Source organism: Rhinolophus ferrumequinum, chromosome 3 (assembly GCF_004115265.2).
Source record: "Rhinolophus ferrumequinum isolate MPI-CBG mRhiFer1 chromosome 3, mRhiFer1_v1.p, whole genome shotgun sequence".
Lineage (NCBI taxonomy): Eukaryota > Metazoa > Chordata > Mammalia > Chiroptera > Rhinolophidae > Rhinolophus > Rhinolophus ferrumequinum.
Window position 1 is genome coordinate 1,623,583 of NC_046286.1, and position 67,971 is coordinate 1,691,553.

At 52.6% G+C, this 67,971-nt stretch overlaps 6 protein-coding genes across 9 annotated transcripts; 1 reads left to right on the forward strand and 5 right to left on the reverse strand.

Moving 5' to 3' along the window:
- Positions 1-7,077: 7,077 nt before the first annotated feature.
- C3H6orf15 (chromosome 3 C6orf15 homolog) lies at positions 7,078-8,247 on the reverse strand. Its single transcript, XM_033102606.1, has 2 exons — positions 8,173-8,247; positions 7,078-7,967 (listed from the first exon to the last, which is right to left on the reverse strand). Exons 1-2 carry the CDS (start codon positions 8,237-8,239, stop codon positions 7,078-7,080), a joined length of 957 nt encoding a protein of 318 aa, XP_032958497.1. The 5' UTR covers positions 8,240-8,247.
- A 3,171-nt stretch (positions 8,248-11,418) lies between these two features.
- On the reverse strand, positions 11,419-15,937 carry CDSN (corneodesmosin). The gene is made up of 2 exons (XM_033102567.1): positions 15,787-15,937; positions 11,419-13,798 (listed from the first exon to the last, which is right to left on the reverse strand). Exons 1-2 carry the CDS (start codon positions 15,869-15,871, stop codon positions 12,195-12,197), a joined length of 1,689 nt encoding a protein of 562 aa, XP_032958458.1. The 5' UTR covers positions 15,872-15,937; the 3' UTR covers positions 11,419-12,194.
- A 10,500-nt stretch (positions 15,938-26,437) lies between these two features.
- PSORS1C2 (psoriasis susceptibility 1 candidate 2) lies at positions 26,438-28,643 on the reverse strand. Its single transcript, XM_033102632.1, has 2 exons — positions 27,749-28,643; positions 26,438-27,102 (listed from the first exon to the last, which is right to left on the reverse strand). The coding sequence occupies exons 1-2, from the start codon at positions 27,801-27,803 to the stop codon at positions 26,777-26,779; spliced, it is 381 nt and encodes a 126-aa protein (XP_032958523.1). The 5' UTR covers positions 27,804-28,643; the 3' UTR covers positions 26,438-26,776.
- An 886-nt stretch (positions 28,644-29,529) lies between these two features.
- Positions 29,530-42,143, reverse strand: CCHCR1 (coiled-coil alpha-helical rod protein 1). Of its 4 annotated transcripts, none has more exons than XM_033102560.1 (18): positions 41,022-41,103; positions 39,891-39,957; positions 39,611-39,812; positions 38,187-38,490; positions 35,993-36,156; positions 35,754-35,889; positions 35,515-35,625; positions 35,198-35,347; positions 34,599-34,709; positions 34,370-34,476; positions 32,158-32,270; positions 31,944-31,989; positions 31,675-31,811; positions 31,379-31,567; positions 31,180-31,281; positions 30,310-30,461; positions 30,037-30,208; positions 29,530-29,798 (listed from the first exon to the last, which is right to left on the reverse strand). In XM_033102560.1, the coding sequence occupies exons 2-18, from the start codon at positions 39,904-39,906 to the stop codon at positions 29,686-29,688; spliced, it is 2,325 nt and encodes a 774-aa protein (XP_032958451.1). In that variant the 5' UTR covers positions 39,907-39,957; positions 41,022-41,103; the 3' UTR covers positions 29,530-29,685. The 4 variants fall into 4 exon arrangements, with proteins under 4 accessions (XP_032958451.1, XP_032958452.1, XP_032958450.1 ...); XM_033102561.1 differs by having other exon boundaries at positions 30,037-30,166; positions 39,891-40,023; positions 41,022-41,039; XM_033102559.1 differs by having other exon boundaries at positions 39,891-40,023; positions 41,022-41,038.
- Positions 42,144-42,306: 163 nt separating this feature from the next.
- TCF19 (transcription factor 19) lies at positions 42,307-45,151 on the forward strand. The gene is made up of 3 exons (XM_033102596.1): positions 42,307-42,575; positions 43,596-44,151; positions 44,412-45,151. Exons 1-3 carry the CDS (start codon positions 42,338-42,340, stop codon positions 44,647-44,649), a joined length of 1,032 nt encoding a protein of 343 aa, XP_032958487.1. The 5' UTR covers positions 42,307-42,337; the 3' UTR covers positions 44,650-45,151.
- A 1,427-nt stretch (positions 45,152-46,578) lies between these two features.
- On the reverse strand, positions 46,579-50,986 carry POU5F1 (POU class 5 homeobox 1). Its single transcript, XM_033102597.1, has 5 exons — positions 50,570-50,986; positions 47,922-48,036; positions 47,485-47,615; positions 47,035-47,193; positions 46,579-46,845 (listed from the first exon to the last, which is right to left on the reverse strand). Exons 1-5 carry the CDS (start codon positions 50,984-50,986, stop codon positions 46,579-46,581), a joined length of 1,089 nt encoding a protein of 362 aa, XP_032958488.1.
- Between the last annotated feature and the right edge of the window lie 16,985 nt (positions 50,987-67,971).

Here is a 67,971-nt window from a genome sequence, read left to right on the forward strand (position 1 = left end):
TTGCAGGTGACTAGTAACAACTCAGGTGGTCTTAGAGAGGTGGCTGGAGAGGTGGCTGGCAAAGGGGGTGTATGTTAAAAGGTTTGTATTAGTTTGCTTGGGCTGCCATTGAAAAGGACCACAAACTGGATGGCTTAAGCAACAGGAATTTGTTGTGTCACCATTTTGGAGCTAGAAGTCTGAACTCAAGGTGTCAGCACGGCTGGTTCCTTCTGAGGGCCATGAGCTTCCGTGTCTCTCCTTGCTTCTGGTAGCCTCAGTGTTCCATGGCTTGTGGAGTGATGTTATCCTTGTGTCTTTATGTCGTCTCACCTCTGTGTGTGCCTGTGTCCAAATTTCTCCTCTTTATAAGGAGACCAGTTATACTGAGTTAGGCCCCACCCTGATGACCTCCTTTTAACTTGATTACCTCTGTAAAGAACCTATCTGCAAATAAGATCACATTCTTAGGTACTGGGGGTTAGGACTTCAACATATCTTTCTTTACTGACTCAATTCAGCTCATAACAGGGTTGAATGATGAGCTCAAACATCCCCTAGCCAGGCGAGAGTGACAAGTGGAAACAGCCCTGATCACTTCAAACCATCCCAATTTGATGACTTTAAAATCTCCAGAATGAAGTGGCCCCCAATCCTGAGCTCACCTCGCCTGAATGTTGCTTATTTCCAACCTTCTCCACCCCTACGTTAGCATCTACATGTGCCTTTACTTCTTTCTTGCACACAACCTGGTCCGGGTATGTTCGCCTCCTTCAGTCTCTTGGTGATGTTGAAAGTCTTCATGGATAATGACCAACATACTCTAATAAAAGTAGGATACAGTGAACATGTCATGTTAAATAAACAACCTCAATGCAAACTGTCTACCTTAAAAATGGCCAACAGAGGAGGTATCACTTTTACTACCAACTGTCATGTGGACCCCCAGCCCCTCGCCTGGTTTCAAATTTTATCCCTAGAAAGCAAGTTTCCAATGACCGCTCACTCCATGTCTCAGGGACGGAAAGAATCAGGACAGGACGTGAATGAGCTGTTACCAGAAAGCAAGAATGTCAAGGAGATTGCAGAACAGGACAGAGAAGCCAATTTAAAGGTGCTCCATTGTTCAACCCACAAAAACTGAGCAGGAGAAGAAAGGGGAGGAGCTGAGGGGGAGGAATGATAATGATAGTTCCTGAAGTGAATTGAGGCTGTAGAAAGCCACGAGAGCATTACAATCCTCAAAAGATAAAAGAAAGGGCACAAAAGATGGCTGTGACAGAAAAGGAGGTTTTATATTTTGATTTTAATGAAAAGGGAATTGTTCATTCTGTTTCTTCTATCAATTATGTGTCTGTGTATAAAGCAGAGATAGGTTCCTTTCATCTGCTTACTTTCATTTATGGACGCAGAAAAGAAAAACACAGGGAATGGTGAGAGAGCCAAGTGGCCCCACTGTAAGTATGAACTTTAGGAGAAATGAGAATGTCTGACGGGGTGATGTCAGAGGCAATGAGAGAGAAGGAGGTTTCAGTAGTAGGTACCAAGGCAATAAATTAAGCAAAACATCACTAAAAAGAAGAGCTAACAAAGTCAACCCATTTCCTCATCTCCTAGAAGATTAACTATCTAGATTGCCTACTAATTATAACAAAATACAAACAAGGAATGCGTAAGATTTACAATGCTAATAGACCAAGTCAGTATAGTATAATGAGAGAAAAAATGTACTATGTAATACTGTCCAAGAGAGGGGAGGAGGGCGTGGAGGGGCAGGAGGCAAAAGGGGAGGGGGCAGGAAGGGGCGGGGGCAGCAGGGGGAGGTGGAGGAGCAGCTCATGCTGGTGACAAGCAGCGCAGACTTGAATCACGAACTGTGCAGCCAGGCTCGTGTCCAGCCAGGATTCAAGTGCTCAAAACGCAGTTCCTAAGATATTAAAACCTCAGGATGGTATAAAAATAGAAAATACTGACATCCTACAAAGGTAACCCAGGAATAGAAGAGGAAAGAGAAGAATTAGAATGAAGAAATAAGAGTTTAAATACATGGTAGTAGCGTTTTGTAACTAGTGGCAGTGATTTTTAGTGGCAGTGAAGTGATCAGTTTTGTAATCATTATAATAACTCTTGCATTTGTTTGTTTCTTAGAGGGTTGAAGACATTTAAGAGAATCTTATATCTCAGACTTGAGATTTTAATTAAATGCTTAAATTAGTTTCAGTGTGAACAATATTTAATGTTTGAAAAAATGTAGTTTATTAAATCCATAGCTTTCATATAGTATCTGTACGTAGCATGTAAATAGAGGCAGTGGCTTAATGCTTATATGTAATTATTTTATAAGTTCATAAGGATAACAAGCTTTCCATTAGACAGAAATGCCTGACAGTCCTTTCGACAATGGTAGAAGAGGACTGAGGGCAGACAGTTAAAGACCCACTGACAGTGGATTAGTTTGGTCTTTCTAGGCTCATCGTCTTTGCCCTGTTAATCTCTAATAGAGTTAGTTCTTCTGAACCCGTCATTCTGCAATGTCACAGTGGACAGAGCGCCCCGAAGCAGTGGGCTACGGGGGAGTTTTGATGGATGAGGCAAGGGCAAGGCCAGCACAGGGACTGGCGGCAGACCCAGCCAGGAGGGAACACTGAGGAGCGGTCCTGGGTAGCCAGGGAGCAGCGTGAGCACAGAAAAGGGATATGGAGGAAGGAGTCAGAGGAACAGCAGGAAAGGTGCCAGAGAAAACAGCTTCCCCTCCATCAGGCATGCTGCCGTCCTGCGGCCAAGGAGGACCGAGTGGTCTCGGAATTATTTCACAACTTATTTCCACCACCTTTCTATAGTGGGCTGGCCTAGCTGGAGACCGTCTGAGACCAAAAATTGTTTCCCATGAGCCTAGCCACTCCTGTAGGACAGACAGCACCACAGCACCAGCTTTGCTTCCTACCACCATGGGATAAACCATATCCACCCCGGTGGTCTCTGTGACGCCAACTATCCTTAGAACAGCAATCGCTACTTACTGAGAGTGGGAAGATGGTCACTCCTACCCTGGCCATAGCCACATCTTCGAGACCTGAAGCTCCTATTCTCTTCCTCCTATCCCCACCCTGGACTGTACAGGCATCCATGACCAGGATATTCTATAAGTGGATACGAGCTCAGATGAGTAAGTTCGCGAACTCATCCTAGAAGAAGTGCTACATACCTCACTGCTGAATATCACGATGGTCACCTTCAAAGTGCTCCCCTTGGGAAGCTTTGCACTGATGCCAGTGCCTAGTCCACCCTTCAAAGCAATTTTGGAACTCTTTTTCTGGAATGGCCATCAGAGCTGTCATCATATTAGCCTTGATGTCCTGAATGTCATCAAAATGTCTTCCTTTCAATATTTCCTTTATCTTTGGGTAAAGAAAGAAGTCATTGGGGGCCAGATCAGGTGAGTAGGGAGGGTGTTCCAATACAGTTATTTGTTTACTGGCTAAAAACTCCATAGACTGTGCCGTGTGAGCTGGTGCAGTGTCGTGAGGCAAGAGCCATGATTTGTTGGCGAGCAGTTCAGATCATCTAACTTTTTCACGCAGCCTTTTCAGCACTTCCACATAATAAACTTGGTTAACTGTTTGTCCAGTTGGTACAAATTCATAATGACTAATCCTTCTGATATTAAAAAAGGTTAGCAACATCTGTGCAACAAGTTCGTAAACTTAAGTGTCAGACGTCACAGAACTAAAAACCCTGGTGTGTGACCAATACTCCTGAGGGCTTGTGTGGTTACTCACATATGTGACAATAAGGGTTAGTAAAGGTGACTGTCTCATGGGTGTCTTACTAGTTTCCTGACAGTGGCAGGAGAATGCTGACCTAGAGAGAGAGGAAAAAGACAACAGGGACATCCTTCCAACTGAATAATAAGAGGAACCTGAGAGGTAGGCATTTGGTCTAGAGAGAGAGAGATAAAGCCAAAACCCAACTGCTTGTCTTCAGGTGACATGAAAAGATGGGTGCAAATGGACTTGTTATAGGAAGGACTGCAGGTGGTGATTAAGCTTTCAGGGCCAGAGAATCTCACCTTCACTTGCTCTGTGCAGATTATGCACCCACGCTTGCAGTTTCCAAATTGTACCAGAGCCAAGCTCCACCTCTTACTGTCTGTGTGACTTTGGGCAAGTTACCTAACCTTGCTGAGCCTCAGTTTCTTTACCTGTAAAATGGAAATAATAAGAGTAAGTACATCCTAGAATTGTTCTGAAAATTGAAATAACCCTATAATACACTTCATTCATGGTGAATATATGATGAAGGAAGCTATTATTATCACCCAAGAGTGTCTAAGTGAAAAACATCTGAGTGAACACTGTTTGAAGAAGGAAATATTTAAATAAGAAGCCAGCATTCCCTTCTTGACCTCGGAATAATTTTCTTGTGTGTGATTCCCAGTGGGAAACATCAAACCAACTTTAATAACCAACTGCAGCCATTGCACCAGACCAGCCTCCCGCTGTGGGGCTGAGAACTGTCTTTCCATATGGTCCCACCAGCGCTGCCTCATTGGGGCAATACCCGGCATTATAATCAATCTGTTACAATTGCTCAGTTTTTCAGTCTCCAGTGCACTTCATCCTTACCTTAGTCAAACTTCCTAACCACCCTGGGAGGTATATGGGACATCTGCTTTCATCCCATTTGTCAGATGAGAAAACTGAGGTCCACAGAGGTAAATGAGTTATCTCAATTGACACAGCAAAGAAGCCTGCGTGAGCACAGAGAAGGGGGACCTCTGTCTTCTACCTTCTGGACAAGTGCTCTTTCTGCTGCTGCACCTTCCTCCTAGGACAGGAGACACGACTCCTGTGACTCCAGCAACCTCTCCCACCAATTAACCACTAACAAACGGGGCAAGTTCAGTAAACCAGCAACAGCTCCCACCGCAGGCCTCAGGACCTGTGTGACGTCCCAGATTACTGACCCATCAGGAATTCACACTGTCCTTCAGGCCAAGCCCCCTCACAGGGCTGCCCACAGCTATCCTAGGACCCTCCCTCAGCACGGACTCCCTGGGCTCAGTGTTACCGCTGGGGAAGCCTCGGCTCGCTTCCCTCTCTGGGCCTCAGTGTCTCCACATGTGCAATGGGCTCAGCAGGCCTACCTAATGGGATTGTTGCGGGGATTAGTGGGAGGGGTGTGTGGAAGCACCCTGTCCAGAGTCTGGCACGTATGGGTGCTCAGCAAAACGTAGATGGGCTTTTGTTAATTGCATATTGTACTGGAACACTCCCTGGACAGATAATGAGAAAAATTAGGTTTGACTCACTGACTCTGTCACTTGTTAGCTATGTAACTTTGTGTACATTGGTTAATCCTTTTGGACCTCAGTGTCTTCATTTTATAACACCTTCCTCACGGATAGTAACGAGGGCTAAGTGATGGAATGTTACGAGTTGACCAGGGATTTGGGCTGCTTGTAAGGGAGTGTCAGTGAGGCTGTGGGAGGACCAGGCCGGAGAACAGATGAGTGTCTGTGCGCAGCCCTGTGGCCCAGGAATGACGTGGAAGGAAAGGACGCTCTGAGAGTTCCCTCAGCGTTTGCCAAGTGCAGAGCTTGGTCCAGACACTGTCCATGGTGCTGGGGGTCCACCGTGATCAAAGTCCCGGTCCCGTGGGGGGGGGGGGAGGGGTCAGAAACCAGAAAGAGGGACGGAGGCAAATGAGACCACAAGCCTGCGAATGAGCTTGGACTTGTGGAAGAGACAGGTGCTGAAAACAGAACCACAGCACCAGGACAGGGAGAAACCATGAGTCCAAAGTGGGAAGGAATTGGGGCGGCGGGGGTGGGGGGGAGGTTGAGGTGAGAGAGAAGCAGAACTGATTGCTGCTGGGAAGGTGTCCCAAAAAGGGGTTCTCCGTGCAGGATGGAGCTTGACGGCGACACTGGGACAGGAGAATTTTCTCTGAGAACACCCACCTTACACTCAGGCAGGTAGCTTCCCATCCTTCAGTTCTGGTGTTTATCTTCCTTCTCCTTCCTCCCCCACAACCTGCCCAATTCCCAGGACCCGAGGAGATCCCCAGGCTGTACAGAGGGTATGTAGACCAGGACCACTTCAGTGAAGTACACGCACTGCACAGGGAAAGGCACGGGGCCACCAGATGCTCACCCCTCTGGAAACCCCATTACCCCCAGCCGCTCCTACTACTACTTCCCTCTGTGCTTCTTAGAATGACCCTCCCCCACCTCACTCCCACTTCTGTACAAAAATGCTGAGCTCCTTGGAAAACCAAAGGGAGGGCACAGAGACGATATTGTGACCAAATGAAGAGAGAGCGCGTCATCATTTGGGAATAAAACCGTCAAACGCAATTGCAGGTAGGACTGTGGGCTCCAAGGTTTTTCTCTCCCCTTCCTTTCTCCCTTTATTGAGGTCTGCTATTTATTCAGCAAATGTTCAAAGTCTGTGGTTGTCTAGGGCACAATGTACCAAGTGATGCATGTAAGGGAGGAGATCAATGCATCCTTGGCTTCCAAGAAGCTTGACTTCCCAGGGAAGAAAAGATAAGCGCACACAAAAGACTTTCTCTGATTGTTTCTCTGTGAATCAAAGGGTACTTGCTCCCCACTTGGCCCTGGTGCCAACTTCCTGGACCTCATCCTTCCCTCCTGCCACAGGTGCCATCTCAGTTAGGCCCCCTGCCCTTCCTTCCCTTGTCAGATTCCAGGACAGTTCTAAAACCAGCTTTCCCACCTGGTCAGGTGAGACCATGTGGTTCCACCTCCAAACACCTGGGCTTTGATCTTTTGCAAAGGATGGGGACAGCAAGAGAGGTCTGGAGGTCCCTAGAGAGACTTGCGGATGGCTAGAAAATAGGATGGACAAAGCTCACTTCAGTTTGCACCCAGAAGCAAAGACACTGCAAAGGAGCAGATTCAATAACTGCTTGTGTTTTATTGGCAATCGGCATGGGGGGAGCACGGGAGGCAGTGAGAAGTGGAGATGGTGCTGGGAGACATGCGGACTGGATCTTTATTTAGCTCACACTGCAAGGAGAGAGAGCAGGACTCCCTCCTCTGACTTCCAGCATAGGGTTCCCCCTGTCACTCTCTTAACCCCACTGTGACCCAGGGTTTTGAGGACTGGGGAAGTGAGCTGGCATGTTCCAAGAAGAGCCAGGAGGATGGAGAACTCTGGGAGGAAATTGATTATGAATTCCTGGGCAAAGATGAATATTCCCCCAGCTAGTACCCGGATACCCATTACTAGTCCCCCAGCTGGTACCTGGATACCGATTAATGTTACCCCAGCTGGTACTTGGGTATCGATTATTGATACCCCAGATTCCCACAGAGTGTGGCATGGGCCTTGTTCCCCATCCAGTTCCAGGACCTCCACCTCCCCAGGACACACTGGGACTCAGGGTCCCCCAGGGGTGACCTGGCCGAAGTGGCTGTTGAATCCTGTTGATAAGAGACCAGGGTGGGCGTTGGGCAAGGCTCTCTCCCTGAGCTCCCAGCACATTAGAACGGGGTGGCTGTCTAGACTGAGGGTCCCGGCGGAGGAGTGAAGCCTCAGGTGAGGGGCCTGCAGAGTATGCAGATGACCCTGCAGGTATAGGACCCCCTCCCAGAGGGCGGGCAACAGCACCGGACAGGAAAGACAGTTCTTCGGGCAGCTCTTCCCCCACGTGGTCCTCCGCTGCAGCAGCCATCATCTGCCAAGGATCCTCAGAAGGCCAGGAACCCACGGAGGGCAGCCCCCCAGAAGGGGGCCACCTCTGAACCGCAGAACCTCCTGCTGGTTGGGAGCCATCTGACGGGGAAGCATGGGGCTTCAGAAGAAGCCTTGCTAAATCATTGTCCCCAGGGTCTGGTTTGGGCTGAGGATGTTTGGAGTTGGAAGGTCCGGTCAAGGAAGGTTGTCCAAGCAGAGGCAAGTTGGTCCCCAAGTCTTGGGGAACTTTCTCCTCTGCCACACCGATGCTCCGGGCAAAGAGGCCTTAGGGAAAAGGAAGAGGAGGCAGCCAGTGGACCCAAAGCCCTCCTTCACTGATTTCCTGACTCCCTTCGCTTTGAGTCCCTTCACTTCCCCAAAGCCAACTCTTACGTCCCCCAGGGACCCAAGTGTACACCGTCCTGCCTTTACCCCTTCCCTAAGGGGCCCCCAGACCCCTCCTGCCCAAGGACCAACACAACCTCCATACCTGAAAGATGAAGGCAGACCAAGAGCAGGCCCAGAGGAGCCCGGCTCCCCGCCACGCAGCCCTGCATCTTACTGAGCTCTAGCATCTCCGTTGGCTCCAAGACAGCCAGCCCTTTATCCTGTTAGTGGGGTGGGGGCAGCAGAAACAGGCTGGGCCAGTGGTTGTGGAGACAATAAATCTCTACATTCCACCCTCATTCCTAATGTGGTCTGTGGCAACAGGTGCCACTTCAATGTGCCAGGGAAGCTGGGTGTTTCCGCTGGGCTCCTTTCGTCAAGCTCCCCGCCCCTACCTGACTGACCCAGGTGTCCTGGCTCACAGCTCATCACTGGTGGCCAGCCGTATCCTTCCCTGGCTCCCTGCACCAAGCACACAGGGACCTTCACCCTTAGAGTCCCAATCTCTTCATTGCCTCTTCACAATAAAAACACTTGGTTCTCTTCTCTTTTTCTTTGGGATTCAGATCATCCTTTCCCAGCAACGCTTTCTCATGCATCCACATAGGTCCTTTGCCTTGACCTCAACCTGGAGGAGGTTCTAGGGTACAGAGGTGGCTCCCATTTGAAGGGCTGTCCTAGATGAGACCCTGTATCTAGGGAAACAGATCTGGTTCCCATCCTCAAGAGATGATGGTGTAGTGATTTCCTATTGCTGCTATAACAAAAAACTACAAACGTAATGACTTACAACACAAATTTATTATCTAACAATTTTGAAGATCAGAAGTCTGGCACCGGTCTCACTGGGTTAAAATCAAGGTGTCAGTAGGGCTGCGTTCCTTTCTGGAGACTTTAGAGGAGAATCCATTCACTTGTGTTTTCCAGCTTTTAGAAGCTACCTGAGATCCTTGGCTCATGGTCCCTTCCTCCATGTTCAGTGACAAAAGCAGCAGGATCTTCTCACATTGCATCACTCAGATGTTCTCTTCCTCTTCCCTCTTCCACATTTAAAGACCCTTGTGATTATATTGGGTCCACCCAAATAATCCAGGATAATCTCTTTAATTTAAGGTCAGCTGACTAACAACCTTAATTCCATCTGCAAACGTAATTTCCCTTTGCTATGTTACCTAATATGTTCACAGGTTCCCGGGATTAGGATGTGGACATCCCTGGGGTGGGACACCATTCTGCCTACCACAGATGGTCAAATGTGTCCACAGACTATAAGAAATACTGAGCGAGAGAGCAGTTGTTTCCAACTGAGAGGAGGGTGTTTGAATGCTTTTGTCAAATGAACATGAGTCGATCGTCGTTAAGGCTGGGTGATGGAGCATAGGGATTCATTAACCATTTCGTCCACTTCTAAGTACATTTGAAATTTTTACAACAAAAAAGTGTTTAAATGCCTTTGTTCTTTCTGTTGCTTCAGGGACACACCCAGACGAGGCTTCCCTGGTTGCATGAAGTCTAAATAGTAGCGGTTACATTTTACTATTCTATCCTCATCCTGTCCACTGGTGGCTAGCTACTCGAAGAGTGAAGAGCTTCTCTTCAGAACAGGCCAAATGGTGGAAAGCAGCGGCCTTTTGGGGTTATCTCTACCCGTTTTGCAAAAGCTTTATACCTGGACCACACCAGAGACTGGAGGAATTCCCACTTCAGGGTCTGTACCCTCCTGTAGTGTGACCCACAAAGTCTCTGAGGGCCTCAATTCTTGTCATTGGTTGCAGTCCAAGGGCCAGATGCCAGACCAAGGGTGACTCAACAGTGATGACAAAAACAAGATGGACCTGGAGCCCTCCTCCATCTTCAGTCAACCCTGCAGGTTGGCTCAGCTGCCCCAGATCATTTCTGATCAATGGAAAACATTTCTGCTGGTTAGGAACTTAGAATTTCAACAATAGTTCTACATTTGGGACCAGCTGACACCATCCCAATAGGAAGGAATGGGTTAAATTTTAGGGAAGGGTGAATTCCTTTGCAGCCAAGCAGAGGTTCTGCTTTGAGGTAAGGCCCTGCCTATAGCGACAAGCATGTCCACTCTCCCTCCATTGGGATATGAGAATTTCCTGGACGTCAGCATCTCCTCAGCCTGTCTCCAGGACATAGTCACATGGCCCTAACCACCCTCTCCACTTCCTCTTTCTTCTCCCATGGAGGCCATCTCCCCTTCTCCACTATAGTGCTCTGTTCTCTCTCACTTCCCACAGCTTTCTCTCCAGAACCACAGCAGAGGCAGCAAGAATGTAGAGGTGGGGCCGGCCGGGTGGCTCAGGTCGTTGGAGGCTGCGCGCCAAACGCTGAGGTCGCTGCTTGGATTCCCCCGTGGGCCAGTGAGCTGCGCCCTCTACAGCTAAGATTGTGAACAACAGCTCTCCCTGGAGCTGGGCTGCTGTGAGCCGCCATGAGCGGCCGGTGGCCAACGTGAGTGGCCCGCAGCCGGTGGGAGCTACCATCAGCTGCCGTGGGCTGCTGTGAGCGGCCAACCAGCGACCGACTGCCTCAGCGGGGGGAGCGCAAGGCTCCTAATACCAGCATGGGCCAGGGAGCTGTGTCCTACACACCTAGACCGAGAAACAGTGGCTTGAATGGGGGGGGGGGGCTGTGGGGGGGAAGGTAGGGGGGGAGACGGGGAAGAAGGAGAAAAAAAAAGAATGTCGAGGTGAGAGGATTCCTTTGGCTCTGTTCTTCTACGGACTGGGACATTTTTATGTAGGCTGGTGACTCACCACGCTTGGCTACATTCCCTGTTATGCTCTCATCCTCTCTGTCTTTTACTATCTCCACCCCCAGCTCCCAGAATAATGCCTGCCTATGCGCCTACATTCACCAGGAATCTGGTCCAGGTTGTTGTGTCCCAGCTTTCCCAAGGTTCCAGGTATCCCTGAAACCCAGGAAATCAACACTTGGGACTCCCAGAGAGGATGGCATCTAGAAGGTGAGGCAGACTGATGGTAGAGGAGAAGAGCTTGGGTGGGGAGAGGAGAAAATAATTAGGACTCTCTATAGGGAATGGGGAGGACCCAGGTGAATGGGGAGAAAATAGAAATAGAGAATGGATTTCCTGGAGCAATGAGAGAGGAGGGAAGTGGGACAAAGGATCTGGGAGACCAGGCAACCTCTACTTTCAGCTCAACAAACATTTATTACTTTCCTCCTTTGTGGGAGGAGCTGCAAAGTATAAGAGTAATACTGGGCAAACTTATGAATGAAAATAGGGGACATGGGACCTCTAGAGGCATAGGAGAACACCACCCAGGTCCTAAGAGGAGACACAGGACTACAAGAAGGCAAAAAGTCAACGTTTAGTTCACACAGTTTATTGAGACATCTGTCCAGGATCTAGAGAGAGCGTGGAGCCTGCTCCAGTCTCCACAGATGCCCTGGTATCTCCCTCACACAGGGAAGCATCTGAGCATTGAGAGAAATGGCATCCAGGAAAGGGGACTAAGACGGAGACCTTGACAGGCAAGGAGGAGCGTTGGGAACTCACAGAGGGTGTGGTGAGCTCTATAGTGGAGGGTGGGAGTGGGAGAGGGAGTGTGAGAACCCAGCAGCAGATCATGTTGGTTGACCAGATGGCAGAGAGGTCAGTGAAAAGTGGTCATTGTTTTCAGATAATGGTTTAGACTGTTCTTTATTTGTCAACAGGAAAAAGAAGAGGATGACTTCCCAAGTATCAGAGTTACTCCGGGACATTTCAGGAGTTTCCCAGTCAAGACTCTGAATGGACAGGGTTAGCCAATGGACTGTACTATCTCAAAGAAATGGCAGAGGAAATTATAGGGAATCTGGCGGGGAGGGTGCTGCAATAGAATGGGAATCTAAGCAGTAGCAGAGAATGAGGAAAGGTCTTTGTAGTCCACAATATGGGGAGACGGAGAAAGAGGACGTGCCGAGGGAGAGTCTGCCACACCGGGCAGTGAAGGAAGCAGACAGGCCTTCTGGGAGGGGGGGGAAGCTGGACCAACCCCTGCCTGAGCCCCTGGACTTCTAACTAGAAAATGGTGTGTGTGTGTGTGTGTGTGTGTGTGTGTGTGTGTGTGTGTGTGCTCGCACATGTGTGTTGCAAAAGCTGACTTATGGACTGTCAAGTAACTCTCCTTGGGGTAGGAAAACTTCAGGGTCAGCTAGCTGGGGCCCCAGAGGCTTCACCCGGGCCAGGATGTCCCGGATGGAGCGGCAGGGCATCTTTCCAGGGCTGCCACAGGGCTTGGCACCAGCGGAGGGATCAGGTTGGGGAGAGCCATCGAGACCTCCACTCAATGTCGAGGAGGAAACAGAAATGCACGGATGACCAGAAGGGCTGGACTTGCTGCCACAGGGCTGAAGGATGATTTTGCCAGCGGACTGGGAACTGGAGCTGCCACTGAAAGAGCCAGTGCCTGGTGAGGAGCAAGGCCCCTGGGAAACACTGCCACAGGGATGGTAGGATGAACCAGAACTGCTGGAAACACTAGAACTGCTGTGGACTCCAGAATCGGAGAGGGAGCAAGGCCCCTTAGGGCCTGTGGAGCCAACTCCACAGGGCTGGACCCCGCCAGAGCCCACTGGCTGGAACACGATGGCCGAGGAAGCTCCTGACTGGTAGATATTGGAACTGGAAGAGCTGTGGCTGGGGATGATAGGGTTACTGGAAAAGTATTTGCCCTCAGAGATGGGGGGCCCAGCTGCAAAAGAGGGGACCCCTGGAGAGCCTTTGACAGGGTTATCTTTGGTGAAGTATCCCACAGGGTAGATTTTGCCCCCACTGTAGGTCATGCCTGGGGCCAGATAACTGTTAGAAGAGCCACCCACAACCTCATAGCTGCCGTAGGATTTGTCCACAGAGGTAATGGGGGGACAGGGCTTGCCTGGAAAGCCACCATTGCTACAGGGGGCACCTTGAACCACTCCGGGGCCACCAGAGCCGTGCTGCTCCACCACAACCACCACTGGCCTTTGACCCCCTGACACAGAGTGGGAGCTGGAGATGTAGGAGCCAGAGTGTGAGACAATAGGCCCCCCACTGCAGGGAGAGTCAGGGACATCTGAACTACAGGGGTGTGAGTTAGAGTTGACCCTTTGGCCCCCACTGCCGGACATCCAAGAAGTTTGGGAGACAGAAGAGCTTGAGCCTCCTCCAGACTGAGAAGAGCTCATTACCAAGCGGGAGGAACCATCATTGGTTGGTAGAGCTGAGCCAGTCCCTGAGTGGGAGCTGCTGCTGCCCCACTGGGAGGAGCTGGCTGCACCGTGCAGACTGGAGCCAGACCCAGAGGAGAGGCTGCTCTGGGAATACCCTGTCCCTGGCTTAAATAGCAACGATCCTGAAGAGCCACCGGGGGCGACACTGGAGCTGCTGGAGCCACTGCTGGAACTACCACTGGAGCCACCGCTGGAGCCACTGGAACCACTAGGACCACTGCTGGAGCCACTGCTGGAGCCACTACTAGGACCACCGCTGGAGCCACTGGAACCACTAGAACCACTGCTGGAGCCACTGGAACCACTAGAACCACCGTTGGAGCCACTGCTGGAGCCACTGGAACTGGAAATGGAACTGCTGGAACTGCTGGAGCCGCTGTGGCTACTGAAGCTACTGGAGTCACTCTTCCCAATGAGACAGGGGTCATTGGGAGAGGTGATACGTGTGGGGTCCTTACAGGGATCTGAGAAGGTCCCGATGCTCTTAGCCAAGGTCCCTGGGGAGGAAAGTCGTGGTTAGTAAGGGCCCAGAGGCCTGGCTTTCTCCCTTACTTTTCAGGCCCATCTCAGTCACCTGCCACTCTGATTTCTCCCAAGAGGAGGCCAGGGAAAGTCTGGGGTGGGAAAGGGAGGGAGACTGGCTGTTGTCTCTAAAGGAAAAGGAGATGGCAGACTAAGGGCAGTTTCGTTGTTCTGAGAAAGGGGATAAGAAGGAGGGCCAAATATCTACCAGAAAAGAAAATGAGACCCCACAGTGGGAGGCCTGGAAGGAAGCCAAGAGGGAGGAGAAGAGCAGGACAAACGGTCTACAAGAACAGCCCCAGCGACAGCAAGCAAGGAGACTGGGACTCTGGGAGGTGGGGAGGAGGTCTCCAGGGAAGAAACGCCGGGCCAGGCCATGGGACCAAACAGACAGAGACACAAGACAAAACAATAGAAGACTGAGAAAGGAAGGACAAATAGCAAAAGAGACGCTGAGAACATACAAAGTCGGTGGCAAAGGGACTGAAGTAGAGGGTGGGGCACTTGAGGACTATGATTCGGTCACCAGCTTCCTCGTGAGAGGCCAGGCTTGGGTGAAGGATGGAAATCTGTTCCCATCTCAGTGCTGCCCATGCAGGAAAGCTGGGTGGGGGCCAGGATGTGGGGTCACCCACTGTTGCTTCAGAACCTGCTGGTACAGAGTGACAGGACACCGCCCCCTGAGCCACCCTTCTCTCCTGGCCCAGCCCAGCAGCACCACGATGAAACCCTCCTGCAAGGCTCCCGACCACCATCAGCTTCCCTCTCTCTCTCCACCCAGCCGTCATGTGAGCACCTGTCTGCTCACTGCTCCCCTCCCACCCCCACCCCCCGTCTCCAGGTGGCTCCTGTCTGTATCTCCCTCGAAGACATAGAATCACCTGTTTCCTTGACTGACCCTTTGCTCCTGGCCCCAGGCTCACCTACCCCCATCCCTCCCCTGCTGCCCACCTGAACCCTTTCTTGTCCTAAGTGGCATGGACAAAGCCGCGTACTACAGGTTAGGAAACCTCTCTGAGCTTTAGTTTATATATTCGGAGAGGCCAAATCTGTCCTCCATCCTCACAGCGTTACTGTGAGCACTAAATGTGATAGTCTATGTGGAAGGGGCTTTTAGAAAACTCAAAGCTCTAGACATTATGCTTTATTACGGCCACTCCTCCTCAAATACGCCCACCAACAACCAGGTCTCCACAATCTGTGATGTCCCCGTTCTTTCCTCAAAATAAGTTCTCTGCGGCCCCCTCCACACCAAACCCCGACTCTTCCTGCAGCCCCTTCATCCAGCTACACTAATCATCCTGCCTCCTGCTCTCCTCCTCTGCTCCCACCCACGGGGTCATGGGCAAGGGCACCGCGAGTAGCCCAGCCTGGGGTTTGGATCCAGCTTTGCTGCCTTCTGGTTTGTGCTCTTAGCCACTTTCCTACCCTCTCCGAGCCTCAGTGTACTCATGTGCACACTGGGATAACAAATCTCTTTCTCAGCTCCGCTAATGACCAAAGTGCTGATGTATTTAAAGTGCCAGAACAGTGTCTGGCACAGAAAAAGGGCTCAATAAATGGTAGCAGTTATTATGACTATTAAATATCCAGTCTTCATCTTCTAGAATTCTAATAACAACAACCAACTTTTATACAACCCTCTAGGATTTTCAAAGCACTGTCATACATTATTTAACTTGAGACACAGAGAGACTCAAGCTAGGTGTTGTCATTAACCCCATTTTAGAGTTTCAGAAACTGAGGCGCTGAAAGTTGAAGTAACAAGGCAGTGAGGAGCAGCCCCCACTCTCCAGCATCAGATTCCAGAGCCCGCCCTCCCCCTTCTGGGTCCTCTCCTGGAGTCTGCAGCACGCAGCGCTCGCAGCACCCGATCCCTCCAGCCTTCCCCGGACTGGTGTCCGCATCCCTCCTCTCCCCCTCCCGTCCTCCGTCCGTCCTCCCAGGGCCACCAGCCTCCTACCTGGCAGGAGGAGACCAGCCAGCAGCAGTGCCATCATCCCTCGCCCTCCCACACGCCCCCTCCGGGGTGCCTGCGAGGAGCCCATCGTGGACTGTGTGGCCTTCTGACTGAGAGCAGCTGGCGGACACCTGGGCCTTTATGGCAGGGCTGGACATTCTCTGGGCAGTAGTCACTGGGGAGGGGAGGAGAGGTGGCGGGCAGGTGCCTGAGGGAAGTTGGTGTGGCCGGGAGGAGCTGAAGTAATCAGTCAGGGCATCTGCCTACTCAGCGGCAGAGGTGGCTGCAGTGCGGGGACCGTGGCCACGCACCCTGATTGGCCTGCCCGGCTCCTTGTTGCCTCACCTGGAACCAGGCCCTCTGCCCTGATGGTGGCTGCCCACTCTGGGGCAGCCACTCTCACCCTGGGCCGTCACATGGCTCCTTTACCCTCCCACCTTCCCTGTGTTGGCCTGTCCCACTCCCCATCCTCCCTCCGCTTGCAGACAGACCTGGGCATTTCAACTTTGCCCGCCACCGGCTGCCTGCTCTGGCCCCCACCCCCACCGCCTGGTTAGCCCCACCAGGTTCCCATCCACAGCCGCTGGACCTGCCGCTTCCCTTCAGATCCATCCTTTTCCTCCAGATAGAAGGGTCTGCACCCCACCCCAGTGCCCCATGGTCATAAATGCCATGCCTGCCACACGCCTATCAAGTGTTCCATCAGTGAGTGAGCCTTTTCCTCTCAGAAATTAGGAATCTGCCTTCCAAAGCCCAGCCACTTGACCTCTCCCTTCTGGGGGCCTCTGGGGACAACATGGGGGGTGCTGGGTACCAGGGCCTCAGCCTGGGGAGAGGCCTGGGCTGGGGACCCCTGTCATAGCTGGGCCTCGGTTACTCACAGGCCACTCCCAGCCGCTCCCCCTCGCTGCTGACCCTGACTCCAGTGGGTGAGCCAGAGCATGACAGGGCTAATTGGAAAGGCGGCGGCCTGCGCCCATTAGCTGGCTCCTGGGCCTGAATGAGCATCCGGAAGCAGCCAGCTCGTGTGTGGGGAGAGTGAAGGAGGGCCTACAGAATCTGGGGTCCCTGATGGGTCCCAGGCAGGACTGGAGGACCAGAGCCGGGTATCTGTCTCTTAGAGGGGGCGGTTCCTCCTCCATCGCATCCCCTCCCTCCTGCTTTGGCCCCGGCCCCACCCCAGCCGACTAATTGCTCACTAGTATTGCCGAGAGTAATAGAGTATCAGTATCGGAGGGAGGCGCCTGGGAGTCAGGTCAAGCTGCTCTCTCCGCTCCCCACGCCCACCCAGACCTCTCCCTGCTCCCCTTGCCCAGGCTCCCATTTCCATGCTCCCCATCTCCTCACAAAGGCTCCTCTGCAGCTCTTGCCAGGTCTCTCCTTTCCCTGTCTCCTGCCGGCCTCTCACGCAGCCCTGAGCTGCCCACGGGACTTTATGCGATGATAGAAATGTCCTGTTTGTGCTAATAACCACTAGCCACACGTGGCTACTGAGCATTTGGAATAGGGTACTATAACCAACCAGAGGAAGTGAACTTTTTATTTTACTTCATTCAAATATGATAGCCACTTGCAAGTAGTGGTTACCATCTAGTCTAGCCCTTGACTTTCTGCCAGCTCCCAAAATGGAAGCGGGAAGGAAGAGTGGCCATGGGAGCTAGGACGAGACGAAGTAATAGGACAGTATCCACTGAAGAGGTTGATGCAGTGTGTGACGGGGTGGGGGGAACACTGGCTTTAGAATCAGGACGACCTGGCTCAAGTCCCAGCGGACCTCCCAGCTTTGGGCACGTCCGCAAAATTTTCTGACCATCAATGTTCTCATCTGTTAAATGGGAATATTTGAAATCATGCCTGCCTTGCAGATTTGTGTGAATATAAAATGGGAAATTATCAGAAAAATTAAATGGGACAAGGGCGCAGCCCTCCTGGCTCAGGCATTCAGCAAGTGGAGCCTCAGTGTCCTGTCTGTGTCCTCCCCGGAAAGGGCGGGGGAAGCAAACAGGATGGGCTCACCCCAAGCCCCAGGCTGTCTGTGCACAGGCTCCAGCCCAGCTCACCTAGCCAAATGTCCTCTGCCCCCCACCCCCCAGTCCCTACAGGCAGCAGACACGGCCCTGTGCACATAGGGTGCTATTGAAAATGACGTTGCTTCCTCGGTGCCTCTCCTGCTCACGTGTGTTCCTTCCCTAGACTCTCAGGCCCTACTGGTTCTTCTACAGGTGAAGCGGAGGCGGGAGGGGGCTCTGGAAGCAGGGAGGGGAGCGGCCGAGAGAAGAGAGCTGCAAGGAGCCTTGTGGGTGGCGAGATGGGGAGGAACGGCGGGGCCTGCCAGGTGGAGCACAAACAGGTGGTAACGTCTGTCATGTTTCCTTCCTGCCGTCCTCCCAGTGCCGTCAGCCCTTGGCCAGGACAGCCAGTGCTGGTGGAGGCACAGTCTCTCCGGGCCTCTCGCCAGATCCCCAGCCACCCACGCAGCCGGTGTGCAGCCGCATTCCTCCCTCAACTGCCACCCTCCTGCCCCCTCCCCCTCCATCCTACCACCTGCTCCAAGTGTTGTGCTCTGCTGTGTCCCTGCTGCTCACCATTAACCCTCTCTCAGCGCAGGCAGCACAGATGTGAAGCTAATGGGGCCCAGGAGGGCAGGGAAGGGACACTGGCTGAGTGTCGCTCAGGCCAGGCCATCTTCTGGCTGCTCACCAGTCAGCCAGTGCCCACAGTGGTGCGGGGTGGGGGACGGGGCTTGTCTGCTGCTTTCCCCAGTGACAGCACCCCTAATCCTGCCAGCGAGTACCCAGCCAATGGATGGACTGGGTGAGAGAGTGTGGGTGGCCCAGGGCAACCCCACCCACCCACCAGAGAAAACCAAACTTAAAGCATGGGCCTTCCGTAGGCAAGAGCTCAGGGTCCTTGCCCTTATTTAGGAAGAAAGCAGGTCGCATCCCCTCCAGGCCATGGGGGCAGGGAGGTGGGGGGTGGCTCTGTGCTGTGTCCAGCACCTGGCACTGGCTCATTGTACACAGTCCTGCTTTGGAAGTTGCAACAAGGAAGACAACGAATTGTCCCTCAAGGAGCTGCCGTCCAGCTGGGAGCACAAAGCACATGGAAAAAGCTGGTGTGGAGGAAGGGGGCAGGCACCTGGCTTCCCGGAGGTGGCAGGACTTTCCCTGGGCCTTGAGGAATGAAGAGAAGAGCAGGGAGCAGGCAGCTGAGACTCAGGGCCGGGCTGCGCCGAGGGCGCATTTAGAAGGAGTGGCTGGTTTGGGTTGGTGTGGGAAGCACATACGCAGAGGACAGTGGGTGGAGGAACATCAAGGCTGCTTGGACCAGCACTGTAGGTGTTCTGCAACACCTACATGGCGAGAGGGGAAATGGAGTACACGCGGGGGGGCCCAGGGAACTGAGGGTTCTGAGTTGGGAGCAGTGGAGAGATGCTTGGGGCGAGAGAAGCACCATTTCCTGATTGCTGACTGTGGGCCAGTACCTTCCCAGGTTCTCCAAATGTGCTCTGGGGTTTAACCCTTACAATAGCCCTGTAGGGTAAGTGTTTTTTCTCCCCCATTTCATAGATGAGTAAGCTAAATCTAAATTATTTGCCCAAACCAGCTCGTAACAAGCAAAAGAGTTTCGAAAGGACTCAAGCCCAAGCCTGCTGGACTCCAAAGCCCATGTAGGTCCCCTTCCTCTCCTCGGCTAACACTATGCCATAAATTAACCGCAGTGGTCCCCGGACTGACTTCAGAGGTTCCTCAAACCTTGTAATAATGTGTGCTAAATCCCTTGTGTGTCATCCAAGTCTCGAAAGTTAAGAAGTCCTAAGTGAGCAAGTCAACAGCGCATGTCGTCCCTCCCACTCAAGCTTTTCTCCTCTGCATTTCGTCCACAGGCCTACAAGTCAACACAGAAGTTCTAGGACCAGTGTTCCATAGAGGCGTCCTTGGTAGACCTAAGACTTAGGCTTGAGAGAGAGAAAAAAGGAGTGATGAAAACAGGAAGAGAAAAAGCCTGAAAGAGGAGCTTATGCTGTGGTGGGGAGCGGTGGAGAGGTCATGAGCCTCAGGACCTCTCTCTGCTCTGAGCTGGTGAAGGCATTTCCCCTCCTCCTTCTCCATCACACGCCCGCTGCCTGTGGTGATCTGTCTCTTCTGCAATCACCGTTTTCTCCCTCATATAGGAAGCTGACGCTCCTGGCCCACTCCCAGGAGGGTCTGCCTCTAAGCTGTTTGTCCTGTAGTGGGATGGGTGGCCTGTAACATCTGCACTCTCCACCTGGTCCCTCCTGTGACCAAGAACACAGAAGGAGAGGACACGTGTGTATGTGGGAGTTCCCACCAGTTCGTGCCAGGTGGACCCTCGTTAGCCCAGGCACGCCCATGTGACTGGTGGAACTCACCCGTTTCAGTTTCTCTCTCTGCCTGCCTCTGTGGCTTCTTCCCTGTGTAGATGATCGATCAAGGGCAGAATCCACATTCTGCCTGGCCCGACTTCTTTGTCCTCTCTCTTCTCAAACAGATTCTGCAGCACATTATCTGTGCAGCCCCCATGCGGCCTCAACAGAAACCATTGGCCCTGGACTGGGAGGGCCATGGCAGTGGGCAAAGTATATGGCTGTTCATTGAATTCCAGGCACGTAGTCATGGGAGGCACGTGGCATGGATGTGTCCAGGCCACCATTCCCCTCTCCACCTTCTTGTGGAAAACTCTTCCTCTCTGGTTTCCACACCCTCCGTCCCTCATCTACTTGGTGCAAAGCCCACTGGAGGTGCGGGGTGAGATCCACGGACGGCCAAGGCCTGGCCTCCAGGAACACTTGGTCGGCTGGGCAGGAGCAGCAGGACATGAACTTGGCCCTGACACAGAGCCACTCAGCCGTGCTCTCTCGTGGGTCGGTCGGTGCCGCCCTCCTTGCTCCTGGGGGACTGTCGCCCATGAGCCACGCTTCTCTCCACAGAACGATCTCTTTTCTCTGAGGGACACAGCACACCTCCATTAACAAGTAGCAGAGCCCACGTGTCCACGAAGAGGAAGTCCTGGGATGTCCCCCGGCGCAGGGGGTGGGGTGAGACAGTGCTAAGTATGCTACGGATGGGATCTGGGTGACTCTCCGAGAGTCCCAGCCAGCACAGTGTGTCGCCCCAGCTGCGAATCACTGCTCCGGGGGCTGTCGACCTCCGTGCCCCCCCCCAAAACATTTGATAGCGTAGTGTATACTCAGCTCTACCCTTCCTCCTTTTCCACTCGGCGTGCAGGCGCGTCAGCCTCCTCTAGGGCTGACCTCCTGGGACTTGGCGGTCAGCTTCCATTTTCACTCGTCCTGTGCCCTGTCCTCGCCCTCTTAGCAGCTCCGCTGGCACCCTCCCAGGGACCCGGGGCGCTGGGCTGGGACATGGCAGTGAAGACGTTCAGGGGACTGGGGTCAGAGCCCGGGGCATCTTCAGGCAGTGACTCCTAAAGAGGAAGAATTTGGGAGGTGGGGGCTCTGCCCACCAGGCCGTCTGCCCCCGTACCCCTCCCCCACTCTCCCTCCGGGCAACAGCAGCGTCAGCTGAGTGGCTGTCATGCTCATGCTGTCTGGGCCTAAGACTTCATTGCTCTGTTTACCCCACATCTGATTTGGCCACCAGCCCTCTTGTCTTGTGAGGAGGTGAACACAGAGGCTGTGATTAGCTCTCAGAGTAACACTAATATTTTTCCTCGGCTCTGTTCTGTGGACTGAGTGCCAGGAAAAGCAGCGCTCACTGTCTGCTCATTACGCTCACCTATCAGTCATTCCTACCATGGGACTATTAATGCTGTTTATTGCTATTGGTCACCCAGAGTTAGGGACCTGGCTTCTGCATCAGTCCAGAGGACTGAGCAGGAGAGGGTGAGAGGGACGGTCTGAATGTGCTTCTGGGAGAGGCTGGAAGGACCTGCCAGGAGGGCTTCCTGAGTCGGGTGTGGCCCTCAGAGCTTCTGGGGAGGGGCTCCGTGTGGGCCATGTCCTCTCCTTCTGGCCTGTCTAAACCCTCTGGCTGACAGCTCCTCACCTGCAGGGAGCATCTTCTATCCCCCAGTGAGTCCCCAGCACCTGCACACAGAGGCGACCAGAAAACAGAACCCTATTGGAGAGGCTGGCATCCCATGCCCAACTCTGTTCTCTTGGACCCCAGGACTAGAACCAGAGAGGGACACTAACTCCTTGTCAGTGTGTCACCATCAGCTCCTCACACGTCTGCACGTGCGGGACCTATCTGGAGTCTCTCAACGGTCCTAGGAGGCACAAGTTATTATCCGTCCTTTGCTGCTGCAGACACCAGTTCAGGGGGTTAAGACTATGCCTCCCCAGTGTGGGCTTTGCCTGGAATCCTGAAGCCCTGTGCTATACCCTACAGCAACCTGCTGGTTTCCTCTCCTTCTGGATATTCCCAGGGCCTGGCTCACTGCCTCACTTCATTCAGTTCTTGTTGCCGGTTATCTCAGAGGCCCTCCCAGCCTTTCCTATTTAAAATTACACCCACCCCCACACACGGACCCTCACTATTTCCTCCCTCTGCCTTACTTTTCCTCCTAGCACTCATCATCAGGACATGGCATTCTATTACATGCAGCCTGTATGCATCTGTTTGTCATCACTTCCTCTACTAGGAGGTGAGCCCCAAGAGACGGGCCCTCCTCTCTGTGACGCAGTGCTGTATCCACAGCTCGGGCACATGGCGTGGCTCATGGAAAGAACGCAATAATCAATGAAGGAAAGAATAAATAACGAATGTGTCGACCAGTTGGCCAAGCCGTCTGTGCCCGAATTTTCCCGAGGGCCCTGTCTCGCCTCACCTCCGGTGCCTGACTCACCTTAGAGGGGTCACGCTGGCGACTAAAGGGCATTGGTGGGGCCGGAAGGCGGCGGGGGTGGGGGGGGGAGGGTGATTTAGAGGCAAAGGGCAAGGAGAGAGCTCTTAGCGGAGTCTCCAGGCCGCCCTCTGGTGGTAGAGCATGGCACCCACGAGGACTTTAGGCTCTCGGCGTTAAGAGGGAATTTAGAGATGATGAAAGAAATCCCCTTAAGTGACAGCCCACGGTCACACAGAAAACGGATGGCAGAATAGGGACAGACTCAGATCACAGTCTTATGCTCTCACCACTACACTATCCTGTCTGTCCCCAGCACAGGAGTTGAGATTACGCTGCAAAAGGGAGAGCTGAGTGGCCATACAGTTTGAGGATATTAGGAGGAAAACACCTCGGGAGGCCGATTTGGTTTAATTCAACAAGCTTTTGAGCCAGTGCCAGGCACCCGGAGGGCACTTAATTAAAGAACAGAGGGAGGAAATGTACAGTAAGAGAGATTAGGTTTATACCAAAGCAAGACTTTGGTCAAATGAATTTGAAATGTGCGATTGGCAGAGGAGTTAGACTTCCCTCCTTGGCTCCTACCTCTGGGTGTGCCCCTCTCTAATTCAGCTGTTAGCACACATTGTTGCCACGATTCACATGTTTGTTTCCTCCCTAGACACAGAGCTCCCTGAGGGCAGGGAGGACTGAAACTCCTTCCAGGGACTGTCATCATCGCCCAGCACCCCACACAGTAGATGCTTAATAAATGATTGTCGCTTGGGCAAATGGATGAACAAAGAGCAGACAACCATCGCTTCCACCTGGTCCAAAGACATTATTCGCCCACCCAAAGGCTGAGGGCTGTGCCCGGTGCTTTCTCAAGGTAACTCAGCTTCCATAATTAGATCATACCATGGTACTCGGTCTAGGTTATTTTCTTTCATTGGCCAAGCATTTGACTATCTGACATGTCCGTGGTACTGAGCTATTGTTCTTTAAGTCTGTGATCCTATTCTATTATTTAATCTATGACTCCATGTTGACATAAGATGCCACAGTGTCCCCACCACAGGCACTCCTCAGTGAGGTCAGCGGAGGCAGGTGGGAAAGAATCATCTGAGTGCATAAGTGGTGCCATGGGTTCCCCTGTGCTAACACTCCATACCTTCCAGTCCCACTCAGTCTCCTCCCCAGCTAATAAACACAGCTCGTTTGGGTTCCAATCTGCTGCCTATTAATAGGTATTAAAATCTCCAATGACCTCACGCCTCCCCTTCTCTCTCCCACTCACCCACCTGTTGTGTCAAACTGGGAAAAATTGGTTTGGAACCAAGCAGTCCTGCACCCACTCTTGACTTTGGCACTGTGTTATGTCTCAGACAGGTAACACCTCTCTTAGCAGTAGTTCCCTCATCTGTGAAATGGAGCTAGTAATTTGCTTTATTGAACAGCTTCTGAGCCAGGAACTAGGAGAGAAGTAAGGGATACAAAGACAGACAAGGCACACTCCTGCCTTCAAGAAGCTCATACTTTACAAGGGGAGAAAGACATGAAAACCAACATAATATTGTGGAAATTAAGTAAAACAGTAAGAGCCCTAACTCTTCCTGGGACACATCAGGGTCTCAGTTCCTTTCTCTCACTTTCCCCTTTCCATTTGCAACAAACTTGGGAGCTTGCTGTGGGTCAGTTTGAGGGGGTACAGACTTCTTTCTTCCCTTTGTGGACAAAAAAGGGGTGCTGTAATAAATCATAAATTCCTAACTGGCAGGTCACGGTGGGTAGTCGTGCCCCAGGCCGACTACCCATTAATGAATTCAGCCATTAATCACATTATTTGATGGTTAATTTTCTCTGTCAATTTGACTGGGCTAAGGGATACCCAGAGAGCTGGTAAAACAGTATTTATGGGTGTATCTGTGAGGGTGTTTCTGAAAGAGATTGGGTAGACTGAGCAGAGAAGATCCACCCTCCACAAGTGGACAGGCGGCATCCAGTCTGTGAGGACTGAATAGAACAAGACGGTGGAGAAAGGCGAATTTGCCCTCTGAGCTGGGACATCACCTGCCGCACTCCTGGCCTTTCCACTTGGCCTGGGACCGATTCTGAGGCCTTCAGGCTCACACTGAATGACTGCATTGGTTTTCCTGGGTCTGCAGTTTGTAGAAGGCAGGTCATGCGACTGCCTCAGGCCCTACAATGTTGAGAGCGAATTCCTACAATGAATCTCCATTATTTTGTTCTATTGGTCCTGTTTCTCTGGAGAACACTGACTAACGCATGTATTAAGTGTCCATGAAAGCCAGGCACTGCATTTCATGTCAAGTGTTACACAGATGAACAAAGAGATAGAAAACTGTAGTGGTTAAAATCAGAGACATTGACATATGACAGACTTTAATTCAAACCTCAGTTTTGCCGTTTGTCCCCTGTGTGACCTTGCAGGACGACCTCTCTCGCCTGTTTCTCTTTTCTCCAAAACAGTGATAACAATAGGGTTCTTGTGCAAATTAAGTGAGAACTTAATCTGTTGGGCGTTTGACAACAGTGGCCACACCGCACATCGCAGTGCAAAGGAGCTGCAATGCTTTGTCGCGAACTGTACTTTGTGTCTTAGGTTGGATTCATTAGAAGCAGATCTTGAGACAAAGATTCAAGTAAAAGGGATTATTAAAAAGTGATGAGGGTGAGGAGGAGGGAAGGGGAGTGGGGACATGGACCTGGAAAGGAAGCGGCCAAGCAAAGTCTCATGGAGCGTAGCCTGGACTCAGAGGAACGGGGTAGCCCCATATTTGTCAGTCCATTTAGGCCTGGGTTGGGGGTGCGTCGGGAGGAGTGTAGGGGAGACACATTTCCAGGTGCTTCCAGCACTTTTTGCACCTGGCAAAGTCCTGGCAGCCAACATAGGTGAGCTGCGGTGAGTGACAGCACACTGGGAGTCAGTAGGCACCAAAATGGTGAAAGGGTCTGAGAAGAAATGTGCAGAACAGTCTCTGCCTCCAAGAGCATGGGGCCTAGGAGGCGAGGACAGCCAGGAATGAATCAGTTTCAGGCACAGCTGCATCCAGAACGCTGGGGCACAGGGTAGGGGTGGGGAGCGGAGCATGGAGAAAGGTTTGGCGGAGAGGAAGGACTCGCAGGCAGCTGGGCACAGCACACAGGAGAGCGGTGGCTGGAGCACACGTGCGTGGGAGAGGGGGTCAGGAGGGGTCGCCCCCACCTCCCCGCAGCCTCTCCGCCCACGCCAACGTGTGAAGCCCGGGTCTGCCCCTTCCTAGCTGGTCCTTCGGCCACGCAGCCTGCCGTTAGGCTGCATCCTCCTCCTGGAAGCCTCCCCTGACTAGTCCAGCTCCTGTTTCCTGGGAGATGGGTGGCTTGTTACTGGAAGCAGGTGGAAAGGACAACACGGTTCTCCGGCAGATTCATTTTTGGAGGGGGCGTATATATATTTGTGAAAACTGATCCCCTTAAAACTTGGTCCTGCGCACATGCCCCTGGAACGTTTTCATGTTTCGCCAGGACTTTGCAAACTATAAGCTATTAAAGAATGAGAATTCTTCAAATAGGGGTCCCAGGATGTAAGAAATGTGGGTCTGAATGTCCTTGTAACTCTAAGAGTCAGTCTAACAGTCCCCTTCAGCTGAGCTCCATATCCTGATGCATATGGGGAAGCCAGGAACTCAAATTACTTCCAGATCTCCGTAGGAGTGCGGCTGAGGGGGCCATCTGCATATTCAAAGACCTCATCACTGGCAAAGAAGGAGCCTAGATTCAAAATTAAGAAAACATGGTTTTTATTTTTCCCTTTCATGGAAGCACATCAGTCTCCTGATCGGTCCCAGCCGTCGGCCACCAGGGGGCAGCAGAAAACAGCGAGCGGCCCGCCGGGCCCCAGGAGCTCCAGGGTGGGGAAGAGGAAGTGGGAGGCAGGTACCGGGGAGAGGTGCCCGCTCAGGCGTCAGAAAAAACCAGAGCGGGAAATGTGTGGGCAAAGTATGGATCTCAGGAGGGGACAGAAAAATATTGCGAGTGACACATTCAGGGTTCAGAATACAATTGAAGGAATGAGGGAGAGAATCAAGGAGTTCGGCTACACTGGGAAGAATCCGAGGGGATCAGAAGGTAGAGATGGGCGTGGGTGCTCTCTGCCCCGAGGCCCAGGCTGTCTCTGGAGATGCGGTTATCTGGACTCTTCCCGGGGCGGATGGTCCACCTCAGGGGCAGGCGGCCAGGGGTTTTCTGGAGGCTGGGGTCCTGCTGGCCAGGGGTCGTCAGGCAGGGGAGGATGAGGGGGGTCAGTTCTAGGAGGCTCAGGAGGCCAGACTCCAGATTCAGGCAGGTCTCTCCAGGGACGACTGGGGCCTGGAGGGGGAGGGTCCTCAAAGAGAGGGGGTGCCCCTGGCCAAGGCTTACCAGGGATTGGGGCACCCTGAGGCAGTGTTGGGGAGCCCTCCTCTCCAGCCTCTGTGGGTGGGGGAGAGGGGTGGTCTCCACTGCCCGAGACGCCTATAGAGGAGGAAGGAGAACGGTAAGCGGTGGTGAGGGACAGATCCAGCCCCAGCCCAGCCACAGACCCAGGGAGCGCAGCCCATCTGGGACTGACCGCAGCCTGACCTGACCCCGCAAACAGAGCTCAGAAGTAACTGTCAAAGAGCTCCCCACATATTTGCAAAATACCAAGGTGATCTTAAAATGACATGAAAACGGTCTTGAACCATTAACTTGATCTTTAAACTGAAAGGACCTTCCCCCCAAATAAGCTCCATCCAACTCTGGTTGGGAACAGCCCATTGGCATGGCCGCAATGCTGGTCTGCAGCCCCCAAATGGTCCACACCTTGGTCCCATGTGGCACCCAGCCCCCGCCTCTACAATGACCTCCACCCTCCTTAACAGCCCTCAGCTCCACACATCTGAATTCTAGTCTGAATCGTCACATGGGTCCACAGCCCAGGCAGCAATCACTTATTCTGCACTACACGCAGCTCCCGCACCCCCTGCAGCCCCTTAACTCTTCCCTTCACATGAATCGCCAGCTCCTCCTCCTCCCTGTGTATCCAGTTCACCCCTTCCTTTTTAGTGGGCACCCTCCTCTCACCTTGCCCATTCCCCGTCACCCAAAATTGCACTCCTGGCCTCTGTCCCCAGCTCACCTCCGGTGTACAGGCCAAGGACCAGGATCCCCAGTAGCTTCCAGCTGAGCATCATGGCTCTCTCCTGGTCCCCAAAGCCAGGGGTGGGCTCAGTCTGGATGCCTGGGGAGCCCAAGAGGCTTTATATGGGAGAGGAGGCGGCGAATCTCTGGGGTGGGGCCAGCCCAGTGACAAAAGGAATCAGAACCTAACTCATCATACCCGTTTGGAAGGCCCGGCTGATGTGTAACCTCTGAGGTTGGCGTCCCTCAGCTCAGGACCCAGCCAACACGGCATTGGCATTACCGGTGACCTGGACCTGGGTCACCCCACCCTTGTTGTCATGTCTTCCTCACACACACCCTGCAGCAATCAGCGCCACCTGTCATTGCCATAACCACAGACTTCCAGCTTTCATTCCTCGAAGCCACTGAAGTCAAGGAATGAGAGCAACCAGGCGTGGGGAAGCAGTAGAATTACAGGGCCGTGGCAGGACAATGGGGTGGGGGGCACAGGGGCTGTCAGTCCCTTTGAGCCCTCCTCCTCGGGGCTCAGAACTTCCACTTGCCTCAGGAACCAAGCAGGCTGCTGTGCAGCATATGCCTTCTTCAGGCACACAGAGGGCCTCTGAGCAGTGACAGCCACCCAGGCTGACTGCACGTGAGGAAGGAAATGAGGACATCCTGGTTCTTTCTGCCCACCTCAGACCGGATTCCATCAGTCATGGCCCAGAGGCCCAGGTAGAGGCTGCCTCAGCTCCCTGTCATCCCAGACTTGTCCTCCCTCTGGAATCTCCTCCTGCTCCTCTGGCCTCCTCCCCTGGTCCTTGGCTCCAACTCTGTGCCCACTTCCTTTGGGTCTTAGTTTAAGTCTTGCCTAAGTCTCTCAGGGATCCTACTAGAACTTTCCCTCAGGAAGGACTACTCTGCCTGCAGGTATAATGAACCTCAGAAGTAATGTTCAAAACAGAACCCACTTTCTCCCCAAGTTGTTCCCCACGTGGTCTCTCCGCAGTAAGGGACACCACTGTCCCTCTGTGGCTCACCGCAAAGCCAAACCACTCCCCCGCCATGCGGAAGCTCCCTCTGTCCCAGCCTCCCCCACACCCTCCTAATTGGCCTCTCCATCCTGCCCCACACCCACAACCAGTCCTTTTAAAAATGTAAATCGAATTGTGTGGCTACTTCCCAGTTTAAAAAGTTCTCCGAGGGCTTTCTACCGACTCAGAGTGTCCTGTCTGGCCTCTCGCTGCAGCTCCTCCCTCCCTCTCCCTCCTGGGCTCTGGCCTCTGCGTTTGCCACCCGCCCGCCCCCTGCAGACACTCTCCCACTGGCCGCGCCCTCTGGCTCCGCACCCCTCAGGTCTCAGCACAACATCCCCTCAAAGAAGCTTTTCCTGTCCCCTCACCTGATGCCAATTTCTATCACTTCACTGACGTTTACTCTCGCTTCATAGCACTGGTGTGAAATGCTCGTCTGTCCACTGTGTCCTCCCCCAGAGTGTAAGCGCCCAGGAGCAAGGACCTGCCCATCGAGAGCGAGGGCACCACCTGGCTGATTCCTGTTGAGCGAGTGAATGTTTCATCTTCCTCACTCCTGGCACTGGTCCTCTTCCAGATGGAAAGAGTTTTAAAACAAAAGTGGAGAATAAAGAAAACCTGGAACTTCTCAAAAAACTTCCCAAGCAGCCTAAGAAAGGGGTTTTGAAAAAGAGGAAGATGGGACCACCTCTCACACTTCCCGAGAGGAAGCTGCAGGGAGAAGTCCTTGTATTCCCAGAGCACATGTCCAAACAACAGCTCCTACTGTAGTCATCTTTATTAAAGCCCCAGAATTCAGACATCTAGGTGGATGGTGTCCCCGAGGGCATCTGGATGGGGCAAGGGACTGAGCTGATGCCCCCAAACCCCACTTCTCCACCATTCTCCTGGCCCCCCGGGCCCCCGAGCTCCAGGTTGCTCAACGGCAGATGGGTGCAGGGGCATTCTGGTTGTCTCCTTGAGCTGTATCTTCCTCTTTGGCAATGGCCTCACTCAGGCCCTGCAGGTCATCAAGCAGGACAAAGAGGGATCCTGGGAAAGAAGACCCCAAAAGATAGGAACCATACAAAAGGCTGTCGTGGTTATGTGCAGAGAACAGGGCTGCCACAGGACAGCAGGGTTACGAGGAAGGAGGTTCTCTGGTCCAAGACAGGTGTGGACAAAGGAGGCTGGGGGCCTCCAAGGGTCAGAGAACAATGCACATGCACTCCAGAGTGTCTGGGCAGAGGCTCCTGAAGCCCCATCCGCCCCTTCCCACTTAGACCTTTACCTTTCAGGGGCTCCCTGGTAGAGGGTGCCGCTGCTGGAGATCCGGGTGCTGAAGAACCTGAAGGCCTAGGGCTGAACTCCACAGACTTCGCCTTATCCAGCAGGGAAGGAAGAACTGCCAATAGTCGCTGCTGCTTGTAACGGGAGAGGAGACCCTCCTGCTGCAAGGTGGCCTGGGAAGGAGAGGGTTAAACGCCACCTAGCCCCGGCATGGCCTCCCCTTTTCCACACCTCGAGGCCCCAACCAGCCCCAGGGCCCTTCAGGCCTCCCCACCAGCATGAGGTCCGCGTCCCTCTCCAGCTCCTGCAGGCGCTGGGTCAGCCGCAGCCCCTCCTCCTTCCGGGCCTCATCCTGCAGGCGCCTGAGCTCCTGGTTCCGCTCCTTTTCCCGGGTGGCTTTGCGCTGGATCTGGCGCAGGGAGACCACTAGGGGGAAACCAGGGCACAGAGGGGACAGGTGTGGGGCAGCCCAGAGGCAGCAAGGCACCATGAAAACAAGACTGGACCAATGGGCAGGATGCTGGGTCCCCAGCTGTGATTCTGGGAGGCCACTCTGACCCAGTCTCTTCTGTACAGTGGAGAGGTGGCTGACACTCTAGAATCCCGACTCTGGAAACCCGAACTACCTCCCTCACAGAGTTGCTTAGGGGAAATCTGGATATGGACTGGGTATTAGATTCTCAGTTTCTTAAGGGTGACAATGGAATTGAGGTTATGTAGGAGATCTTCTTTGTGGGAGACGCAGGTCAACAGTCATCTGTTTGTAATTCACTTTAAACCATTCCCCAAAAGTGTATATATATCAATGCGTGTGTGTAGAGAGCAAAGGTGGCAAAAGGTTAAGAGCTGCATCGAGTTAGAGGAGGCATGTGAGTATCAGCACACGATTCTAACTTGTCTAGGTGTTTGTAATTTTTCCTAATAAAAAGCTGGCGATAATCATTGCTGGCACACGTCAGAGGGGCTGCAGGGGCCCCTGCGCTGGTCATTTGATCTGGGTGCTTCCATATGGGTGTGTCTGCCACCTGAGAACTCAGCTGTGCCATTAACTGCATACTTCAAAGAAAGTTTTACAAAAGCTTTTTAAAATGCCCTTGTCTCCGCACTGCTCCCTGGAAGCCCACGTCCACCCCGCAAACCTCACCGGCCTTCGCATGCTCCCTCCGAGCCTCATTCAGTCTCCTTTCTGTTTCCGAGAGCTGTTCCCGCAGCCGGGTTTCCACTTCAGCCACCTTCTCTTGCAGAGCTGGGGTGATGGTGCAGAGGGGTGTGTGGGGGAGATGTGGAGCGTGGTCCCGCCCACCCTCCGAGGCGCCCGTTTCACCGGTTCACCTCCCGCACACCTTGCCCATAGAACTCCTGCTGCTGGGTCAGCTCCTGGCGCAGACTGGTGGCCTCCTCTGTGCTCTCCTGCTGGCCTTGGCGAGCGGCCTCCAGCTGCAGCCCCACACTGGCCAGGGACTCCTGGGTTCGCTGCAGCTCCCGCTCCAGCTGCTGGGCAACCTCACTCAGCTGCTGCCGCTCTGCCTCCCCTGGGAAGGGGTGACTGACACTCACTCGGTCTCTCCACGCCCTAGACCCCAGCTCTTCCCTCCTCTCAGCCCCAGTGCACCCGACTGTGACCCCAGGACCAGGGTACCTTGCGCCCGGGCGCGGCCCACCTCGTGCTGGATGATATGGGCACTCAGCTGCAGTTCTGCATCCAGGCGATTCCGTTCTTCCCGCAGCTGCTCCAACTCAAGGCTCACGTCCACGGTTGGTGGGGGTGGGGGGCAGCTGATGGGGAGAAACAGAGTGGGGGAGGTCACCCAGCTGCCTGGCCCCTAAGCCCCCTCCCTCCTCAGTCCTACTGTTTTGGGTCCCAGCAACTAACACCTTAAAGCCCCACCATCGTCCCCCGAAATTCACCTTTCCTGGCGCAGCTGAGCAAGGGTCAGTTTTCGAGCCATCAGGCCTGGGGGAGAAAAGGCGGCAGCAGCAGGCTGATGAGTGTGCGGAGGAGGAAAGGAGACAGGGGCATAAGGGAAAGTGATGACACATGGACAGATGAGAAGGAAGCAGCAGGATGGGTGTGGGGTGAGGGCCGGGGCTCTCAGGGCACACTGGCAGTCACCCTACCCACCCTGAACGGTGTGGACCTTGCGGACGGCATAGCTGACTCTGCTGCTGAGGCTGGGCAGCCGGGCTGCGGCCCGCTCCACCTCGGCCATGGTGCTCTGGAGCCAGGTCTGGAAGCTGGAGGACGTACAAGGTCATGACCCTTCCACCCCACCTCATTCCCAAAAGGACTTGGCTGCCTTGTAGGGTCAGCTCCCTCTTCCTGTACTGCTATGGATGTGGGGAAAGCAGGCAAGGGGGATCGGAGCGGGGAAGAGAGAAGCGGAAGCCAAGGGTTGGGGCCCCACCTCTGTGCGCTACCAGTAGGGCTGGGCTCCTCAGCCAATAAAAAAAGAAAACCTGAGGGCTTATGCCCTTAGTGACTGCCAGATGAAAATGATCCCGTTGCTCATAAGAAAAGCACAGCTATTCCTGGTCCCTAACCCTACAGTAAGCTTCTCATCTGGGTCCTAGCGATCAGTACCTTTAATAACGGTCCTGCAGGAAAACCATAATGCGGTTCATGGGCCAGACCTAATCTGGACCCAGGTGCCACAACACTGCAAAGGGCTGAGTAAAAACGACTCTGCGGAGCCAACAGGAGTGTTCGGCAGGCTAGCTAATCGCTGGCTGACTTAGACTTGTCCACCTGCAGGCCCCTGGACGCCTCTCCAGGTTTGGGGACTCTCCTGGCACATGTGCCACGTTTGGGGTGTGTGAACTTACGTGCATTTTTCTAAAGAACAAAGCCCATAGCTCCCACCAGCTTTCTAAGGGGGCCCGTGCCCAAACATGGCATGAAATGACTGTGTATCTTTTCAAGCAAGCTTCCAAGCTTATTTTTCACAGCCTGTTTTTTGATAACTATTATGCATCAGAGATCAAAGTTATCCCCTCTGACAAATGAAAATTCCCTGATACCAGTGAAGGTCAGGTGCACGGCTTTATCAGCTAGCTGTGCCCAAAGCAGGACAGAGTGGCTCACAAAAGCCAAGAAGCCTACACAGGTCCCCGGGGGAGGGTCAAGGCAGCATCTAGGGGCCGGGCTGGAACTCCCCGGGGAGTCCAAATCTGAGCAGCCCCTTCTGTGGCTCTCATTAAAGCCATTTTCTGATAAGGTGTCCAAGCCATCTAGACACTCTCTAACAACTGACAACAGACTGAGCTTGGGCTGTTTCACGCCTCCTGTACTTTTTGGCAACAGGTCACTAGCAAGAACCATTTCAGTGGTGTCCTGGCACCGAAGTAAAACCCTGTCCACAGCATATCTTCCTGTTCTCCTGGAGGTAGGATCACGTGGATGGACTGTGTGCAGTGGTTCATCCTAACTAGCCTCTCTAATTCCCTGCGTGTCTGAAATCTTTCATCAATTTTTTTTCACTTCAGTGGATCTTTGTTCTATAGTATGTTTTACTTTCATCACTTTTTAAACTTAAATTAGTCCCCAAGGTACAAATCCAACAGAAGGGGTCGGTGCACAAGGACCCATCCTGCACCACAATTTTGTTAAATCAATTATGTGATCAGTCAACAAGAGCCACGTGGTAACGGTAAGCATTTACAGAGTGCAAGCGACAAGCCAGGCCCTGTGCTAAGTGCTCTGCATGGCCCAGGTGCCCCAATGACCAAGGCTGAGGGGAGATGTTCCCAGCACAGAGAAGCTTGAGTTTCTCCTTAGAGGTCTTTCTAAAGGTTATATAAGGAAACACCTAGAAGCTGGTACAAGAAACACAGGCTTGTAATTGATTAAGAAGGAAATTCATACCTTTTATACAGAATGCCTATAAGCTGGTAAAAGTGTACAGCTTTAAAAATAAATAGATAAAATGTTTTTCCAAGTAATCAGGGCATGCCTGTAAAACTGTAAAGAGAGAAAGAAAAGATCGAGTATCCACACTCCCCATCCTCGAACAACTTTGAAGGTAGGGATCCTCGCAGGTGCTCCATTAGCTCAGGCTGTTCCTGGACCAGACTGCAGCAGGACGTGCTGCCTCAGCTCCAGCCACACACACAGTGGGAGTCCTAACAAATGACCCTGGTGGGAACGTGGAGGGCTGCTCCAGGAAAAACAAGCACAGGAGCTTTTACAGGCGTAATACCTCTGCCCTGCTCCTCCAGTGGCCAGCTTTCCAGCCCGTCTTGCCTGAGTTCTTAAACTCCAAGGTGCCCGGGAGGCTGGGGAAGCCGGAACACTACCCCCACCCTCCCTGCCCTCCCACACCCCCCATCCCTGATACCTGCTGACGGCACTGGCCACGAGCTTCTGCTGCTCCTCAGCCGTGGCTGTCTGCTGCTGCCGCCGGCGCCAGGCCTCCTGGGCACGGCTCAGCTCCATGTGCAGGGCCTAGAAGGGTGCCATGAAGAACAGGGTCCCTCCTCAGCCCAGCCCACAGACCCAGCCCGCTGGGTTTCCCAGCCCGCCACTGTTCTCTGCCCGCCCCTGGCCTCTGCCCGCCTGACACTGACCTTGGCGCCAACACGCTCCACCTCCACCTCTGCGGCTTTGTCCTCCAGGGAGCGCTGCAGGATGGCCTGCTCCTGGCTCTGGGCTACGGCTCTTTCCTGGAGCTCTGCCACCTGGGGGAGGACAGGAGGCAGGGCACTGAGGGACAGGTGCAGAGGTCTCTGAAAGAACACCATGCAGGGAGACCAGAAGCGTGGGTTCCTGAGAATGGAAACCAAGGTTTCCTTCCAGAAGCATGTTCCATGTGCCCACACCTTGAGGAACTGCCCTGTGACCCACAAGGACCTGCACATGCCACCTCCTCCAAGAGGCCGTTCCTGAGCATCCTGCCTGAGGCTGCCCCCCCACCCCCCGCAGTGTCACGTGATCAGTCACCTTTTTCTTCACAGCTCACATAATGACCTGACCTTACCTAACCGTCTGCTTGCCTATTGTGCGTCTGCTCCAGAACCTAAGCTCGTGAGAGCAGGTACTTGTTTTTGTTCAGGGCTATGTTCCCAGCACGTGGTAACCACACAATAGTATTTGTTGAATAAATGCCATCCCTTATGTAAAGAGCAAGTTGGGGTGAAGAACATGGGAAGAAAGGGCGACGGGTGACCTGTCCCTTCAGCTGCTCCACACACACTCTGTGCTCCAGCTCCTGGGCCTTCAGCTGCACCATCAGGGCAAACACCTTCTCCCGCCAGCACTGCAGCAGGGACTGGCACTTCCTGGTGAACTCAGGCTCCAGGGAATCTGAAGGCTGAACCTTTGGGGCGGAGGAGGGGGACAGTGTGGGCTCCTGGGGGAGCAGAGGAAGGAGGCAGCATTTCGCTTTCTCTCTGTGCTGCCCAAGCAGCAGGAGCTGCAGCAAATTCAGGGAAGGAAAGTCCTCCACCCCCCGCCCCCCCCCACACACAGGGAGGCCCGGCCTACCTTCCTGGCCAGCTCCTGCTCCTGCAGGGACAGGATGTGTGTCAGGCTCTGCACGCGCACCTCCAGCAGTCCCGCTGTCTTGCGCAGGCCGGCCCGGTCCTCCTGCAAGTGCTACCAGCAGGAGAGAGGCCTGTTTGCACCCTCAGGGAAAGCTGCTCTCCCCAGGGACCACGCCTCCCCTGGGATCCTGGCCTCCCGCCCCACCCCCACCCCCACACATGCACCCTACACTTTCTCACCTGCACGGTTTCTAGAAGCTCCTGTCGCTCCGACTCCCACGTCTGGCTGTGGACCTCAGGAGGTAATTGTTCCCCCACATATCTCCTTAGATTCTCAACCAAGGTCACCTGAACCTCCAAGTCTTCTTGGGTTTTGCTAGTATTAGGGTGGAAATAGGGTACCATCAGTGGGGCACCCTGGAGACCCGCCCCACCCACCAATCGCTGGGCCCGCCTTGGGGACCCCACACCCCACGTACTTGAGCTGCTTCCGCAGCAGCTCGGCCTCCTTCTGGGCCTCAGCCAGCTCCTTAGCTTCCTCTGCCCTCCGGGTCTCCAGACTACTCAGAGACTTCTCCAAGCCCTCAGCTTTGCTGGTCAGACTGGAAAGAGTCTCCTGGTGAGCCTGTGTCAAGGAGGAGAGCTGCGGAGAGAGAGGGCTCAGCAGGAGCTGGCTCACTCCCACATCCAGGCTTTCTAAATCGGCCCTGCATTGGCCTTGTCCCCTCCCACTTTCGGTGACCTCAGACAGCCCAGCACACACATCACCTGACTGAGCACGGCAAATGGAGACAGTCCCCGGCGCCTTACTCCCCCCATCACTTTCCAATCCATCAGCAGTTCCGGTCAGGTCTCCCCCAAATCATACCTTCACTTCTCTCTACCTCCGCTGCCACCAGCCTGATGTACGCCACCCTCGTCTCAGGCCTGGACGGCAGCAATCTCCTCACCAGGCTTAGAAACCTCCAGTGGCTCACCACGGCATTCCAACAAAACCCAGTCTTTCCCGCAGCCTGCGACGCCCACTGTGCCCTGGCCTCTGCCCACCTGTCTGAGCCCGTCTCCCATCACTCTCCCGCTTACCCAGCTGCTCAGATTCAGGGGTGAGGGGCACACGTCACCTGTCACCTCCGCGGGAAGGCGGCCCTGGGCCTCCAATCCCTACCCACCCCTGCTCCGTCCTGTCGCCTGTTCCTGTCCTTCCAGCACTTACCGTCTGAGATGACCTTACTTCTGTGTGTGCTTACTGTCTGCCACACCCCCTTCAAAAGGAAGTTCTAGGAAGGTAGGAATCTTGTCCTTTTTTTACTGCACCTTGAACAGTGGTAAGGGTGTTGGGGACACTGGAGGGGTCATGGGACGGGGGTGGAGGTGGGTGGAGGGGGGAGGCTGCTGCCCGCATTTCCAGTCTGTCGTCCCGCCCCCTGCTCTATTTCCATACCACAGTCAGAGTCATCTTTTTGGACATAAATCACAAAACTGGTCTTTTGAGATGTAAAATACAAATCTCATCACATCACTTTCCCATTTCACTAGCTGCTGTTCTTCAGATAAAGTTCTACGTGGGCCCTGACGTCCTGCAGTCACACCACCGCCCAGAGCCCTCTCGTCTCCTGCACTCAAGGCTCTCAGGCCCCCTCCTGTCACACGTGCTGGCCACTGTCACACCAGCTCCCACAGCCACCCAACCCGTCTCCTCACCAGCCAGCTCTTATTCTGCATAAATGTCAACTTATCATTAAGCATCTTTCATGAATCTAAAGGCATTTATATTTGTCTTTGACTATCTCCTTTGTCCATTTTTTAACGGACATTTTTTGTGTGTTTCCTTTGTCAGTTTCTAGGCCCACCTTATACAGTGGAGATATCAGCCGCTTCCTGTGATTTGAGCTGTGACTACTCGTATTCCTTTCTGGTTTATCATTTGTCCTTTAATTTTACTTTTATTTTGTCACTCCTAAGTTTAGTATTAGAAAGTCAATGTACCAATCTTTTCTTCAATGGTTCAGAATTTTGATTCACGCGTAAAGACCGTGAGGTTACAGAAGAATTCACCCAGGTTTTCCTTCAGTATCTTTATGGTTTCACTTCTTAACTAGGATAGCCTTCCTTAACTCCCCTACCAGGTTAGGGCTCCCTTGTCCTTCTTCAGGGCACTTCTCCCAATTGCAATTAACTAGGACTAAATCAAGTATGGAATGTGTGTGTCCCCACTAGGCTGTCAGCCCTGCCACAAGGGCAGGGACTCGGGCTGATGTGCTCACTGTGGAGTCCTGGCTCTCATCTCAGGGATGGCAGAGTAAGCTCTGACAAGTGCTTACCGACTGAACAATCTCCCCTTCCCAGCCCACCTCAGGACCCCACTCCTCCACCCCGCTGCCCCTAATGCTCCCAGATGAATCGGGTGGCCAGAGTAAAGTCGGAAGACAGAGTACTCCCTACTGGAAGGGGAAGGAGGGCTTCAGGTGGGGGAGATCACCTGGGTCCTGGGGAAAAGTGCAGTCTGAGTAAGAGCAAACACCCAAGGTCTCCCTCTTTCCAGGTCATGTTTTTTCACCTTCACCAAACGACTTCTCATCACTCCACTGCTTTTCTTTGATTCCTGCTCTCTGCCGGGAAATTACTGCCCAGTTTCCCACTATGAAGCCGAGCTCTTCCCACCCCCACATTCACCTGCTCCTGGTGCAGCCTCTGAATCTCCTCCAGCTCCCGCTGGCTCCCCTCTTCCAGGTTCTTCCGGACAACATCGGCCCCAGCCAAGGCGGCACGCAGGCCCTCCGCCTCAGCTCGGCCGGCCCTCTCCGCCCGTGCCAGAGCCTCCAGCTCCAGGGCCTGGGCCTCCAGCCTCATCTGCTGCTGCAGCGAGGTCTCCCGCAGGACCCGGGCCTCCTCTTCCAGCCGCCGCAGCTCTTGCAGCTGCCAAGAGATCAGCTCAGCCTGCTGGCTCAGGGCCTGTGACCCCTGCCGCTCCACGGACCTGCAAAGACAGGTTAGCACAGGTGAGACCTATCTCTGAGGCTGGGAAGGTGGCCAGGGCATAAATGGAGACAGAAGAGATCCCTCTGCTCCTATGTGAGGAGACGGGGGGATGAAGCTGGGCCGTGGGGATCTCTGCATTCCCAGCACCCTCGTCATCCATGGAGGCCCTACTAAGCATAGAAGGTCCAGTGCCGGGGCTCAAAGGACCTAGACTGGCTGAGATCATGGAACATGGCCTCTGGAGCTACACACAAGGATGTCTTAAACATGAAATGTGCACATCATTAGTGCACACATTCTGAATTAGAGAGGTTGGAAGTACATGCAGAGACTTCTGAATTCTGATTTAAGGGCAAGGTAAAGTCTGAGGGAGATGAGCAGAGAGCGCGCTCACGGCGCTATTGGTGTCACATAAAGTTACAGCTTATAACATGGCTGTTGGCATAGCGCCCTCACTGGGGCCCAGAATCACAGGGTTTTTTTTTTTCTTTAAGCAGGGAACTATAGCCTAGAGAAGTTAAGTGACTGGCCAAAGGACCCCTAGCTGGTGCCAAACGAGGAACAGAGTGTCTCTGTCTCCTGACACCCACTGCAGTGCTCCCCCTTCGTCGTCATGCTCCTTCCTATTTGATGGGGTCCGAGGCAGCGCTGTCTCCAATCCCACGCTAGAGCACAACGGCAGAATGGCATTCCAGTACATTTGGGAAAAGACATACGTGAAACAAGAATAAGAATCTTTACAGACAACACATTGACAAATAGCACAGTGAGCTCCCACAGCCGGTGCTCCATCAGGATGAATCCATCCAGCACAAAAACAGTCTCAGTTTGAACTTCTTCACCTTGCCTTGTATATCATGCTTATTACGATCAGCTGTTGGTCAATCGGTCTCTTCCCTTAGGACTTGAAATTCTTTGATATCAGGATTTCTCCTATTTATTTTTGTTATCCCCATCCCTATCGTCTAGCATGCTGCCTTATTATTATTTATGCATTGCAGGCACCAATAATTGCTTACGGAAAAATGAACAAACTACCAAACTACGGTATGAAATTTCAGTAAGCAAGGGTCTCTGGCAAGCCAGCCTGAGAACACAGTGTGACAGCGGACCCCTACCTGCCTCTCTGCCCTGGTTCCTGCCCATCGCCAGAAACATCCCGTTCCCACATGATCACTTGAGGTTTCTGGTTGTCTGGCCGCCTCTCTGAGACATCTTGATGGGCCAGGGGAATGTCTGAGACCCAGGTGGGAGCCATTCTTGGTTTGGTAGGAAGGGGCCGCGCTTGAAAGTGGGATGGGGGAATGAGCCCAGTGGAACCTGAGGAATCACAAGGACAGAGATGGTCAGTTTCCCAGGAAGAGACAATCACCAGTCCCCTTGCCAGGTCCCACTGACCTGAAGGTCGAAACATCTCCACATTATTTGAAGTCTCTAGATTCTGTGTCCAGCCATCTATGTTCCCCTGGACAACAGGAGAAACAAGGGCACTCCAATTCAATTTTCAGGCCACCTTCCAAAGAGAAAGCCCCTAAAATAACAGTCATTATCCTTAAATAAGAGCCAGGTCCACCAGACTCTAAGCTCCTCTTTTTCTACTTCCCGGAAGTAGGAAATACCCAAAGATCACTTGTTTCACCCAACCTGGTCCCTGATAGAACTGGGGCAATAACCATGAGATGGAGGGAATTTACTGAAACAGGCTAAGAGGGAGCTCTTAGGCTTTACTCAAACTTTTCAGGTCTGGGTAGTGCCTTTACCCTCCTCCTCAGGTTTTTATAGTCTCTGCCATTCTTGGTTGGAGGTGTGTGGTGCCGGGACTGTGAGCCCAGTCTCCAGAGTTCTCTCCATGGCTCAGCAGGCCTTGGGGAAGCCCATCCGGACACCACCAAGCCATGACTCCTGGGCCCTTCCCTATTAAAGCGCTGGCCCAAGCTGACCCCAGATGAATGTGGCCACATGTAGGGCAGGGCGCCTCCCCAGAACCCCTGGGAATCTAGGCAGCCTAGATCCCTTGGCAGAAAAGCCAGCTTCCTGACATCTCATGCAAACCCCTCTAGCAACTTCCTCTTAGTTTCTCTATCCCCTTAACTTCCATTCCTGCCACCCACCCTCCTCTCTTCAGCGTCCTAGAGCACAGCGAGGGCTCTTCAGGGTCTCCCACCCTCCCACCCAAATTCACCCACTTTTCCCTCGATCTAGGATTCCTCCCCCCTCCTTCCCTACATCCTAATCTGCTTTCTCCTTGAATTACACTGCTCCCTCACTCTCACCTTCATCTCTCAGCTCAACAGCCTCCTCTCTTCTCCCTACTCTAGCTGGCATTCAGTCCGTTCCCCCCTAACTCCCCCAGACACCCCTGAGTCTTCACCCCGATATACCCGGAGCTCTAAGGCTATTCTGACCCCCTTATCTGTTCCTTTACCCGGCGCCTGTACCCCCTCCTCCCCTATGGGACCCTGATCCCAACCCAAACCCCTTCTCAACCCCTTCCCACCCCCAACTGACTCTTCCCGAAAGCCCCCTCACCCAGCACGAGAACCCCCTTTGCCCTTTCGCCACGCCCCCAACTCCTTGCTGCGGCGCTGGTCCCGCCCCTGACCGCGCTTGCGCAGAGTGGACCCATTGGCGGGCCGCTCAAAAACCGGAAGTGGGGGGGCGGGGAAGAGATACACGCAGGCGCAGGAGTGTCTAAAGCCCTGCCCAATTACCACGTTGGGGCACCTCCGCGCCCTGGCGGCGCCTCCTAACTCCCGGAACCCGGGAAAACTTGTGAACTAATCAGAAAAAGTGGTAGGCGGGACATCGGGGGAGCCTGCCAGCGCCCCGCCCAATGGAACGGAGGAGGGCATAGGGGCTGGCCAATCAGGAACGGTACGGGGGAGGGGCGGGCTCGCTGGCGCGAAATTCGGACCGGGGAATTCCGAAGGCGGGGTCGGAGCTGCCCGCGCGCGTAGGCCGCTCCCCTCCTGGCCCGGCTTCCTCGCTGTCAAACAGCAAGCAGGAGCGGCAGCTCAGGCCGGAGCCCGAGGGGTCCCGGAACGCTGCACAGGCTGGCACTGCCGGAGAGGAGACCACTTCGAGACTGCACCGCGCGGTAGATCCGAAACGGAGCTGGGGCGGGGAGGCAAAAGGCTGGGTTTGCCTTGCATGATCTCGGGGAGCTCTTTCCTTTGTTATTATCTCACCCGAAAAAGCCGGGAAGCAGGGATTTAGATCCACTTTGCGAAAGAACGTAGGGACCCGTTTTCACTGCCTTTTGGGAGGGGGTGACAGTGGAATCACTTTCCACTGGGGTTCAAGCTAACTAGTTATGTGCGAGGGGTTGGCCAGAAAAGAGAGGCGCGGGCGAGCAGGAGGGCTGGCTACTCTATTTGGATAAGCAAGTCTGACAGGAAGAAGCTTCTTTTCCCCAAATTATATCGAGGCGACAAGTTAGTATTGCACAGAAGTAGGACGCCCCCATACACACCTACAGTTCCCAGTTCCCCAGAAGCTGCCGAATGTATGTTACCTTGCACAGATTGAAGGCTTTCCGAATATTTTGCAGACTGAGGATCGGTTCATCTAAAGTACCATAGGACGTGTTCGTTTTTGCACTGCACCGGGACCTTCCCAGAATTTTCAGTTCAAAGCTGCTTGACAGCCAGTTTTGCATCACGTGCTTAGGATCCTTGGACTGAATTTGCACTGCTCAGGGGGTGTGCTCAAAGTTGAAATTGCACAAATCATAGCTCAAGTTTGCATCAGACGGAAAGCGAACTTGGGCCACCGTGCATGGCTCAGGAGTGGGGAAGGTGATGGATTCCTGAAGTGGAAGAGGTGGGGCCGAGGGGGCGCCGCCCATGCTGCCCTGCTTTCAGCTGCTGCGCGTCGGAGGCGGCAGGGGCGGTGATCTCTACACCTTCCACCCCCCAAGCGGCGCTGGATGCACCTATCGCTTGGGCCACAGGGCTGACCTGTGTGATGTGGCCCTGAAGCCCCAACAGGAGCCCGGCCTGATCTCTGGAGTCCACGCGGAGCTGCACGCCGAGCGCCAGGGTGATGCCTGGAGGGTCAGCCTGGAGGACTGCAGCAGCCAAGGTGAGCAGTGAGCCGTTCTGGGCCGGGATGATGAAGGGGCTCCCCAGGGACCCTGCCTGCTTCCCAAGCGCCCTGTCAGGTTGGATGGATGGTTGTAGTCCAGACCTCTTGTCTTCTCACCCAAAGTGTGCAATGTCAGCAGCTCTCTGCCCGGCTGACTCTTGGTGGCCCCTGTTTAGCTCATACAGGGGCTGGGAGGTAGAGCCAGAGCCTGGGCAGCAGGGAAATATCACAGTGGGGATGTTCTGGGGCCAAGCTCAGGCCTGACTCAGTTTCCAGATTTGCTGAGGTGCCTTGTTCCTGTCTTAAGGCAGTTAGGATGCTGAACTGTTTTAATGATATGGGCATGTGTCTTACTCCCTGACTCGGAGGTGGTCACAGCCAACCTCAAAAAGCCTGGGCTCACATCTGAGTTCTGCCACTGGCCCCAGGTGAAAACTCAGGCCTGTCACTTCATTTCTCTGAATCTTAGTTTCCTCTTAGGTAAAGTGGAAGCTTTGTAAGGTCTGTTTGGGGAGTGTGGTGGGGATTAGGTAACTATAGTAGCCGATATTCATTTAGCGCTTACTATTGAACCAGGCACCGTTTTAAATGCATTGACTGTGGACGAGCATTAACATCAGCCCCGTTTTAGACAAGGAAAATGAGGCACAGAGGGTAACTTCTCCAGGGTCATGAAGTGGGCAAGTGGTGCAGTCAGGATTCAGACCCAGTCTGAGCTCCGCTGAATGAGCTGGGAGACAGTGAGCACGTCAGAACTGGACTTCAGTGGAGTGAGGGAAGGGGTCTGTTCCCTCCTTGTCCTGTGGGAGGGCATAAGAAGTACACTTGTTCCCAGCTCAGAAAGAGCTTAACATCTGATGTCACCTGCTGAGGGACTTAGAATGTGAGAATTTGATGACAGGTGCCATATTCTTCCTCACGCTCCCCAGAAAATCAGACAGGACCAGATTTCTCTACTCCTGACTCTGGTCATGTTTTTGTCATTCTCTGTATCTGTCTGGTGCCCGTCATCAACAGGGACTTTGGTCAATAATGTCCGACTCCCAAGGGGTCACAAGCTGCAGTTGAGTGATGGTGACCTTCTGACCTTCGGCCCTGAAGGGCCCCCAGGAACCAGCCCCTCGGAGTTCTACTTCATGTTTCAGCAAGTCCATGTCAAACCTCAAGATTTTGCTGCCATTACCGTCCCACGGTCTAGGGAAGAGGGACCAGGAGCTGGTTTCTGGCCCATGCTGCCCCCACAGGGGGCTCCACAGCGCCCCCTCGGCACCCTGGCCTCAGCCCCGAGAGCCACGCTGATCCTCAACTCCATTGGCAGCCTCAGCAAGCTCCAGCCCCAGCCCTTCACCTTCTCACGGACTGGGGGTGGGCCACAGAGCCGGCCTGCTCCCATTCCCCCTGGGGCAGTGGAGACCGCCCCTTCTGCCCCACCCCCAAGAAATCGGAGGAAATCGGCTCACCGAGTGTTGGCAGAATTGGATGATGAGAGAGAGGCTCCTGAGAGCCCCCCACTAGTCCTTAGAGAGCCCAGGAAAAAACTCCGAGTAGACAAAACCCCTCTGACATCTAGTGGGTAAGTGGAGAGATCGTTTTCTCAATGTTTCACTGCCTTTTGATTCCTTTTTAGAGCCTCAGGTTGGGAGGTGGCCCTCTGCTTGGGGTGGGGGGTAGGAGGTGGACAGAGAACAGATGTTGGAATGGCAAGACCTGGTTTAGCTCCTAACCAGGTTCACCATTAGTCTAGGGAGTCTACATAGGTTCAGGTATCATCCAGGGTAAAGTACTAGGCTTCTACAGGTTTCCAGTGACCCTGGTTTTTCTCACTTTCTTTAGAAATCGTCATGGGCGTCCTCCGAAGTACCCAGTGAGCACCATGACTGCCCCTGCTGCTGGGGCCGGGGAGCCCTGTGCAGCCCCTTGTTGCTTCCTGCCCCAAGAAGAGACAGTGGCCTGGGTTCAGTGTGATGGTTGTGACGTCTGGTTCCACGTGGCCTGTGTTGGCTGCAGTATCCAGGCTGCCAGGGAGGCTGACTTCCGGTGCCCAGGGTGTCATGCGACTGTCCAGACCTAAGGCCCTCCACCAAGGGGCCAGACAGCTGGCACCTCCAGGCCATGGGTGGACACGAGGGAATACCAGTGGGTTCTAAGAACTGCTTTCTCTTGCCTGCCCAGGAGGGAATGCCCACAGTGCTGGGGTCCATTGCTATGGGTCTAGAACAGGCCCTCATGGCCAACGTGACAGAAGAGATGGTTTCCTGCCAAAGATAACACTGCCTGCAGGAAGTTGCCAGTGAGCTGGAAATTCCCAGGTCCTGGCTGCCATTCACACTAGAATGTCTGTGACCAGAGCTCTGGTCAATTGCAGAGACCATGCCTGGGAAGATGTAAGCCCCAGACACTAACAAGTGAGTTCTCAACATTCTTGGATGGCATCACCTGAGGCATTCTGGGGGAAACCTAGAGCACTGCCCCCAAACTTCCTTATATTGTGGGGAGTCCTATTGCTGACCCTGTTTGTAGCCTGGCTTTTCAGAGGTTTGCTTTCATTTCCAAATAAAGAGTAGCTTCATTCACTGCCATTTATTCTTTTTGTGGGTCTCATACTCATGCTTTCCAATTCTTGGGAGAATGGCCTTGGGAAGGTTTGCAGAACATGAGTTCTTAAGGGCCTGGGAGATGAGCAGAAAAGGCAGAGAAATACAAACCCGTTCACTGGGGAGATGCACATAGGTGGGATGAGCTGGAGATGGGAGATGGGAAAAAAGGAACCCAGGTAAGAAGTCTTCTCCTTTAAAGGAAAACAGACCCAATGCCATTAAAATAAGGGAGCTGGGGTTTGGTCAGTTTCATGTAGATGGCAGAACTGTTACAAGCTTCACTTGTACAGACACACCTCAGAGACATTGCATGTTCAGACCACTGCACTAACGGGAGCCATAATCTTTACTGGTGGAGGGCCTTGCCTTTGACTTGTAGAAAATGCAACATCTGTGAAGCGCAACAAAACAAGGGTGCTAGTGCTGCCAGGGAAGAGAAGAGCTGGTCAACCAGCCAGAGCAGACCCTGGCCTGGTCCCGTGTGCATCAACCTAACCCATGCACGGTTCACTGGTTTCCTTCTGTGACCCTTACACCAAGCCAAGGTACCGTCAAAGCAGTGTTTCTGTTCTTTCTAGGAAAGGCCTTATCTTGGTAGTCTATTGCAACCTGCATGTCTACCCTCTCTACTCCTACCTACTTACCAACCCAAGTGTTTCCACATCGAGGAAACAGCTCTGGAACCAGGACTAAAGTGTGGGGCCTGCTGAGTCATTCATGGCCAGGGTAGGCAGAAACCTTAAAGGGAAACCAAATGAACCCTGGTGTCAGGACAGCACAAGGTGGCGTTTCTGGCTGGGGTCACTGGACATGCAGAGGTAAGAATCTAAAGACTCGATTTCTTAGCAGGACAACCCCAAGGACTTCCAGTGTACGGTGGGGAAAGCAGAGCCAGCTCCTGGTAGGGAATGGCTACATAACAACATCTTGGGCTGAAATAAGGGTGCAAATTCCCTGGGACCCATGTCATGAGCGCCTAAGAACTAGCTCGTGCCTACAAGGACCTTTACAAATAAACATGTTCCAGTCCCACTCTCATTCTGATACTGTGTGACTGAGCAGGTATGGCACTTTGGCTTCAGGGTCGTTTGGGTCTGAGAGCTGTTAATATCACTGCTGGGTATCCCCAGGACCTTCTTCAGTAAGGCAAAAACAAAAGTATCCACCTACTGTGTCCCAGGCTTCTTTATTTAAGATCAAAGTGATGAGTGAGTGATGTGGGGATTAAAATCAAGAGCATCATTGAACTTCATCTTCCCTCCAACCAGTTGCTCCAAACTCCCTGCCCCCACACCCTCTGTGTTCCCAATTCCTTAGTGAACGAAGAACTTAACCCCAAAGCCCCAGCACAATCCTCAGGGTTCTCTCCCTGGCTCTCCCCTTTCTGGCAAAGGGCAGGCACCTCAGTTTGAATGCATGGGAGAGCCCAGAGTGGCCACAGACACAGAGGGAAAGGCTTCACCCTCAGGGAAAGGGACTGAGGAGTACAGCGTAGTGAAGTGAGGGCCCGCATAGCCTGGGGTACCAAAATGGGGCCCTGGTGCCAGAGGAAAGGATACTGGTCCCCCTGAGAAAGGAGGCCCAGAAGCCTCAAAATCCTCTCGTTGAGAATAGTCACTGCTTGATCGTTTGCCCTTCTGGCGACGGTTGCAGAACCACACTCGGACCACCTAGGAGTGGAGGACACAAGGGAGAGTGACACTCACTCATAAACTCCAGGAGGTGTGCCTGGTTTTATGAGGTCATTTGGCTCCAAAGCAACAGATCCAGAGTGGCTGGAGGGCAAAAGCCAGAGCTAGGGCAGCGGGCAGGGCCTGGGGAGGAGGACTCGGAGCACGGAGCACGCGGAGGGCACTCACATCCTTCTCAAGCCCGAGCTGCTGGGCGATGTGGCTGATCTGCTGCAGCGTGGGCTTCGGGCACTGCAGGAACATGCTCTCCAGGTTGCCCCTCACTCGGTTCTCGATGCTTGTCCGCTTTCTCTTTCGGGCCTGCACCAGCGTCTCTGCTTTGCATATCTGGGCAGGTGGGGGCGGGGGGGATCAGGGGAGGAGATGGGGAGCAAGCAACAGCACCATGACATCAGGGACTCGAGCAAATTGCTAAGGGGCGTCACCAGAGCCAGATGGTATGAAAAAGAATCCTACAAGGGTAGACCAGTGGCTCTGGACTTGTCCCAGCAGCACTGAGGAATCATCTATCCTCCATCCACTGAGGACTATGGCCCCTAAGGGAGCTGCCAGCTGGGGGTGGGAGCACCGACAGCAGGTTGAGCCACGGAAGGTCCCTATGCGCCCACCGACCCTCACCTCCTGCAGATTCTCGTTGTTGTCAGCTTCCTCCACCCACTTCTGCAGCAGGGGCCGCAGCTTACACATGTTCTTCAAGCTGAGCTGCAGAGCCTCGAAGCGGCAGATGGTTGTCTGGCTGAACACCTTCCCTGGGAAGGCGGGTTGAAAGAGAAGCAACATGTGGCAGCAGGCAGGGACCCAAGACCCAAAATTCACCACCCCTTCCTGCCCTCACAAGGTCCCACCCAGGATTCCACTTCTTCCCAGAGGGAACTCTGGGACCAAGTATCTTCGTCCCTCCCTCTCTACCCTTTTCACGGGTGAGAGCAGAGCATGCCCTGGAAACACCCTCCCCTCATGCCCTTGGTAGGGAGGAAAGGCCAAGTTCAGGAATGTTCCAAGGGGAGATGTGGTCCCTGGGTTCTGTGGGTCAGAGCATGCTGCCGGGGACCCACCAAAGAGAACCCCCAGGGTGAGCCCCACGTCGGCCTGGGTGTACCCCAGGGTGATCCTCTTCTGCTTCAGGAGCTTGGCAAACTGCTCGAGGTCTTTCTGCAGAGCTTTCATGTCCTGAGACAGCATTTAAAAGGCAGAGGACACGTAAGAACACAAACACCAACTGTTGACCCTCTCCCCACCTGGGCCCAAGGGGCGGTCTGCAGGAGTGTCTGCATCCAGCCTGCCCACCTACCATCTAGAAACAACCTATCTACAAACGTCACTCACCCCAGAAGCTGCAGAGCACCATGTGTGATGGAAAGACCAGTCCTGGACTCAATGAGAACACCTGTCAGGTTATGAAGGGAGCTCCTGCCTATTAGCTCATTAACACCAAATCTTTTCGACTGGAGTATTAGCCGTACAGAAATAAAGACCCCTGTGTCTCTCTGCTTCTCATTTCAATATATTTCCCCAGCTTTCTTCCAGGGTCCCACAGACTAAGACACGGCACGCATATCAGAGAAACACTACAAAAAGTTACAGGTGTCATAAGAGGTATGAGTAAAGTGCTTTGTATATAGTTGGTGCTCAGTTTTTTACAACCTCTGATTCTCCCCTATTTTTATATATTTTTTGCAATTTAGAAGCATCCTCGATTAATTCAACAGATTTATGGTACACCTTCTATAAGCCAGCAGCTACACAATGTAGACAAAAAGCCCTAGCCTCACGGAGCTTCCATTCCAATGTGGAGAGACAAATAATTATTATCCAGTATGTGAGTTTGTTAGAAGTACCGTGGGAAAGGTAAAGCAGGGTAGAGGATTACAGAGTACAGCAGAGTAGGACATTATGGGGAAGGGGACAATTTTAAATATGATGAAGAAGGTGAAGTTTGAGCAAAGAGAATGAGCCAAGTGAAAAGGCCCAAGGCGGGCAGCCCTGGAAGCAGCAGGGGGCTGGGTGAGTAGGCTGACTCATGGAAGAGGGAGGGGTGTGATCTCAAGAGGGGCAAGCAGGGCAGAGTAGGTGCTGCACTCACATGATCAGAACTCTCACATTTCAAAATGTGCACTCCAGTTGACACGGTGACAATAGACTGAGGAGGAAGTGAGGGTATAAACCAGGGAGGCAACTGCAGTTATCCAGGCATAGGTGGCGGTGGCCGAGACCAGGGTGGTAGGTAAGTACTGACTGAGGGTATATTACAAAGGTAAACATGGCGGGGTGTCCAAAGGAGTGGATGTAGGATGAGCAGGGAATGCGAACGCCTGAATAGCTGGGCGATGGGTGGATAAGGGGGGACACTCAGGGAGCCATCCCAGCAGGAGACAGAAAAGATAGAGCAGAGTTTGAGGGACTGAGCCCTGGGGCCCTTCAGTGAAGGCCAGTGTCCAAGGGGACCAAAGAGTAGCTAGGTTTTGTGTGGTCCTGGAAGCCTTAGAGAAGGATTTCAAGGGTGCTCAGTTCCATCAAACTCAAGTAGGCTGGCTTCCATTCCCACTTTCTGCTCTGGCAGTGTTTCAAGACTATAAATGTCCTCAGCTGTCCCCATCACAGCTTTTCCAAATCCTATTTTGGGGATTTGAAACAAGGTAAACCCCAGTTCAAATCCTAGCTTTATCATTTAGCAGTTAAGACCCGTGAAATGGGCTAATAATACCTCCCGAGGAGGTTTTGTGATAGTTAATGAGATAATAACGTAGGAACGGAGCACACAGCCAGGCACTTAGGAAATGGACCACAATTGGCAGCCATTATTATTCAAGGCTCAGCAGCCGCCTCCTGCAAAGAGTCTGCGGCGAGTCGGTCGGCTGAAACCAAGCACTCACACCTCCTTCTGTGAGGCCTGAAGGCTTAGTACTTGATCTCTAATTGCTTACACTTGTCTCTTCAGCGGCCTGGAAGATACATCCTTAATAGTCCCCAGCAGGGCTGGATGCAGACGTCTTCAACCCCTCAGCAAAGCCTACATTTGGGGAATAGCCTGGAGATCAATTCCACTTTTTCCCCTTGTTCACAACTTACGGAATAAGGGCTGAACTTGGTACTTGCAGCTCTCTATAAGAGGGCGCCAAGGTATGCACTCTGCTTACGGGTGACTCACAGGCCCAAGGCAGAGGTCAAGGGAAGGCAAGCCCTAATCCTGACGGGAGGCAAACCCACTCCACACGTCCACACACAGCCCAAACAGGAGCTTCTATCAGCAACCAGTCACACCCTCGAATTTCAGAAACAATAACCCCGGGATAAGCACAGTTTTTACCCTCAAGCCACATTTAAGGTCAAGCTCTTGGGTCTGATAAGGATCAAATAATCAAGAAGGATTCAGGGTAGGAGAAGGGGCTCAAACCCAATGTGGGTCTGGTGCTGGACTGGTAATAAATTGAGTGACTGGACCACCGTCAGGCCTAGGAAGTGGAAGGCTACTGTAGGCCAAGGGCCGCAGGGGGAGGAAGCAAGGCCAGCCTGGGCCAGCTTCCGACCCCCCGAGGCCAGCCCTGCCCTCCCCTGAGGTGCTCCCGGAATTCTGGCCTCCAGTTCCCACCTCGCCCTCGCTCTCAGGAGGCTTCAGCGGCCCCACACCGCTCTGGGGTTCCAGGCCGAGGCAGCTGCAGGCCACCACTTCCCCCTCCCTGGCCACTCCCCGGCCCCACTGCACCTCACTCGCCTCCTCCTCAGGGTTTTGCTTGAGTTTCTCCTTGTCCAGCTTCACCGCCCCAGGCGGAGCAGCGCAGGGTTCAGGGGAGGTCCCTTCGGAGCTGCTCTCCACTCCGGCTCCCGCCTCGCCCTCGGGCTGAGGGGTCTCCAGGCCGCCTTGGGGCACCAGCCCCACTCCAACCTGAGGTCCACAGTAGGCCATCCCCCCGCAGAACTCATACGGCGGAGGGCACGAGGGAATCCCCCACACCTCTGCGCCGGGGCCAAGGCCCGGCCCAATTCCTGAGCCGCCGGGAGGGCCCTGGAAGCTCAACCAGGTTCGAGGGTCAACCCAGCCGGGCTCCGGCCCTCCTGGCCCATCGCCTCCACCACCCGGTGGGGGCGAGAAGGCAAAGTCGGAAGCCAGGTGTCCCGCCATGGGGAAGGACGGCGCCCCAAGCCGGGGGCCTGGTAAAAGGAGGGCTCTCCTAGGCGCAGCTCAACACCTCTCTCCCTCCCCAATCCCACCCACTAGCCTTGACCTCTGGCCCCGCCCCCTGGATGGAGGGGAGGAGAGGGTGGTGGGGGTGGGAGAAACTGAGGCGAAGGGTGTTTGCCTGCTGGTGTCGGTGGTGTCTGTGGAAGACGAATGCCAGGGAGTCCCAACTAGGTGCCTCTCCAGGCCCCTGCCCCCAAGGGCCTTGGTGCAGGACTCCATACGGACCTTCTCTTCCAACTTCCAACCGGGCTGCCCGGCCCTGCCTGGGCTCTGCACACCTCAGAGCTGTCTGGGAACTCTCCACACCTCCTCCAGGTTCTTCAGGAGCCGGGTGCTTGACCCCTCTCCAAAGACCCTGGCACCATCTCCTCTCTGGGGCCCATCCAGCCTCTCAGCTCCTCAAATACTGTGTGTGCGCCATATCCCTCAATTCCTCACCAGCCGCCCCTGCAGTCCCCTTCCCCCACCCCCAATCCAGGAACTCAGGCATTCATCCAGAGTACTGGCCAGATTCCGTTACCCCAAAGCTTCAGATGCCTGGTGCCTGTCTGCCCAACCTGATAAATTCTACCCCATCTCAAAGTAGACTGCCAGACAAGGCCTCCCTGAGAGCCCCCTCACGTACTGGACCTGGGTACTGACACCCACTTCCCCTTCTAGGGGCCAGGCTCTGGACTGACTGGGCCAAAGTTCCCAAACCTTTGTCCAGACAGACGGATCAGACACCCCCTCACGGGGCTTCCACTGTGGGACCCACACGTCAGATTCCTCCCCCCCTTTTCAGGGACCCGTATATCTAGTACCTAGTTGGCTGTTCTCCCTCCCCCACTGCCTCATCCCAAGCCTTCAGCCCTAGGCCCTGGGTGGGGAAAGCCAAGAAGGGAGGAGGGAGGAAAAAATCTCTGACTTCAGGTTCAAAGAGGTTTGGGAGGGACTGGGGGAAGGGGACAGGACAATGGCCTTGGCTGGACAATCCAGGTCCCCAGAGGGGGCAGCTCTAACCTTAAACAAGTGCTCAACCCTTAAATGGGCCTGGATGGCTCCCCTGGGGACAGCTTCCTGACCCCCAACCCCCCAGCCCCAATCCCCTCACACAGAATCCCCCTCAGAGTGGCTAAAAGAGCTCCAGGAACCCACCCCAAATCCCTCAAAGACAGCCTCAGACAGGGCCCCCTGCTGGGACCTAGGTATCCTGCCTTCCTTCCTCTGAGGACTCAGGCGTCCAGCCTCACATCCACCCCACCCCCCAAGCCACAGGCCCTGGGACTTGCTTTGTTTGGGGGGGGCGGCTGGCGGAAAGATGCAGAGAAGGTAGAGAGCGATTTGGGGAGGAGGTGCTGGCAGCCTGCCCTAAGCTCTTCCTCTGCGTTTATTTTTCTGGGCCTGTCCTGAGTGTCCTGACAGTTCACACTGCTGGCCTAGTGCTTGATTCTGTTTGCAAGAGAATAGCCCTTGGAATGTGTGTCTGTGAGAGAGGGGTGCCGTTGGTCTGTCTGCTCCCCAAACTTGCCCTAAACGGAGACTCCAGAGTGAATTAGCGGGGAGCTCCCTACAGCTTCGAAGGCCCAAATCCTGAGCCTGGGACACTGACCTCTGCCGGCTTCGGCATCTCTTCATCTCAGCCCTGTCTGGGGTTGTTGGCTGGGGTTGTTGACTCGGACCTGCCTTCTGAGGGGTTGGGTGTCCCAATGGAGGCCCTTCTGGTTGGCTAGCTGTCTTCACTGGTGGTATCTGTGAGGCTTTCGAGCCTGTTTTTTTTCCCGAGTCTGTATCACACAAGTTCCGTTACTGTGCCCATCTGTATGTATTTTTTGGATAACTAACTATATTCATACATTTCAGTACTTCCCGAAGGTCTGTTGGAAGAGCTACAGGGAAGTGGGCCTAGAGCTGTATTCACCTCTAAGCCACTAACTACTCAAAGATAGATTAAGGGACCTGGTGGGGGTGGAGAAACTGCTTTGGAATAGAAGGGGCCCCTCCCCAGCCATTTCCCCTACCCCCAAGAAAGAGCCATCACGGTATCTTTGTCATGCATTTATCTGTTGTCTGCCAAGAAGACGGCCTCCCTGAGGAGGGGGAGAGGTGGGCCGAGAACTTGGCTGAAATTCTCCACTCCCAGGCTCTGAGGCTCTGAGGCTGACCACCCTCTAGGCTCCCGGAAAGCCCTCTCCCCAGGCCAGGCTAGAGCGGTCCTGCTGCCCCTGTCTTCCCAGCGGCTCCTCAAACACCTTCCCCAGTTTTTCCACTCACCACCACCCTCTTGTTTTTTAGATTACAATCTGTAGTTGCTCTAGATGGTGTTTCTGGCCTGGGCAAGAGGCCCATTCCAGAGAGAGAGCCAGAGGAGGGGCGGGTCCCCAGGTCCCGGGCTGGCTTGGCAGGACATCTGAGCCAGGTCAGCCCTGTGCTTGCCTGGTGTCTGACCCAAAACCTTAGAGGTAAGTTAAGTTTGGAGTCCTAGCCGGCCCTCCAGGAATGCTGTGGGCTGACTGAGGCTGAGATGTGCTCCCCTCCCACTCCCCACCCTCCTGTTAAGCCTGCAGGGCAGGGGGCTTCACTTCTGCCTGGAGCACTCTCTGCCCAATGTTGCTGGCTTGGAGGAGACTAGAAGGGGGGTTGAGTCAGTCATCAGACCTGGCTCTCCTTGACTCTCCTGGTCTTAGAGTCACTAAAAACCTCAGATGCCCAAATCCAACCTAGGACGGGGCTCACAAACCTCTCCACATACTTTATTGTACTGCAGTGTCAAGGCCCTTCACAGAGACAAATGCAAGTACATACCTACTTGCAGAGTACCACCTGGAGACTGGGGAGGAGAGCAGCTGAGGTCCATTACTCCCCGGCGCGTCTGGCTGCATGGCTGCCAAGAAGGGTACTGGGGGCCTTGTTGCTGTCAGCCCAGCCATCCCCTCATTGGGGCATGGGGGTGCTGTTTGGGTGGGAAAACCAGCTGAAAGTGACAGACTAGTAAGCATGTCCCTAGATAGACAGGGAGGTCCCTGGTGGAATAAACAAAGACAGCCATACCCTAAAACTCCAGGTTTTGAAATTACTCCTTCACTCCAGGACAAAATGTAATAACTCCTTGAGGTTAAGGCTCAGATGGAAACCAAAAGAGATTTGCTCTAGACCAGGGTACCAAACCACTTGTTTTGATTTCTGGGTTCTGTCAACCTGAAGGCAGAAGAAAGAAAGGTTCAAGCTGTGGACCTTTCATTTGATGTGAACTCCAAGAAGGAATTTATCCTCTGAGAGGGACTCCCCATGGTCAACTGAGGACCCCAATTTTATGAATAATAAGAGCCTAGCGTCCATCAGCTGCTGGGCTCCTCATGTATTCTGTGTACTGGGAAGAACCTCAGACTGAATTCGGCTTCCACACCACTGCGGGGAAACCTGGGTTTCATCTTTTTTTTTTTCCCCCTTTCTTCCGCCTCCGCCCGCCCCCTCCGACTCCAGTTCCAGCCACTGTTTCTCAGTCTAGGTGTGTAGGACACAGCTCCCTGGCCCATGCTGGTATTAGGAGCCTTGTGCTCCCCCCCTTCCTTCCCCCCCCACCCCCCCCTGCTGAGGCAGTCGGTCGTAGATCAGACACTCACAGCAGCTCATGGCAGCTCTCGCCGGCTGCCAGCCACTCACACTGGGTGCCTGCCACTCACGGCAGCACACAGTAGCCCACGCCAACCTCAGTCTGCTCAGGGCAGCCCAGCTATAGGGAGAGCTGTTGTTTACAATCTTAGCTGTAGAGGGCGCAGCTCACTGGCCCACGAGGGAATCTAACGGGTGAACTCAGCATTAGGAGCAGGGCGCTCCAACCACCTGAGCCACCGGGAAGGCCCGGGGTTTCATCTTTCGACCAATAGACTGAGACCTGCCCCTGCAGATCACAACTGCATTAATTATATCTTCATTTGCCTCTAAACCGACCAATCAAAACTGCATGATTTAGACAAATCAGAACTGTCCAATTTGGAAACCTCATTTACATGAAACGGACCAAAATGGGAACTGTGGGCAGGAAAATTTTCTATAAAAAATGACCTCCCCTTTGTCTTTGTGGAGCATAATTTAGGTTGCTGTCTGAATCTGTGTCTTGGAGCTGCATCTCTTTTTCTCAAATAAATGCTTTTACTTATAGTCTAAAATTACTCTTGGTCAACAAGCTTCCGCCCACTCTCGATGGTTATCTTCCTTTCTCCATTTACACATATTCCATTGCTTACTATAAACCATCCCCCTCTTCTCAACAGTTGACCTTCTGGTTTCTCCCAAGAGGTCTGCAAACTGAAGTCTTCTTTTCCCAAATCTACACTCTTACAGCAAATAGTGGAGTCAGCTCTCTGGTTGTAGTTTGCAGGGAGACAGAGGCGAGAGATGTGGGTGGGGAAGCCAGAAGGGGAGAAGCGTCAGGAATAAATCGAGGGTCTGTAGAGCAGGTTCCCGGCCTGCCTCTGCCCCCTAGCGGATATACTCCCTCTTCTGTGCCTGAGTGCCTCACCTAATCTAGAGGAATTGGACGACGTGAACCTCAGCTTCCTTCCAGCCCAGCAGCTGCCCCCTCCATGCACCGTCGCACCTGCCCTCACCACTTACGTGACATGGGAGTATAGATCTCTGCACACCTTAAAGAGAAATTGGGGTTGAGGGGTGGGAGAGGAGGGACTCAGTGAGGTGCTGTCACAGGCCTTCCCCCCACCCTCACACACACCCCCAAACCCACACCCATTTCTTACCTCCAAGCAGCCTTCCTAGGAAATCTGGCAGGTTTCCCCCCTTAAAGTTTGGTCAAAATATGTATGAAGAGAGTGGGAGGCCAGTTTCATATGGTTTTCAGTGCCTAGGACTTTACAAGAAACATACTTCAGGGAGTAAAACTTCTCATGGAAAATGGTGTGTGTGTGTGACGGGAAGGAGATGACCAGGCCAAAGCCTAGAGAGGAATAAGAATGCTAACTACTCCCTCTTTCATATTCCCTCTGTTGCTCTAAATCTGCACTCTGGGGGCCTCAGCCTTGCAGAGAGAGGGATACCAGGTGACCCTCAGAGTCACTTCCATGCCTGCGGTCCTGCCCTTCTCCCCCTTCTCCCAGAGGAAACTGCCTGCTGCTCCCAGTGACCACTGCAGGAGCCAGGAGCCCACAATAGATCCGGACAGGGGGTGGGTACTTAGAATGGGGAGGCTCTGAAAGGTGAGAGCACATGGGCCACTGACAGACCAGCTGGGCTTCCCCTCCCCCACTTTCCCTGGGCCACTCTGGCGGATCACCTGAGTTCTTATGGAGACCCAGCATTGGCCTGGTGCTCCACCAGACAGGGCAGCCTCTGCTCAAGTCAAAGAGCATCTCAGTGGACTGCTGGCTCTAAGCAGTCTCACCTCCTGGGGTCAAGTGGCTTGAGGTCCCAGGGACTAGGGTTAAAGGATGGCCCATTCCTTAATGAGGTGAGCTGGACCATGGAGGAGAGAAGTGAAGGGCCCCATGTGTGGAGGGGAGATAGCCTCCCCTCCAGGGACTTGGTAGAGTCACACGCACCGAGGGGCTGCTGGGACAGGAAGGAGTGGTGGCAAAGGAGACCTAAGGACTTCCGAGACCAAGGATGCTTGCCACGTCTGGTCTTGCCAAACTGCCATGATCATCCACATGTGGCCAGCTGCCACCAGCATTTACACGCATTCCACAATAACTGTCGTCACACCTGCCCTGAGTGCCCTGGGTGCTAAGCTCTGGGTCAGAGCTTGAATACCAAGTGGAGAAAGGCTGACCAAATACGTGTGAGAGGAGGCAAGCGGAATGGCTAGGCTGGCCAGTCACGGAGCTGTGCTCACACAGGACACAGGTGATGCGATGGAGCTTCTGAGGGTGCTGCCGGGCTGCTCTGCCATCCCTCCCGCCGTGCCCTCCACCTCTCCACCACCCCTGTGATGATTGGTCCACACCTGCACTCGTATGCTGGGCTGGGGACCCACCGCAGCTTCCAGGACTTTCTGGACAGGGCAGATCAGCTCTTGGTCAGGAAGGGTTGCTCCTTTCCCTTCACATCTGCAGTTCTGAGTTTTTTCTGGATTGTTTCTACTGGAGTCGACTCAAGTGTGATGAGAAGGAAGTCCTGGCCATCATAATTCTACTGCCAGTGTCCCCAGCAACTCACAGATCACCAGGGGCTGAAGGTGTGTGACTCTGAAATGCCAAAGTCCCAGAACTCCAAAGTTATAGTAGGAGAGCAAAACAGTGCTTCTCAAGTCCACCCCCACCCACCACCTCCCAGAGTGACTGGAATCCCCTTCTCAGACTGATAAACCCTCACTTCTTCTCCAAGACATACCTTTTCTGTCATGCAAACCCCCATCAGTCATGCTGCACCCCACCCTCTATCCTCTGCCCCAAGGGGCGCCCTCCGGTGTTCCCAGCATGCACTGCTCATGCCTCAGTTAGGGTACTGAGCACACTGGGTCCTTGTGGCTATACACGCCAGCCCACGGAGCCCTCCTGAAAGCAGAGACCCATGTCCTGTGACCAGCATAGCATTATGTTTAAATCCCAGATGTAAAGGCCACTACCGCTGTACTGACTCTCTAAGCCTCACTTTCCTCATCTGGGAATGGGAGATAGCAACAGGCCTTACTCACCTCACAAGCAAAGAGCAACATGAGAGAACGCATGCCATTTTTAATGTAAAAGCTGCCAACAAGAATTCAAAACTAATAGCTGCTATTGTAATGTTTACTACTGGTAACAGCACAACGAACAGCACTTACTAGGCCCTCAGATGTTTGCAAGATGCAAAAAAAAAAGTAGGTTACAAATACACTTTGCTTGCGACCCTGACCAGGTTTCCAGGATTCCTATAACTACTGGTGGGAATGGGGAGGTGGCCGTGGCAGAAAAAGGCCAGTTAGGCCCTGGATTTGAGAAAGTTAGATAGGATTTTTTTTTCACCTGAAAAGAATGTGGGGGGCTCAGAGACAGCAGGGACTCTCTAGTCCTATTCCCTGCCAAGGGAAGGGCGGGACTCTTATAGTTATATCCTACCCTTTCCAGTACCCAATATCCAGCCCTCTGGGCACCACTGGGTTACATACTAGGGTTTGGAGTTGGGGATGAAGCTCCCGGACAGAAGCAGGAGATGGTATCAGCATCTCCATGGAGGGTGCCATATGGGGCGCGCCCAGCATGGTGGCCGCACCGAGCTAACATTCGTTGAATAATAATGAACGCATGACCCCATTTAGGACTGTGTGGACCCTCCCCCACGCCCCCATCACCTTGGCTCTGTTTGTTCTGCTCCATCTTGCTCTTTAGGGTGAAGACAAGGTGCTGGGCTCTGGCCTTCAGTCTGAGGATCAGCTTCTCCTTAGCGCCTGGGTCCCTGGCCTTGGGACCAGGATGCCCGGGGTTCTGCCCACCCGCCCTCTTTGCAGCACCATATGGTCATTCAAGTAGCCTGAGAATTCATAAGGGGCTTGCCCAGGGCCGGGCTGGGAGAGAAGAGAACGGGCTGCTGAGGGAAAAAGAAATGGTGGGAACGGGTTATCTCTAAGAGGCGTCAATACTGGAGATGGTCCCGCAGGCTGCTATGGGCAGGTGAGGCTGCATGAGTATTGTTAGGGCACCAAGAGGGTGGGTAAGGGAGACGGGGAGACAGCAACGGGAGGGGAGCTCCTGTTTCCCCGCGGATCTCATCCCGTCTCATTGTTCTCCCAGCACCTAACTTGCATTCAGCTGTTGTTGCCACTGTGCCCTAATGTCCTGCACTACCTCAAACTCAGCACGTCCAAACTGAGTATGTGCTCTCAGCCCCCACCGTGGAACAAGCTGGGGCTCCTCCTATATTCCTGGTAGGTGGCATCACCATGCAATCTGGCCGCTTACTCAAGTCAGAACCGTGTTGTGGTGTGGGAAATTACCGTGATGCCACAGCAGCCAGACTCCTGGTACAGTTCCCAGTGTCCCAAAGGTCATGGAACAGAAAGGCTCCCAGACCAAATTAAGGTGCCCGAATCACATGGTTTATTCAATAAATGTAAAACCCACAGTGAGGAGCAAGAGGAAAGCGAGGGCGTAGGCTAACGCACGGAGGACTGGGTGGGCGGACGACAGCCGGTGTTCTGGGTTACACAACTGAGGCTTCCTGAATCATGAGGGTCTGAGTTGTTTCGTGTGTTTAGGGTATCACGAGTATTTAGTATCTACTTGGTGCTTCCCTCCCTTTCCACCTCAGTTCACAAAAACACGTTCTACTTACTTACCAATGTCTAACATGTCGCACAGATTACTAATTTACTTATCTATGCGTGATGCTTCTTACGAGTCCATCCATCCCATTTGTGCTCCTGTCCTCTACCGCAGAACTGCCTATTCCCAAACAGTCAGCAGGTGTGGCTCACGTGGGTGCTTATCCTACATGCCACCTCCCTCAGCACCTTCCAGTGTCCAGCACTTAACCAAGTCCTGCCCATTTTTTATTTCCAGTGTCTCCAATCTGGACATTCCTCTCTGCCCTCACCAAACCAACACATAGTATGTCCTGCTTGGATTACAGCCAGAGTCTTTCCAACTGGTCTTCCCTCCTCTGGTCTTCATCACTGACAATCAGTCCTCCTGGATGTCAGAGTGATGTATCCAGAAACACCTGCCTGCATACATTCTGCTGCTCCCTCAAGGTCTCCCTTGTGTCCTCAGGATGACGTCCGAGCTCCTTAGCAGGGTAAACAGGCCCTTCAAAGGCCGACTTTACCCTCATCTCCACCACTCCTCCCTCTCATAAGAGGAATGTTCAAACATCTCTCTACTCCTGCTGCTGTTCCATGTATCACTCTCAAGAAGACTCATTCCCCCCTTCTGCTCCACACACCAACTGCAGTAAACCCTTATCCAGCCTCAAACCATCTACCACGCTGTTGCACGCCTCTATTTCAGAGGTGACCTCTGACTCTTACGTAGAGAATGGGGGGCTGATTCCACGGCACACATTCCCCCTCCCCGCTCCTCTATGCGGTATTTCTCTCATGGGCCATCCCTTTTCTTGTTCAAAGTTAATTCCTTGGCCTCCCTTTGATCTCTCTACCCAGCAGGGAAACCCTGCCATGAATACTGGCTCCTGAGAGAGGTAGGGGGGTAGTGCAGTGCTCCCCAGGCTTGCCAGAGCCTAAGAATCACCTGGGCTGCTTGTTGCCTGTGCCTCTCCCCTCCAGAGCCTGCCACGGAGGTTTGGGTGGGGCCCAAGAATCTATTTTTAACAAGCACCTCATTGATAATTCTTATGAGATGTACTGCCCTGGACAAGGTCTTAATTCTCTGAGCCTTACTTTCCTAATGTATAAGATGAGGAAATAACGCCTATCTTAAGGTAATACCCCCTCCCCCCAAAGCACCTAGTAGGTATCTTAAAACATATTTTTAATCAAACATAGCTGTTATTGGCTCTTTTTTCAGAAATATCTTCCTTTAGACTCACTCCTTCTCCCAAACAAGCTCCTAGAATAAATTGTCCTCTATTTCCTTAGCCCTCACTCATTTTTAATTAACAAAATATTTTACTTGATTTTTCTCTGATAAAAAAAGTAACATCAACTACCTCAGAACAGCATTAGGAAGAAAGTGACAGGCCCTCCCGTCTTCCCAAGATAACCACTGTTATCAGCTTGGTGAATGCTATTCCAGGTTACTTTTCATGAATATAGTAACTGGTTTTCTAAAACAAAAATGAGATTGTACTGTTATGTGACTTTTTTTTTTTACTTAGTAAATATACTTATATGTCTCATCAAATCTTGCTTTTGCCTCTACCTCACCGGACGCTTCCTCATTGCTAAGTCTACCAACTATTTTCAGCCCTTATCTGATGTGTCTCTCAGCAGTTTGTCACGAGGTTTCTCTTCCCCTTGTCACTCTCCTACTTGGGAGCTGACTCCTTCTCGGTCCCGGCCTGGCTCCAGTGCCACAGCAGGGACTATCAGGCTTCTGGGGGACTTCCTCAAGCCCACCCTTTGCTCATTTTACAAGTATTGCTTGGAGAAACCCATTCACCTCTAGCTTCTCTCCATACTCTTGCAGCTCCCATCATTTCTCCTCCACACAGCTGGCTCAAGTGAGCTTTCCTAAACACAAGTAGGATCGTTTTACTGCCCTGCCTGAGATCCTTCACTGAGACCCTCCCCGCTGCCTTCAAAAACACAACTTTTGGGCCTGGCTCCTGTGGGAAATGGGGACCTGCCTAGGATTTGGAAACCAGAAAGACTCAAAAAACAGTGACACCCCTCAGTGACCAACATACTAGCAGTGTGAATTTAGGGAAATCACATAATTTTGAAATCTTCCCTCTCTCATCTGTAACCTGGGAAAATAAGATCCTACCATGGAGGGATATGGCTGACATTCAATAGCTTCACGTTAGCAAATACTCAGAAATAAATGGCAGAGATGAGTCTTCTAACGGTCCACATGCTCTGATTCAGCCTGTACCTTCCCACCCGTCAGGCTTTTGGATCTACCTGTTCCCAGAAGCTGTAAGGAATAGAATATATGAAGGTCTGCCTGGGAACATTTGGGGATGTAAACTCTCACAGTGGCTGGGATACGTGCTTGGCCTTGGAAGGGTTGGCTACCCTGACAAGGACCAAGAAAACAACAGAATAAGGAGCCTGGCCTTCACCTTGGTGCAGGTGGGCGGAGCTCCGATACATCTAATCTCATACCAAGGACTGGCCCCAGCTCCTAGCCAGATCTGAGACCAGTTCCTTGTGTTGCTACACGTATGCTTATTGGCTCCTGGCCACTGTTGTTGGTGAAGTCCTCAAAACCCCAGAAAACCAAGGCAGGCACGGTTGCTCCCCGGGCAGCCTCTGCGGCTGCAAGATATTTCGCCCACGCTGCTGAAGGGCTGGTGCTGCTTCTGCCACTCTAATTGTCTCGGCCCTGGTGGTACGATGAATTGCCTCCTTGCTTGTTAGTGGTATGATGATATATTCCCCTAATCTCTGTCTTGTCTTACTTACTTTCGCTTTGTAATAAAACTCTTTAACCCCTTCATCCCGGCTTGTGGTGGTGTGTCTTGCATATCGGGCCTTGAAATTAAGTCTGTGCACAGCAATCGATAATACTTATCGATACAGAAGCCCACTCTGGCTGTCCAGTTGCGGGGAGTTTTCCCCGCTCTGGTTTTCTATCCAAGACCCTGCTTATATTCCAACATGGAATGTCAGCCACCTCCTCTCAGGTTTTTCTGCACCTCCAGAGGTAGAATTCACTCCCTCCTTTGGGAAGGCCCAATACCGTACTCATTCTACTGTGACAGCCTCTGTAACATCTTATTGCACGAATCCGCTCATTTTTCACCAGACTGACACCCTTTAAGATCAGATTTTATTCATCTTTGTATCCCTCACACCAAGCAGGAAGTAGTCAATCAGTAAGTGGGGGGTGTTGCAAAACTTTATTTGAGACATTTCCTCTCTGTTCCTTTTCTGCTGCAGGACTAAGTGTAGGGGTTAAGCTTAAGGCCCAAGTGTTGGGGAGAGGATTGGGGGTCACCTACTCCGGAGCGTCCACCGGTCTCAGAGGAAACGCGCCCGCCCGCGCCCGGCCTCACCTTCTCTCGGACGAGGCATCCTCCATCTCCCCAGTGCTCTCTGCTGTGCTCCAGGCGGCTCACAAAGGGCCTCAGAAAGGCTCCAGTTTGGTGGAGGGGGAGGTTGGGGTGAAGGGGAAGGGTCTACACAATTGCCACCCGTGCCCCCAAACTCAGCGCCAGCTAGAGGCACCAACACGCCTCCGGCGGTGGACGTGGCGCTCCCGGCCTCAGTTTCCCTGGAAGGCAAGCCTGTCGCTGCTGGGCTGAGGGTCGAGCGTTGTGAGGAGCGGGGGAGGCCGTCAGCAGGCCTGGAAAGCGGCGTGGGCCCCGCACACTCGGCTTCCCGCACTCACTGGCCAGGCTGCAGGAATGAGCCTTCCCGGGCAAGCACCGCAGCGGAACACACGGGAGCGGGGTGCGGGGAGCGGGGTGCGGGGTGCATCGCGCCCTGACCCTGGCCCGGGCCTGCGGGCACGCAGACATCACGGACCGACTTCTCCGCCTGCGTGGCCTGGACCCGCCCTGTGCGCGCAGGGACAGGATTCTGCCCTCCGCTCCCCGACAGAGGTACTTTATAGTCCAGCCGACTTTGGGATCACGTAGGTTGTTCTTTCTCGGTCACCGTGGGATTATGCGTGTTTTTATGTTCGGACTCATCCTCACCAATTAAATATTATGTTTTTAAAAATCCGCTTTCATGTCTGATTTCCTAGCCTCTGACTAGCCCCAACTTCCATTTTCAGTCACAGGATCATTTGAAGATGCACCAGAATTTTTTTGTTTTTATTAAAAAATGTGATAAAAAATAACATAAAATTTACCATTTTAACGATTTTTTGTGTACCATTCAGTGGCATTAAATATATGTATTGCTGTGCAACCATCACCAAGAAGCTTTTGATGTGTATAAAACTTAAATTACAAAAAACACTACATGCTTGTTATAGGTGAACAATGAAAAATGTATAACAGAAAAGTTAACAAATTGCAATCTATTTCCACCACCAGGAGGTAGCCACTGGAACAGATTTCTGTGCACCCCATGCGTGTTTCTCTGAGGACTATACAAGCAGATGTACACAGATTTTGAAGGCTTTAAAGTTTGCTCTCACAAAGGTAGGATAATACTGTTTATAATACTCTGAAATTCATAAAAATCCTTTCGTTCATATAGGTTAAACTCCTTTTTAGTAACTGCATAATTGTCCACAGTGTGCATGTAACACAGACTATCATCTTTTCACTGTTGATGGATGTTTGCATTGTTTCCCGTTCAACACTGCAAATAAAGCCACAATAAACATCCTTACATATTCTCAATCTCCAGTTCTGATCTCCATAGGAGATATCCCCCACTGTGGATTGCTGGGTCAGGGATGGTGGGTATTTTCATTAATATTGTCAGATAATGTTCACAAATAGTGGAAGAAGTTCTTTCCAGTCTCCATAGTTTCCATTCTCGAGAATGCCCCTTGCCCTGTGTCTTTGCCAGCTGTCGCTGTTATGGCTAATCAGTTGAATGACATTTCCTAGGTTTGTAGGCCATTTGGATCTGTAATTAAACCTTTTAAAAAGGCTGAAGTGCCAAGTTGATCTCTGCCTCCAGGAGATTTCAGCTGCCTTATTAATTCGGCCAGCGTCAGGGTTAGGGGAAGGGTTAACTCATAGTCTGACTGTGGCCGTGAAGTCCACGGGGAACACCATGGAGTGCAGTCAAGGGATGAGAAAGGTCTGGAAGAAGGATGGACCTTGGAGAAGTGTGGGTGGGCAGTGGTGACCAGCAGAGCCCAAGTATCCTGGGCCAACGTCACTGGGGGCTGGTCTGTTCACCCCACCTGTCTTCCTTGTTCTGGAATGAGCTCACCTATTCCTCCAGAAGACTGAAAGGAATTCAGTCAGAAGGACATTATTTACCTTTGAGTTCCACTAAAGAGAGTTCTGGAACTTGCCAAGCCCTATGTGTCAGCCCTAGGTCCCCTTCCCTGAATTACCCCTGTCCTCCCACTAGGGGCCAGAATGATACCTAATTTTAACACGGAAGGATATTACAATCTGCTCCAGTCTTTGTTCCCACCTAGACAGTAAAGTCTAGGACCTGGGGCTGTCACTCATTTTGTTATCCCCAGAGGCAAGCGCAGTTCTTGGTACACGGCAGGCACTCAGTTGTGAAGTAAGTGGGAGGTGGGAAAGGTGAGTGGTGGCAAGGCAGAGACCCCAGGAGGGGGAGGGTCCAAGGAAGGCAAAGGCAATTTCTTCTGCCTTCCTCCCCTATTCTTCTAGTCTTTCTGGGGAGCGGGAGAGGAAAGGATACCAGCTGGGTGAGAGGGGAAGATTCTAATTGCTTGAGGAGCATGTGGAGGTGGGGAGGGAGCCCATCCACTGTTTTAGTGCAGATCCAGCTCTCCCTGAAAAACATCGCCCCAGCTCATGACCCACTCCAAATCTTCCCCTTCTTAGGAGTCCTGAGGTGGGATATGGAAACGGCAGTCCTGGGTCTCCATCCAGCTTTGCTCCTGACGTCACTTAAACCCTTGACTCTCAGTTGTAGGTGTCTGAAATGGAAAGTTCCTCTTTCAGAGGAATATTGCTAGCATGTTCCTCTGAAATGGGAAGATGCTAGTCATAAGCTCCTGGCAAACGGTATGCGCCACAAAGCAGCGAGCTACTCTCCCCATCAGTTTCTCCCTGTGCCCCCGAAACCTTAATGCCTCCTCTGGCCACATTTCTCTCTGTCTTTTCTGAAATCATACAAATCACAAAAATGTTGGCTTGCAGATAAATATGATCTTAATTCTCACCCTTTGGCTATTTGGTGCTTTACTCTTTTCTCTTAAACCAAATGTGGAAGTGCTGGATATCAGGGCTTTGAGCTCTTTCTGCTTTTCTTCTCTCTGGTCTAGCTTGGGTTCTTGGCAGATGTTTCACATCACTGCTTATGAATCCACCCCGAAAAGTTGTGCAGCCTGTGCATTCTCTCCTTAAGGGCTTAAGCTATGTATAGTTGGTGTGTAATAGAGAGAAAGGAAGTGGGGTGGAGGTCCAAAGAGAGCCCCAAAAGCTTACAAAGCTTACAAAGAAATGATTCATGTGTTTATAGGAATAACAGGGCAGACAGAATATTTGATGTTCAGACTATTAAAAGTTGGGGTGGTCCCTAACTTCAAAAAGTCTACAGTCGAAGGGAAACAGATAAATGTTTTAAAAGATATGCAATAATACAAGGTTACATTCTAAAAAAGATGAAGAAGACACAAAAATTGAGAATTCCAATGTATTTTATTTACTTAACCAGCATCTTACTGATGGGTTTTTGGTTGTTTCATTTTGGCCTTCACAATGCTGTGGTGGATGTCTTCACACATCTTGCCTCTAATGATCTCATTTTTATTATTAACATTCAAAATGTTGTATTATAAACATTTTAAAATTGAGGTATAATTTGCATATAGTGAAATGAACAGATCTTTAGTGAATCCATAGGAGAATTTTAATAAATGCATACAACTATGCATCCCACACCTCTTCTAGATATGGACTGTTTCGGGTGGTAGATGAGGGTAAAAGGGATCAAGTATGTGGTGATGGAAGAACTGACGCTGGATGGTGAACACACAATGTCATATATAGATGATGTAATACAGAATTGTACACCTGAAACCTATGTAACTTTACTAACAATTGTCACCCCAATAAACATTAATAATAATAAAGAAAAGGTACAGATTGTTTCCTTCACCCTAGAAAGTTTCCTTTGCCCCTTTTTATTCACCTCCCCCCCAACAACCACTGATCTGATGACTGTCACCATAGAGTAGTTTGCCTGTTTTTTTTTTTCTTTTTAATAAATTTTATTAGGGAATATTGGGGAGCAGTGTATTTCTCCAGGGCCCATCAGCTCCAAGTCATTGTCCTTCAATCTAGTTGTGGAGGGCGCATCTCAGCTCTAGGTCCAGTTGCTGTTTTCAATCTTTAGTTGCAGGGGGCACAGCCCACCATCCCATGCAGGAGTCAAACCGGCAACCTTGTTGTTGAGAGCTCGTGCTCTAACCAACTGAGCCATCTGGATGCCCAGTTTTGCCTGTTTTAAAATTTCATAAAATGCAACCATAGAGCCTTCTTTGTGCCTGGATGTTTGCATGTGATATAATATCGATGTGTTCTACCCATGTTGTTGCACGTATCAGTACTTCTTCATTTTTATTGCTGAGTAGTATTCCATTGCAATTTTTGGACATTTGGGGGTATTCCTGGTTTTTGGTTATTACAAATAAAGCAACTATGAACATTCATGGTTTTTATGGACATATACCTTCATTTCTCTTGAGTAAATACCCTGAATGTAAATGCTAGTTATAGAGGACGTGTTTAACTTTATTAGAATATACAAAACTAATATCCAAAGTGGTTGTTTTATATTCCTCTGGACAGTGTGAATGAGAGTTGGGGCTGCCCAACACCTTGCCAGCATTTATAGCTATTAAACTTTTTATTTCTAGTTGTTCTAATGAATGCACAGTGGTTTATCATTGTGGTTTTATGTTGCATTTTCCCCTGATGACTATTGATGTTATTGGCCCGCAGCAAATTCCAAAAATAGATTTAGTTTACTTAAATAAACCAGGTGAGGCAATACGTACTTCACCTCCAGTGAGTGGCCCGGCTGTTTGTGTATTTTACTGCATATGGCCCTTGGTGAAAACCGTTGAAAAAAGTTTGGACACCCCTGCTCTAGGATGTGTGCAGGAGTGGAATTACTGCACATCTTTACCACATGATGCTACATGATGCCAAATTGTTCTCCAAAGTGATTGTGTTAATTTACACCACCCCCTACCCTGGCCAAGCTTCTTGGTATATAGTTCTAGTTTTCTACCTACCACACTGGCTGCTCCTTCTTAGTCTCCTTTGTGGGCTCCTTTTGCCCTAAATGTCAGAGGGCTGGAGACCTGTGCCTGAGCTGCTTGCTCTGCTCTTACCGCCTTCCTAATTGCTCTAGTTTCATCCAGTCCCAGAATTCCTCATATCATCCATACACAGACGGCTCCCAAAGGTGTATCTCTACGTATTCTCATAGTTTGAAAAATAGCCTCACCAACCACTTCAGGGATGATGTAGATCACTGCACTGTACACCTGAAGCTGAACACTAATGAATGTCAACTATAATTTTATATATATATATATATATATATATATATATATATATATATATAGTCACAAGAAGCAGAATACAACATTAGGAATAGAGACAGTGGAAATGTAATGGCCGTGTGCGATGTCAGAGGGGTAGTAGATTGGCGGAGGGGGGTTATCACTTTGTGAGGGATATAAATGATAAATGTCTAACTATTACAT

Coding starts and splice junctions, on each gene's coding strand:
- CDSN (XM_033102567.1), bottom strand. CDS start 15,871: ATGGGCTCCTCGCAGGCACCCCGGAGGGGGCGTGTGGGAGGGCGAGGG. Junction 13,799..15,786: donor GGCTGGTCTCCTCCTGCCAG/GTAGGAGGCTGG, acceptor TTTCCTCCCCAG/GGACCTTGGCTAAGAGCATC.
- CCHCR1 (XM_033102560.1), bottom strand. Junction 36,157..38,186: donor AGAGGCTGCACCAGGAGCAG/GTGAATGTGGGG, acceptor CTCTCTCCGCAG/CTCTCCTCCTTGACACAGGC. Junction 31,812..31,943: donor GCTCAGCTGCGCCAGGAAAG/GTGAATTTCGGG, acceptor TCTCCCCATCAG/CTGCCCCCCACCCCCACCAA.
- POU5F1 (XM_033102597.1), bottom strand. CDS start 50,986: ATGGCGGGACACCTGGCTTCCGACTTTGCCTTCTCGCCCCCACCGGGT. Junction 47,616..47,921: donor CACCCTGGGGGTTCTCTTTG/GTGGGTCCCCGG, acceptor CCGCCTTCCCAG/GGAAGGTGTTCAGCCAGACA. Junction 47,194..47,484: donor ACAACGAGAATCTGCAGGAG/GTGAGGGTCGGT, acceptor CCACCTGCCCAG/ATATGCAAAGCAGAGACGCT.
- PSORS1C2 (XM_033102632.1), bottom strand. CDS start 27,803: ATGATGCTCAGCTGGAAGCTACTGGGGATCCTGGTCCTTGGCCTGTAC. Junction 27,103..27,748: donor CCTTGGCCTGTACACCGGAG/GTGAGCTGGGGA, acceptor CCTCCTCTATAG/GCGTCTCGGGCAGTGGAGAC.
- TCF19 (XM_033102596.1), top strand. CDS start 42,338: ATGCTGCCCTGCTTTCAGCTGCTGCGCGTCGGAGGCGGCAGGGGCGGT. Junction 42,576..43,595: donor GGAGGACTGCAGCAGCCAAG/GTGAGCAGTGAG, acceptor CGTCATCAACAG/GGACTTTGGTCAATAATGTC. Junction 44,152..44,411: donor ACCCCTCTGACATCTAGTGG/GTAAGTGGAGAG, acceptor CACTTTCTTTAG/AAATCGTCATGGGCGTCCTC.
- C3H6orf15 (XM_033102606.1), bottom strand. CDS start 8,239: ATGCAGGGCTGCGTGGCGGGGAGCCGGGCTCCTCTGGGCCTGCTCTTG. Junction 7,968..8,172: donor GGTCTGCCTTCATCTTTCAG/GTATGGAGGTTG, acceptor CTTTTCCCTAAG/GCCTCTTTGCCCGGAGCATC.